At 42.5% G+C, this 72,089-nt stretch overlaps 2 protein-coding genes and 2 long non-coding RNA genes across 4 annotated transcripts; 3 read left to right on the top strand and 1 right to left on the bottom strand.

Moving 5' to 3' along the window:
* Positions 1-7,748: 7,748 nt before the first annotated feature.
* LOC119778462 lies at positions 7,749-9,539 on the bottom strand. Its single transcript, XM_038277673.1, has 7 exons — positions 9,492-9,539; positions 9,328-9,444; positions 9,115-9,234; positions 8,883-9,031; positions 8,578-8,781; positions 8,268-8,479; positions 7,749-8,160 (listed from the first exon to the last, which is right to left on the bottom strand). Exons 1-7 carry the CDS (start codon positions 9,537-9,539, stop codon positions 7,982-7,984), a joined length of 1,029 nt encoding a protein of 342 aa, XP_038133601.1. The 3' UTR covers positions 7,749-7,981.
* A 5,138-nt stretch (positions 9,540-14,677) lies between these two features.
* Positions 14,678-72,083, top strand: LOC119778461. Its single transcript, XM_038277672.1, has 9 exons — positions 14,678-14,689; positions 15,832-15,925; positions 67,551-67,628; positions 67,938-68,074; positions 68,205-68,294; positions 68,411-68,492; positions 68,530-68,602; positions 70,963-71,044; positions 71,233-72,083. The coding sequence occupies exons 1-9, from the start codon at positions 14,678-14,680 to the stop codon at positions 71,323-71,325; spliced, it is 741 nt and encodes a 246-aa protein (XP_038133600.1). The 3' UTR covers positions 71,326-72,083.
* LOC119778459 lies at positions 23,022-23,801 on the top strand. The gene is made up of 4 exons (XR_005280066.1): positions 23,022-23,071; positions 23,169-23,273; positions 23,404-23,619; positions 23,745-23,801. It is a non-coding gene; the product is annotated as an uncharacterized LOC119778459 (long non-coding RNA).
* LOC119778460 lies at positions 31,054-33,337 on the top strand. Its single transcript, XR_005280067.1, has 2 exons — positions 31,054-31,844; positions 32,870-33,337. It is a non-coding gene; the product is annotated as an uncharacterized LOC119778460 (long non-coding RNA).
* Positions 72,084-72,089: the final 6 nt, after the last annotated feature.

The raw sequence follows: 72,089 nt of genomic DNA, 5'->3' as shown, positions 1-72,089 counted from the left end.
ATCTACACTCACCGGCCACTTTATTAGGTACCCCATGCTAGTAACGGGTTGGACCCCCTTTTGCCTTCAGAGCTGCCTCAATTCTTGGTGGCATAGATTCAACAAGGTGCTGGAAGCATTCCTCAGGGAGTTTGGTCCATATTGACATGATGGCATCACACAGTTGCCGCAGATTTGTCGGCTGCACATCCATGATGCGAATCTCCCGTTCCACCACATCCAAAAGATGCTCTATTGGATTGAGATCTGGTGACTGTGGAGGCCATTTGAGTACAGTGAACTCATTGTCATGTTCAAGAAACCAGTCTGAGATGATTCCAGCTTTATGACATGGCGCATTATCCTGCTGAAAGTAGCCATCAGAAGTTGGGTACATTGTGGTCATAAAGGGATGGACATGGTCAGCAACAATACTCAGGTAGGCTGTGGCGTTGCAACAATGCTCAATTGGTACCAAGGGGCCCAAAGAGTTCCAAGAAAATATTCCCCACACCATGACACCACCACCACCAGCCTGAACCGTTGATACAAGGCAGGATGGATCCATGCTTTCATGTTGTAGACGCCAAATTCTGATCCTACCATCCGAATGTCGCAGCAGAAATCGAGACTCATCAGACCAGGCAACGTTTTTCCAATCTTCTATTGTCCAATTTCCATGAGCTTGTGCAAATTGTAGCCTCAGTTTCCTGTTCTTAGCTGAAAGGAGTGGCACCCGGTGTGGTCTTCTGCTGCTGTAGCCCATCTGCCTCAAAGTTCCACGTACTGTGCGTTCAGAGATGCTCTTCTGCCCACCTTGGTTGTAACGGGTGGTTATTTGAGTCACTGTTGCCCTTCTATCAGCTCCAACCAGTCTGGCCATTCTCCTCTGACCTCTGGCATCAACAAGGAGTTTCCACCCACAGAACTGCCGCTCACTGGATGTTTTTTCTTTTTCGGACCATTCTCTGTAAACCCTAGAGATGGTTGTGCGTGAAAATCCCAGTAGATCAGCAGTTTCTGAAATACTCAGACCAGCCCTTCTGGTACCAACAATCATGCCACGTTCAAAGTCACTCAAATCACCTTTCTTCCCCATACTGATGCTCGCTTTGAACTGCAGGAGATTGTCTTGACCATGTCTACATGCCTAAATGCACTGAGTTGCCGCCATGTGATTGGCTGCTTAGAAATTAAGTGTTAACGAGCAGTTAGACACGTGAACCTAATAAAGTGTCCGGTCAGTGTATATTTCCATCTTGTTGAGTCGTGGTAGCAAAACAGTTTGTGCTTCCACTGGTCAATGTGCGAGAGAAGTTCTCTTCAAACTTTAAGAGTTAAAAAATTGTCATTAATTCGTAACATTTCAACTGTAATCAGAAGCTGGTGTAAGTCCACCCTGGATGGCTGTAAGACAGAAACTCATACAATATTGGTTTGATTTGTCTATCATTTTCTTTTTAAGGAATTTCAGAGTTGTGCATAACAGAGTGGTTCTATTCTGAATAAAACCCAGTGCAAAAAAAGCGCACATGATTGGATCTACTGTGTGCCCACCTAAACTGTACAACGTAATGATTTAATTCAAATGATTTCAAATTTTGTGCTTGCTCTGAAGATTCCAAGATAATATACAATATTATCCATCATAATTTCTCATGTCTGACCTCTTGCAGCTTCACTCCCTCCTCCCTTCCACTCCTGACCTTCCTCACTATAGAAAGCTAAATAATAATAAGCCGAATCATTTATTGGTGTGAATAAACCTGAACATTTTAAATGCAGATAAAAAATTATAGTGTTGATGTGATTAAAAAACATATCAGCATATCAATTTTCCATTGAGGTAGGTAGGAAAAGCTTAACTTGGCCAGCCCGATTATGTGTAGCACTTTTCGTTCTGCACATTATCAACCTAGGACTACTCCTATGGAATCCATTAGAGCTAAGGCGGGACATGAAGCAGAATGCTCCTGTTAGGAATCCAGTTTGTGTGGGTTGTGTTTTTGTGTGTTTCTCTGCCTCCACCACCAGGTGGCGCCCTGTTCTCATTGGTCCTCTCACACACCTGCGGCTGGTTGACTCATCACTGAGGACTATTTGAGCCATGGACTGTCACTACCTCGGGGCCAGAGTGTTTGCCAGTTTTGGGTACTCTAGCCAAGCTGAGCTTAGCTAAGTCTAACTGAGTCTTTGTTTCACTGAGCCTAACCTTGTTTTTGTCTTTGCGGTTTCGGCAGGAAGTCATCCTGCGAGAAGGATGTTTGATCTTCTTCCCATGGAAGGATTGTTTGAGTCTCACACTGAGCAGAGGAGAAACCTCCACAAGTTCCGTTCAGGTCCTCCTGGATTACCAAGTGACAGTCCGCTCAATAGCTCCTCTGGGTCTAACCAAGTCTAAACCTGTCCGCCCTCCAACGACTTTCAGCCTCTGGAAAAACCCACACCGACTGGATTCTGGGAGGAAAGTTTTCTCCATTAACGTGAATCCCGGTTTCTCTGTTTCTCCAAGTCATCATTCAAAGTTCCCACGGATCCTGAACTAACCACTGATACTTCCCCTCACTCTTCCAGTTCCGGTTCACCAGTTCACTGTGTTTCCTGAATCCAACCCCGATGGTTTCATCAATAAACCTGTTCAAACTTTTACCCTGGTCCTCTGAGTGGTTTACTGCATGTGGGTCAGATCCCTTAAGAAAGTCATGACAGTACAATTCACAAGGCGAGGCAGGTGTATTTATATAGCACATTTCAGTAGCATAACTATTCAGTCTTTTACATTTAAATAAACAGTATAACTATAATATCAGAAAAGGCATTCAAACCCAATGTACACAGAAAACATCATTTCAACATTTTATATAGTTCCAGTTTGGGCTGTTTGTAAGTATATTTAAGTACTGGCAATCATATGAAAAGGGTGACATCATGAATTACTTCTAAATGACCTACCTCTATATTTGTGAAACTTGATGACTGGAGCTGTTGGCCATATGCACCCTTTGTAACCCTAACATGGGTTATGGTTACTCTCTCTCCAATGTGCAGCTCCTGCGCCACAGCCACCTCCCTCTAGAGACAGACCATCATGAGGAAGTCTGGTTTTAATGCAGGTTATTTAGTTTATTATTAGAATTACGTTTTGTGATCAATTAAAGAAACAACTATGTGAGTAATTTTGTGCGGTGCGCAGATATGATCTTTAATGTGAATTAGCTCAACTTGAATAAACTTAAATACTTTAAGGAGGCAGAGATTGTTCTGTTGCTGGTATCAGAAAAAAAATTCCTCTTTACAATCTGTGCACTGATTTGAAAATCCCATGTTCTAACAAAACTGCTTGGCCCTGAATGGAAAACCTTATCCTTGATAACCTAAGATCAGCTTCCCCCTTCTTGTTGCCACAAAGAAATTAGCATTTTAAAATGTTAATATTGGCAAATAATAAGAAAGTAGAAGTACCTCCTTTATCTTGATGCTCCTCAGTGGAACTCTATCCCTTCCAGACAGCACTCCTTTAACTGCAGAGCTGAAAAGGTATCGGGTTGTTTGTACAAAGTAACAACAGCCTTAATTTAATTACTTAATGTAATAGAGATTAAAGTAAGAGTAATCAGAGTTGAAATGAAATAAATGAAACTCATACCCAGGGTTTCCCTGAGTGGTGTTTTGGGAGAAGGAGGATTAAGGAGTCCATCTGCAAGGCCAGAGAGCTCTGGGACTATGGTCAGCGGCGAGGCTTTAAAAAAATGAGTTTTGACATTTATTGCATATGGAGGGGATTGTCCCCTGAGGTCTTAGCCTCTCATAATATATGAATGGTCTTCTTTCATTTTGTGTGCAAACCCCTCAAATAAAGTCACCTTTGAAACATTATCTCCATCACACACAACAGCAATTTTGTTATTTTTTTTGCTCACTGACCTTGCAGTGGAATCCACAAACTCCCAACAACCACTTTGGGTTTCTCCTCAGTCTTTAAGACTGCAAGGCGCAGTGGAGGGGGTTTAAAGTATGGAGACTCCGTCTTTTCATTAAGGAGCTCCGTTAAAACCCATTCTAAACAAAAATGGGGATTAAAAATACAGACAGAAAAATATGAATAGTAAGAAATATTAAAAACTCACCTAATTACTATTAAATCTTTTCAATGAAATCTCTTACCTGTTTTAAACAGTAGCACCTTTCTTAGCCCTCAGTTCAGTGATCTATTCAGTCTGGGTGACCAAAGAAGATCTGACCAGTTGACCAGCAATCGGTTTTATGTTAGCTGATGCAAAGACTTTTATTGGCTCACATTAGTGTTTTCGTGTGGCAACCTGCCAGATTCCTTGAGGAGTCAGGTGTCCTTGGCTTAAATTAACAATAAACAACATCAAGAATACTGACACCAAAGATGTTTAATTTTGTTCCCTTTAAGTTCTCATTGATGCAGGTTCATGGTGACGGGAACTGCAGCTGTGGGTTAATTTAAAAAAAATTGTTCTATAGATGTGTGAAATCAGATTCATATTGAACCAGGGTCCCCTGACCATCTTGTAACCCAGCTTCCCAGATGAGTCCTTGAATCTTCACATTCAAGGACTTATCCAAATAAGTGTCATCTAAACACACTTGACATGTTGTTGGCATGAATAAGATGAGCACAACTTATTTTCTTATATTTATTCATCAGTTTCTTATATTTATTCATCAGTTATTTGTCTCAGTTATGTCTTAAATCCTTTAGTGTTTAAATCAATAACATATCTAAACATACATGATAGACAAGCAGCTTGTGTTGAAAGCCAAGCTCTTTTCTTCAGTCGGCTTTGTGATAGCTCACCCTTTATAAGAAGTTACTAAAAACTGGCTCTTTAATCCTTTAGAAATTCAATATCATTTTTAATTTGTAGAATAATTAAACAAAGAGCATAAGCAAGAGTATTGCAAATATAAAACTTTGTTTAAATAATAAGGAATAGAAATTTGCTTTTAGCTTTGTGGTCAGTTTTAAAACCGACCCTACGCCCTGTTAGGGGAACGGTCCACTGATCTGAGCCCTACCACATCATTAGATGCCCTCTGGTGGCTAGAAATAATCATTACACCCACAGACCAGTGGTGCAGACCAGACAAGCATTTTCTTTATAAGTCCTCATCGTTACGTTCTGCAGTAATGTCAGTATAATTTTGAATGTCATCCAACTCAAAATCAGAGAAAAATACAAGTGTCTGAAACTGAAAGTGGTGAAAGCGTTCTGTAATTTTTAAATCCGTGTTATATCTGCAACACTTTATTCCTTCACCAGATGGCACTCGCACGGGAGATGCTTCACAGAAGCATCGACTGGATCAGTGTTTTTTTGACAGCTGTCTTAGATTTAGTCTTTGTCTTATTCGTAAGGACAAAAACTATTTTTAGTCATATTTCAGTCATTACTATATGTGATAGTTTTAGTCGGATTTCCTCGACCAAAACTCTAAATGGTTTTAGTCTAGTTTTAGTCAGTTTAATGTTGCAATTCATAAAAAGTCCAACCTTTACAAATTCGAATAAAACATTATTTTCCAGACTGACAACTTGTTCCTAGATACAACAATTCAAATAATGTATCAGTTGATAAACATGTAGTAAATAGTCTAATTACTGGAAAACAGAAAGTCTTCATGCCGCACCTGCTGACTTGCAATAAAATAGTAGAAAAAGCAGAAGAATTATTATGGAGAACTTGGATTCTTATCTAGTTGAAGAAAAAAAAAATGAGAAGCTTAAAGTTAGAGACAAAAATGTTGAAGAACATGATATTGAATGAGAAGCAAAGTCTTAAATAGAAAAAAAATGTCAAGAATCAGCATAACAGTTGGAAATAAATCCAAATGTGTCACCTGGCAAACATGTAGAACATAGTGTAATCTTAACTAGCTTGAAAAGCCAAAGCACCCACAAAGATCATAAAAAGCAGACACATGGGGAAAGAGAGGTAAAAACAAAACAGCTGATACCACAATTGAAGTTACTTTAAAACCAATAGCTGTTCAAAATAATTGTTAAAATCTTTAACATTGACAAGCCTTTAAAAGCAAAAAACAAAAAAAGCATAGTGTAGCATAGAAAGTTAAATAAAACTGGATAAAGCGATGAAGCACTCAAACAGGTGATGTAACAGAACATTTTCATGACTGTGAAAAAAGCAAGAAAGAAATTTCACGACATAAGCTGAAGTCACAACAAACTGCATAAGATGCTTAAAAAATGAAGAAATGGAAAATATTTGGGCAGAAACTTAATAAAGTAAGAAAGGACTGACTTCAGAAATGCATAGTTTAAGAATATATTAAAGATCACAAACTGTGTTGAAAAGCTTAAAGTTGGCTTGGGGGCTTGGGTTATGTAACATGGATGGAACATCCATGGTTCCATCCCTCCATCCACAGACATGTACGACCCAAATTTGACAGGTTCTACGTTGCTGACTGATGATCAGCTCGGACCCATATGCAGCTTTAGCTTCAAATCTGACGAATGTGTAAAATGCGGTTTGAGCTATGATTTAAAAAAAAATTACAATAGATACAGGACTAACTTTAAGATGAGAGGAATGCACAGATTTTCATGAACAATTATGCCAGCTTTGATATTTCTAGAATATAAAATATGGCAATAACTGATCTAAACATGGGATTGGTTTTGTCAGATTTCAGTCTGAGGCTTTTACATGGAAAGACAGTTTTAATGCTGTCAAACTTTCCAGCTGCACAGTCAACCATAAATAATATTGAAACAAATCCTTCATTGCAAGTGCTAGAAAAGGCTGAAGATGATCTGTACCAAATCTCATATCTGTATATCAAATGGGTTGCCCATGTAGGCTTTACATGGGGTCCGTGTGAAACCCACGGGCTGAGGGGTGGCCCCACATGGGGCCACCACTTGAACCCCCAGACAAAAATAACTGGGATATAGCTGCGCAGCCCAGATGGGGCCCACTCACCATCCCACATCCAGCCTGCATGGGCCCCACATGGGTGTGTTGACAGGGCAGTGCACTATTTAAGGATTCATAGAATCTGTAATTTAAGGAAATCTATTGTCTTTAAATAATGCATAAGCTTCTATAGATTTGATACTCTTTAAATTGTTTTATGTAGTAGACAGTTTCAGGTTTTACTGATGTATTTACTTTTAGCAGCTTCTAATGCATCCTATAATATTTATATAGTTTACAGGTAAACATGTTAGTTTTACGTGGTACTTTGTGCCTAGATAACCACTAGGAGGTTCTTGTTCCAAGATTAAACTGTTTTTACACCTAAAATAAAAAAAAAATTAAAACTGCTGCTCTGATAGATTAAAGAGCCTTCTGAGGTGAATTTAAAATCCTGTGTTGAAAACTTTCAGACCTCCACTTCCAACAAAAATACAGTCTGCTGTGGGTCCTATCTAGGTCTAAATCATGTGATTAATTTTGCAATTCAATATAAACTGACAGGAAAAGAGAATGAATACAATAAAAATGACTTTTAATGAAAAGAAAAAACATGCAAAAAGAGCTGGTATCCATCCTGCAATGCATCTAAAGCCAACTTAAGTCAAGTCCTTCTCCTCTAAATGAACTTTTCTTTACCCCATAGTTAAATAACAGTTCCTCATTTACTTTAATGTCTCTTTAGGCCAGGAAAAGTATGACGTCCAGCTCTGACTCATCCGTCGTCACTGTGTAAAGCCTTGGTTTGAGGTTGTATCTTTTTCTGGAGTGGTTTATGTGTCGTCCAAATGTGAGGAAGTCTGGGTGACAGTCAGTGTCTTTGGTGCGCATCAATGCAAAACTCATTTCCCTTGTTCTTGTAGAAAAACATGTAGCCTGTCTCTTCGGGGGGAAGTTTCTTTATGGATGCGCTTTCCCTCCTCGCCGCTGACGACCCTCCCATGGTAGTCACAGACCACTTCCCCGCTCTTAAAGTCTCTGGTGGTGACAACACCCTTGCTCTTTCCCTCAATGTCTGTGATGAGCAGGCCTTTTCACTTTTGTGATTTCACACACTTTTTGACTGAAGGTGCAGAAATAGCATCCTCCACATTTCCTGATGGCTGCCATTTCTCAAGAACTGCTGAGACACTTGGCACGTTGATTTTCCTGCCTCTTGTCTTGATCCATGATTCTACACGAGCTTCACTGGGCAGACGTCGACTGAAGTGTTCTGTAACAAAATAGATATACATATGTTATGTGGAATGATAAAAAAAACAGACAGCAAATAATCAATTGAGGAGTAATTTAAAAAGGCCATGGAGATGGAAAACTTACCGAGCACATGTTGTTCTCGTAACTTCATTTGAGCTTTCAGCCATCTCTCATACAGCTTCCTCTGGAATTTGTCAGAGAAGGCCACCCGTACATCCATGGAAGGGGCCTTTCCATCTAGCGTCACAGGATATTCAGCTATCATTCTTTTGTAGGCGCTCTCTATGGAACTGTGTTTAGGTGATGTCCCTTTGGGTCTTGTGTCAGGCTGACTGCTGGATTAAGGAAGAACGGTGGGTTAATATAAAGGGGTCTATGATAAAATACAGTCTGCATTATAGTTTCAAACATGGGAAGTATGCAATGTTCTTACCTGGAATCACCTGCAGCAAAATCAATAAGGTGCCGGCCACGCACAATGTTTTCAGGGAGCTTCATCCGGTAGTGCCTCTCAGCTGTGATGTTTGAGTGCGTGAGGTAGTCTGCAACCAAGTTCCTTTCAGAGTCGGTCTTTGTCTTCATCGCAGTCTCGTAGACCCTACGGGCCTCTTGGTTGGTGACAGGTTCTAGTTCGTATCTGAAATAGAAACAGAAAGTAATGGTAAGTTTGCTAGTTTGACATGGTTTCTAAGGGAAATGAAATGTCCAACAGATTTTCATATCATCCTCTCATCTTACTTTTCATGGAGTCTCCGGATATCATTTGACGGGTTGTAGATTGGGGTCCCTTTCAAAGAGAGGAAAAACCTGCCACGATCCTGGTCCGCCACACACCTCTTGGACCTAAAAATCTGTGGTCGGATGCGCGTGTAGTAGGTATCACACCACTTTTGGTGGAAAAAAGAGATCCATTAGTTTTATCTCCCAGCACAATGTGAAATCCAGTCAACTGTATCTTTTTGCTATTTACCATTTCCTCCTCCTGATCCAAAGCAAACATGGCCACTTGCTGAGCAGCTGTCTTGTGCTCCATCACTCCAACCACAGTATGTCCGTCATCTGTCTTTCTTCTTTTGATCCACTCCTCAACCTGTTAGGATGGGGGATCGTTAGGCCTTTAATCAAATAACTAGAAAAAAAAAAATGTACAAATTCACAGGTTTAATGAATGATTGTTAATCACCGTCATGTGCTTGACCACACCAACCCTCTGCAGGTGTTTCAATGTGATCAGGGCCTCAAGGTAGTAGACCACAAATGTGATTTCTTGGGGGCTGAGTTGGGTTTCATCTGGAAAGACCTTGGAAATGACAGTCAAAAAGTCCTTCTTTGCAGACTCCAGCACACCCAGACAGTCTTTTGGAGCACGTTGAGAGGCTGTAGATAAAGCTCCATGCCTGTTAAAAACCAGAAAGGGAAATGACTCACTGCGTTCATTCAGGAAGGTGAAAGCAAAGAAGGTTGTGAAACAGTTTTTAACCCCTGCTGCCAGGCCTTTAAACTCAGTGGGATTTAAGCTTCTTTGTTGTTTTAAATGCTATGATTCCTTTAGAAATCTTTAAATGCTGTTGAAGGGAGAATGTAGCATTGAAATTTCACTGATTCCCAATCGATGCTGAGTACATGACACTAAAGGTTTTTGAATTTATATTTATTTTCATTATACGTCCTTGTATGTGTTAAACCTGCCTCTTCCTTACGACCTCCTTGCTCACTTGTTTGGCGCAAGTCCCCTGTTGCAAACCCAAGAACTCAATGAAATCCACACAGTGGCCATGAAGGTCGGGGTCTTTCTTCTTCAGGTCAGTGTGATATGTGTGGAATTTCAGGAAACTGAACAGGGGAAAAAAATTTTCAATTTTAATTCAACTCAATTCAGTTTATTTCTATAGCGCCAATTCAAAACACATGTCATCTCAAGGCACTTTACAGTTCAACCAGATCATTCAGTCAGATTGATTCAAAGTTTTCTATCTAAGGAAAACAAATTGATTTATATTACAACATGCTTTTGAATAATCCATAACAATGGCATTGTCAGAGGTTCAAAAATACACCAGCATAAATATAAATACAAACTAACCATTTGAGATTTTTCAGATAGTTGATCTGCGTCTGCTTCATCAGGCCGGCTTCTGTCAGGTCCCTGAGGTACTGCTGCGTCTTCTCTTTGTTCAGGACAAAGTGAAGAGAAGGTTCCTTGGGGTCCATGTAGAAGAGATACCTTGCTACATTGTCCACCTGAAAAGAAATTACACATTTAATATCTTGAATTGGTTCAACAGAGAACTGTTTAGATGTGCCGAATCGCAGCCCACAAAATTTCACAATAAGAGTATTAAAAGAAGCCCTTACATCTTGGGTGTAATTCTCAACCTGCCGGTCTATGTGGAGATATCTAGCATAGTCTCTGATTAATTTGTGATCCCTGGAATGCTTGTTGTTAAGACCCCTATCCTGCATCTCTCGTCTTTTGTTGCCTTTCCAAGCAACATTTGGCTCACTGCAATGCAGAAAAAAGATATTAGAGGAATGCTTTTTTTGCTTTGACTTTTGTTGCTGTGCTAAAAAAATCTTGCAAAATGTTATAGCCTTACTCCTGATAGGTCTCTCCACTGCTGCTGCTTTCACGTCCTTCTGACCCGTCACTCTGCTCAGCAGCAGCTGGAGCTGAAGGTTGCTGAGCCAGATGCAACACAGGTTGCTGCTCAGCAGCACTGTGGTAGAAGTCAGACGGGATGTCTCGCACCACCATATGACGCTTCTGTAGCTCTTCAATCATGCTGAAATTGAATAAAAAGATACAGTCTGGGTTCCTGGCATATTGAATACATGACTATAAAGTTCTGAGAAAATTGTCTTGCATACTTGTGCAATGGACGTGCAGTCTTCATGATGTTTTGGATCTGGTCAAAGGTGAAGACACGTCCTGAAACCAGGATTTCATGAGCATCTGTCTTAGCCTTTGCAACAGCACTTGGAATCTCCTGCAGTTTGTGCTTCATGCAGGTTCTTGTAAGGTGCTGTGAAAGTGCTGGCCAGGTCTTCTTGCAAATAGGGCACAGAAGGTACACTATATTGCCAAAAGTATTTGCTCACCCATCCAAATTATTGGAATCAGGTGTTCCAATCACTTCCATGGCCACAGGTGTATAAATTCAAGCACCTAGGCATGCAGACTGTTTTTACAAACATTTGTGAAAGAATGGGTCGCTCTCAGGAGCTCAGTGAATTCCAGCGTGGAACTGCAATAGGATGCCACCTGTGCAACAAATCCAGTCGTGAAATTTCCTCGCTCCTAAATATTCCACAGTCAACTGTCAGCTGTATTATAAGAAAATGGAAGTGTTTGGGAACGACAGCAACTCAGCCACGAAGTGGTAGGCCACGTAAACTGACGGAGCGGGGTCAGCGGATGCTGAAGCGCATAGTGCGAAGAGGTCGCCAACTTTCTGCAGAGTCAATCACTACAGACCTCCAAACTTCATGTGGCCTTCAGATTAGCTCAAGAACAGTGCGCAGAGAGCTTCATGGAATGGGTTTCCATGGTCGAGCAGCTGCATCCAAGCCATACATCACCAAGTGCAATGCAAAGCGTCGGATGCGGTGGTGTAAAGCACGCCGCCACTGGACTCTAGAGCAGTGGAGACGCGTTCTCTGGAGTGACGAATCGCGCTTCTCCATCTGGCAATCTGATGGACGGGTCTGGGTTTGGCGGTTGCCAGGAGAACGGTACTTGTCTGACTGCATTGTGCCAAGTGTAAAGTTTGGTGGAGGGGGGATTATGGTGTGGGGTTGTTTTTCAGGAGCTGGGCTTGGCCCCTTAGTTCCAGTGAAAGGAACTCTGAATGCTTCAGCATACCAAGACATTTTGGACAATTCCATGCTCCCAACTTTGTGGGAACAGTTTGGAGCTGGCCCCTTCCTCTTCCAACATGACTGTGCACCAGTGCACAAAGCAAGGTCCATAAAGACATGGATGACAGAGTCTGGTGTGGATGAACTTGACTGGCCTGCACAGAGTCCTGACCTCAACCCGATAGAACACCTTTGGGATGAATTAGAGCGGAGACTGAGAGCCAGGCCTTCTCGTCCAACATCAGTGTGCGACCTCACAAATGCGCTTCTGGAAGAATGGTCAAAAATTCCCATAAACACACTCCTAAACCTTGTGGACAGCCTTCCCAGAAGAGTTGAAGCTGTTCTAGCTGCAAAGGGTGGACCGACGTCATATTGAACCCTATGGATTAGGAACGGGATGTCACTTAAGCTCATATGTGAGTCAAGGCAGGTGAGCAAATACTTTTGGCAATATAGTGTATGTCCTGTTAGCAGCACTGAAAACAGAAAATACACCCATTAATATCAGCATGTGTAAATTTTAAGCCAAAACATATTTGTACTTACTATGCAGCCTCCATTTTCTTCTTGTCTTGCCTTCTTGAAAAAAAGAGAAAATGATGTAAGATTGGATGAATGCAGTCCATCTATAAAGGCCTAACGACCCCCCATCCAGCTTTTTCCTAAAAACAAGTTCTACAGTGTCAGAGTGACCCACTTCCCTAATGAGCCATTGCCTGCCTATCGTCTGTTTTTCTTTGCAAGCTGTTTTTACAGTTAAGGTCAATACAGCCTTAATGTATTGTACTAACTGGATACATCAAATTCTAATGTTTTCAGCTTCACTATAGCTGCAGATGAAATGTTTTTTTGCCCCTATAAATTTGTAAAGGAGGTTGGGTCACATTGTCCTCATTATCGTACTAAAAGCTGCTCCCTTAAGGACACTTTAGGACTTGCAAAATTTGTATTTCTTCTTACAGCTTAACAAAATCCCAAGATTAAACTATTTTTACAACTAAAATACAATTTTGGATTAAAAGAGATGAATCATTTTAATTGTAATAATGGCAGATAGTTTAATTGTCTTGAAGCGGTGTTTGTTTGGAGGACCCAAATGCAGAGACCAGTAGGCAGAGGTGAATTTAAGTGGGTTTATTAAGGGGAAGGAATCAAAATCCAACAGAAAATAACAAACGTACCAGAACCAAGGAGACATCAGGGGTAAACCAAAAACTCTAGGAGCCAGGGAGAGACGAGGAAGGCAGGCAGATGTTAGATGAGGATCCAGCAAACAGGAACTGAAGAGGGAGGCTTTTAAAGGGGACAGAGACAAAGAGAGGGCTAACGAGGGGATTGAACACAGGTGAGGGCGGAAGAGAAAACAGAGCTAGGGAAAGAGGACACAAGAGGGCAGCAGAGGACAACAAATGGATAACCAAGAAAAACAGGAACTAACAAACCAAGAGTCTGACATTAATCTTGAAACCTCCACAACTTTGTGGCATGGACTGTTCAATCTTGAGTTGTTTCTGATGCTCAATCCATTTGTGGAGGATGTTTGCTCACTTCAAAATGTGTTTTTCCATGTAAAAGTGCCTCCCTTGCATAAAAAGCCCAATATTAAGCTATTTTTACACGTTAAATAACAAAATCTTACAACTGCTGCTCTGATGGATTTGCATGAAATGTTAAATCTTGATTTTTATTTTGTCCCATTCATAAAGCATTTATTTATGTTTAAAGCTTGAGTGTAAAATAGCAAATTGTCATGATGGGTTTCTGGATGCTAGCCCATATGCAGAACACACTCAGAGACTGGGAAAAAGTTCTAAGTTTTAATGAAGAATATTAACAAACAGGTCAGGGGGGTAATCAGGTCCAGGGCTGGTCACGACTGGGTTTACTGTTAAGGAAGTTGAGCAGAGTGGCAGAAGGGGGGAACCAGGAGGGTTCAGAGGCTGACGGCAGACTGAGGGCTCGGAGGAGGCTTGGCTTGGCTGGGGCTTGTAGATCTCCAGGTTTGGGTTCAGAGGCAGACGGCAGGCTGAGGGCTGAGCAACGGCAGGGTTATACTTCAGACTTATCAGTGTTCTGATCCAGAATTTCTTCCGATCCTCTTGTTGAGGGCGGGCAGGCAGGTTCAGACAGTTAGATTCTTCAGATGAGCTCCTGAGGGCTGGCAGGCAGATTTCAGCAGAGAAACTCTTCCAGAGTTCCAGGCTTCAGTCAGGTTTCTTCCTAAGAAACAGAGAAGACAAAAACTGATTAGGTTCAGGTTCTGGTTTCAGGGGAGTCAGAGACTCAGACAGGGTGGTTGGCTCAGGGTTTGCTGTACCATGACTGACTAACACTCTGGCACCGGATTGTTGTCCACAGCCCACTTAAGTACTGGTCCCCTGATGAGCAGATGAGAAGCAGCTGGTGAAGTCAGCTTCAGGAGATCCAGTACGCCCTCTGGTGGAGGAAGGTAGACAGCACCCCAGATCCCAACAGAAGAACAAACCATCAGGAAGCGATCCTCGGCGCCCTCTGGTGGGCAAGCCTCTGGATCCCAACACAAATTAGTACAAATATAAACCAAAATGATGGAATACAGAGAGAGACCTAGATGCTGTAATACAAAGTGCTTCTGCTAACTTCATCTTGTACCTTGAACTGTAGAATATAAATATGTGGCTGGCTTGCCAAATATGGAAGCAGCTGTACTGCGTTATGTAGTCCTGTTTCTGACCTCATGGTCACTTAGCAACACTTTAACAGTAAACATGTAATTGCTAAGCTTTAGGCATGTGGCGGAGAGGGAGTTTAAACACTAAAGAGGGGTTTAATATTGTTTTTTGTCAGTATTGTTTTCTAACCCTGGTCCTGCTGCTTGATTCAATAAATGGAGCGCTGATCATTCAGCATAACTATGTTAAAATGGGGGATTTCAATAGGTGGGAGATCTGCATCTGGTTCTCCAGTACCTTAAGCTTCATGTTTTCAAATCTCAGATAATCTTTGTGCTATCGGTACAATCAGCGTGCAATCTAGAATGTGTTGCAGTATCTTGAAAGTAGTGGGGGGAAACAGCAAATGCAGCCAAGTTAAAAAAAATTATTTCAAGCTTTGGAACCAATGGTATAAAAAAACATCAGTAAAGCCAGCCAGATATTTATATTCTACAGGACGACCTCTGTTCACTAAAATTAACTATATTTGTAAATATTTCTATATTTAAAATATTTAAATATTGTAAGTTATTTCTTTAAAGTTATTTTTTGGAAGTGACAACGCTAGCTTCGGTTGCATGTCTATTAAAAAAATAAAAAGGGTCATAGGACCCTTTAACAAGTGCTTCTTTCCTGCAGGGACTGCAAATGGTTTATTTTCTGTGATGCACAAGGAACCCTCCGGCTTTTTCCAGATGGGTTCTGTGCACATCTTTTCATTTTAAGGCTGGACTTTATTTTTCCGGCTGTGTGGGCAGCTGAAACCTTTAAATATTTTTTTTTATCTAACTCTGCTTTTAGAAAAAAGTTCCATAGATTTAAAAATACTATGATTAGAAAAAAAGAGACTTGGCTGTAACGTTTCTCAGTTACATGACTTGAAATATTATTTGTTGTTTATCAATAGAGAACAGGTAAAGCAGTTCTGATTTTTTTTTATTCATTTTTTGTCTTCCATTTTGGAGATAGTATGCATACAGTCACAGAACACATTTAAAAAAATTACAGCTGATGTTCTCTTAAGTTCTCTTTTTTCAGGTCTGAATCCCTCCAAAGAATTTTCAGTAATGTTAACTGTTAAAAGGAATAAAATGGATAAATGTTTTATATTTATTTATATTTTAAAAACAAAGCGGTGTGTGTATGACGTCATATCCGCGCGCCGGATCAATTCCGGTGGCAACTTCACCGACACGAGGCAGCAAAGTTCGTTCCTCTTGTTGAGAGGTAAGCCAACACTCATAACATGAAGGCGAATAACTGACCCCCGGACATCCGCCGCTTTATTTTTTTATCTAAATGTTTTAAAAACAAAGTGGCGCGTGTATGCCGTCGTCCGCACGCGCCGCTTCGGCTGCAACTTTACAGACACGAGGCCGCAAAGTTACCTTCTGTGGTTTATTATGGTAACCTGTGCTAAGATAAAAATCCCCAGCTGTTTATTGTGTTCTTATACACTCGATCAGGTTTGGAGATTGGTGATGAGTTTATTTCTATGCTGAGGATCGGTTGTTATTTTTCATAATCCGTGACGTCGATCTTTAGTTCCTTTGGGCAACGACTTGAAAGCACAAACTGAACTGTTCATAATGTATCATTTATGGTACGCCAGCATTCATAACATGTAGCTGAATCACTGTGCCCCAGACATTCTCGTTTATATATTCTTAATTTATATGTTTTAAAAACAAAGCGGCGCGTGTATGACGTCATCTGCGCGCGCCGGCTACCATTCATTCATCCTGTCCGCTGATCTGCTGCTGGGTTTTTTCCACAGGAGAGCAGCAGCAGCTCAGCAGGAGCCAGAGCTCCCAAGTCCAGCTTCCTCAGCAGATGAGAGCCATCAGCACTATCGGTAATATCCACCTTGTTGGGATCTGGAGGTCTGTCCACCTTTCTCCAGCAGAGGGCGCCCTAGGTCTCCTGGAGCTGAAGCTGACTACCACACCTGCGGCTCGTTTGCTCATCAGGAGACCAGCATGTAAGCAGTGGCAGAGCTACACTCCAGTGCCAGAGTGTTAAGCCAGTTACGGTTAGCAAGCCTGAGCCAACCAACCTGTCTGATTCTCTGACTCCCCGAAAACTGAACCAGAACCTAACCTGTTTTTGTCCTCTCTGCTTCCTAGGAAGAACCTGACTGAACCCTGGAGCTCTGGAAGAGTTTCTCAGCTGAGACCAGCTGTCTGATCTCAGAAGAACCTTGGAAAGTCAACCTGCATATCCGCTCTCAAGAAGGGAACTGGAAAGTAACTCAGATCAGAACACTGCAAAGTCTGAAGTCAAGCCCTGCCTCTGCCTACCTTCTGCCTCTGGACTCTCCTGGTTCCCTCCCTCAGCCGCTCAGCCTAAATCACTGAACAGGTACAGACCTGCATTACTCAACAAGCAACAGTATTTGGATCTCAGCTAACCGAACTGTCCCTCTCTGCAGAGAACCCAGTTGTGACCAGTCCTGGATCTGTTTCCCAAGAATCAGTTCTTTAATATCATTGTGTTTCAATAAACTGTTGAACTTTTCCCTCTGTGTCCGTGTGTTCTGCATGTGGGTTAGAAACCTTTGTCCCAACATGACAACACTCTGGCCCACAACCTAACCCAGCAGTCCAACTCCGGAGGATGATTGAGCAACAAGGAGCTCAAATCCAAGGCCACGACTCCACCCTCCGTGAGTTTAACACACGCTTGGAACAAACTAATCAGACTTTACAGGAATTAGCCGGCTATCTCAGAGATGCTACTCCCAGAGCGGAGCCAGCACAACTTCTGGTTCCGGAGCCAAACCCGCCTCAAAGGTCAGAGCCCGTTCCGTCATTTCCGGAATTCCGTCCGTCACTTCCTGAGAAATTCTCTGGTATAACTAGTAAGTGCAAAGGATTTTTATTCCAATGCAAATAGATTTTTGAACACCTGCCGTCCAGTTTTACCAATGACAAAAGGAAAATAAGTTTCATTCTATCTCAATTAACCGGAAGAGCCCTCGAATGGGCTGAAGCCAGATTTCCCTCTGAATCCAGTTTCACTTGCACCTTTGATCAATTCATTAAAGAATTCTTACAAGTATTCAATCAGGATACCCAGAATTAATTAATTCTCGAGCTCTGCTAAACCTAAAACAAGGAAATGGGACTGTAGCCGATTTCTCGATCGACTTCCGGTTCAAAGCCGCTGCTTCCGGGTGGAATGAATGCGCGCTTATTTCAAGGCATTAGACGAAGAAATTAAGGATGAGCTTGCCACTATCGACGAACCAGCCACCCTGAAGGAATTAATCAGGCTAACAATTCGTCTGGATAATAGACTTCGAGCCAGAGCCAGGTCTAAAGTAAGGAGCCATGTTTTTTCTGTACCTGCCCCAGTAATTAACAGCTCTTCTGTTTTTTCTGCGTCACCTGAAACCGATTCCAGACCTAGGAGTCATAACCAACCTGCTTCTGTTTCTGCTTCTTTGACTCATGGGGTCTCTCCCTCCACAGAAACCTCTGATGTAGAGCCTATGCAGATCAGTCATACCAGACTCTCAACCGAGGAAAGGCAAAGGATATACAAGGGGAATTTATGCATGTATTGTGGTGAGCCCGGCCATTTTGTTTCCACCTGCCCAGCTAAGGTAAAAGCCGGGGTCCGCCAGAGTAAATGAGGAGTCTAGCGGACCATCTGCAATCTGAACAGTCTCCTCATCTGCTGCTACCGGCTACCTTGTTTGTTTCTGACCAAACCCTCACCTAACCACCTTTATTGATTCTGGTTGTGAGAAGAATTTAATAGACTCTAACCTGGTTTCAGCCATTGATGGAAAGAAGTTACATCAGGTTACACACCAGACTCAGTCACTTGAACTTCTGATCTCCGGAAACCAGACACTTAGAGACAATATCTTTTTTTGTTTTTCCATCTGCCTGTATCATGATGGGTCTCTAGTGTTTAAACCCACATGCAGAACACCACAGGAAACGGAGTAAAAGTTTAACAGTTTATCATAAAGATGCACACAAGATTAATAATGAGCAGGTTGTGGTATTGGTCCGGGACTGGATTCACTGAGTATCTGCAGAGATGATAGTTTGGTTAGCCAGGCAGCGGTGATGACTTGTCAGGGGTTTGATTCTGGTTTGTACCTTGATGAGGTTATGACTGATCGATAGAGAGGGGGAACCGGTTGGGTCCAGAGAACGTGGGTTCAGCAGAGAGCTCAGCAGCAGTAGCGTCTAGCTTCTGGCTAATGAGGTTCAGACCTTGAGTTGAAGTTCTAGCTCTCCCTTGAGAGCTGGTTGGGGAATTCAGAACGATTGTCTTCCGGTTTGGCTTCCTTGGGCAGGCAGGCAGGCTTCCAAGCAAAGCTCCTCCAGAGCTACAGACTTCAGTCTGGGTTTCCTGTGGGCAGAGAAGACAGAGGCTGGTTATAATCTAGTTACTCTCTAGAGCAGACAGAGATTCTCTAAGTAACAGAGGCTCAGGTTCCGCTAACCAAAACTGGTCAACACTCCGGCGCCGAAGACAGGTCTGGCAGCTGCTTATGTAGGAGGTCTCCTGATGGACTGATGATCCTCAGGTGTGCTGGAGGCTCCAGCCCAGGAGACCCACAGCGCTCTCTGCTGGAGACAGGTGGCAGATCTCCAGATCCCAACAGCCTGTTCATCTCTAGTTCTGGGATATGAGTGGTTACAGCTACACAACCCTCACATAAATTGGGCCAAGAAACATATTGAATCGTGGTCTGCCTCCTGCCATATCTCCTGTCTGCGTTCTGCAGCGCCTTCTATTCAGTCACCGGCCAGTTGACTGGAGGCTGATCCACCTGATTTATCCTCCGTACCTTCTGACTACCACGATCTGTCACCAGTCTTCAGCAAGGTCAGTGCACTGTCTCTTCCTCCTCACAGACCATACGACTGTGCCATTGATCTGTTACCTGGGGCTCCCCTCCCTAGCGGTCGACTTTTTAATATCTCCAAACCAGAGAGAGAAACCATGGAGAAATACATAAATGAGTCCCTAGCTGCCGGGATTATTCGGCCTTCCTCATCCCCTCTTGGTGCAGGCTTCTTTTTCGTTGGAAAAAGGATGGATCTCTCCGACCATGTATAGATTACAAGGGACTTAACCAAATCACTATTAAAAACAAGTATCCCTTGCCTCTGCTAGCGTCTGCTTTTGAACATGTTCAAGGGGCTACTGTTTTTACCAAGTTGGATTTAAGAAATGCCTACAATCTTCTCAGAATAAGAGAGGGAGATGAGTGGAAGACGGCCATCAAAACCCCTTTAGGCCAATTTGAATATCTGGTTATGCCTTTTGGTCTGACTAACGCTCCTGCCTGTTTCCAAGCCCTGGTTAACAACGTGTTGAGAGATTTTCTCAACATCTTTGTTTTTGTTTACATTGATGACATCCTGATTTACTCCAAGAATCTGTCAGACCACAAGAAACGCGTTTGTTTGGTTCTCCAAAGACTTCTCGAAAACAAACTTTTCGTCAAGGCTGAAAAATGTGAGTTTCACCAACCTTCTGTCACCTTTCTAGGATTTGTGCTCGAGGGCGGGCAGGTGAAGCCATCAGAGGACAAGATTAAAGCAGTTCTGGACTGGCCTACCCCCGAGAATCGCAAGCAACTTCAAAGGTTCCTGGGTTTTGCAAATTTCTACAGGAGATTTATCAGGAATTACAGTCAGACAGCCCAGCCCCTCACTGCATTGACATCTGTCAAAAGAACTTTCCACTGGTCTGCTGAGGCTGAGGCCGCATTCAATAAACTCAAGGCTCTTTTTTCCAGTGCACCCATTCTAATTCAACCAGACCCCTCTAAGCAGTTCATTCTAGAGGTGGATGCATCTGACTCTGGAGTGGGGGCAGTGTTATCCCAGCAATCCGACGCTGATCATAAAACTCACCCATGCGCCTTCTTCTCTCGCAGGCTTTCACCAGCTGAGCAAAACTACGATGTCGGCGATAGAGAACTCCTGGCTATCAAATTGGCTCTGGAAGAGTGGCGGCATTGGCTGGAGGGCGCAGAGCACCCCGTGTTGGTATGGACTGACCACAAAAATGTATCTTATATCCAGTCTGTCAAAAGGTCCAATCCACGTCAGTCCCGTTGGTCTCTATTCTTTTCTTGTTTCAACCTGATCATTTCTTACAGACCCGGATCCAAAAATGTCAAACCTGACTCTCTCGCCTGTACTCACCTGACAAGCCTGAAACACCTGATTCTGTCTTACCTGCTAGCTGTACCATAGCAGCCGTTTCCTGGGAGATCACCGACCTGATCAACCTTGCCCAAGCTTCTGAACCTGACCCAGGAAATGGACCTCCTAATCGAACGTACGTACCCACTTTTGTCAGATCTCGACTCATTCATTGGATGCATTCAGCCAAATTCTCAGCCCATCCAGGTGTAAGCAGAACCATTGCCCTGATCACTCGTCGTTTCTGGTAGTTGTCATACCAACGGTATGACAACTATACTCACAATCATTGACCGTTTCTCCAAGACCTGCCATCTTGTTCCCCTCAGGAAGCTCCCTGCTGCCTTTCAAACGGCTCAAACTACTAATTAAACACGTGTTCCTACTTCATGGCATCCCTCAGGAAATCCTGTCTGACAGAGGCCCCCAGTTCACAGCTCAGGTCTGGAAAAACTTCTGCTCTGCCCTTGACACTAACATACCACTCTCCTCAGGTTACCACCCTCAATCCAATGGACAAACTGAAAGAATGAATCAAGAACTGGAATCCACTCTCCGCTGCTTAACATCCACCAACCTGACTGATTGGAGCCAATTTCTCCCCTGGGTAGAGTATGCACACAAGTCATCTGCAACCGGTCTGTCCCCTTTCCAAGTCTCCCTAGGTTACCAGCCACCACTATTTCCCGCTGACGAAAGGGAGATTTCAGTTCCATGAGTTCACCACCACATCCGCCGTTGCCATAGAATCTGGAAAGACACATCACAGCTTTGAACCGGACTTCCGAACAAATAAGAAATTCTCCAACCGCAAACGACGCCCAGCTCCCACCTACTCACCCGGACAACAGGTTTGGCTCTCGACATGAGATATCCCACTAAAATCCATGTCCCGCAAACTCTCCCCCAGGTTCATCGGTCCATACAAAATAGCCTCTGTCATAAAACCGTCTGCCGTTCGCCTGCACCTGCCACCTTCACTCCGCATTCATCCTACCTTCCATGTTTCCCAAATTAAGCCTGTTCTGACCAGCCCTTTGTGCCCTCCGTCCGACTCCCCTCCACCCACCCGGGACATTGATGGTCACCCTGTCTTCACCGTTCGCCCGGATTGTGGACTACCGTCGCCGGGGCCGCGGTTGGCAGGACTGGGAGGGCTACGGTCCCATCCTGGATCCCTCCTTGATCGACGACTACCGTGAGTCTCTGCCATCCACATCTTCTGGACCGCCAGGAGGCGGTCGTTGAGGGGGGGGGGGGGGTACTGTTGGGATCTGGAGGTCTGTCCACCTTTCTCCAGCAGAGGCCGCCCTAGGTCTCCTGGAGCTGAAGCTGACTACCACACCTGCGGCTCGTTTGCTCATCAGGAGACCAGCATGTAAGCAGTGGCAGAGCTACACTCCAGTGCCAGAGTGTTAAGCCAGTTACGGTTAGCAAGCCTGAGCCAACCAACCTGTCTGATTCTCTGACTCCCCTGAATACTGAACCAGAACCTAACCTGTTTTTGTCCTCTCTGCTTCCTAGGAAGAACCTGACTGAACCCTGGAGCTCTGGAAGAGTTTCTCAGCTGAGACCAGCTGTCTGATCTCAGAAAAACCTTGGAAAGTCAAACTGCATGCCCGCTCTCAAGAAGAGAACTGGAAAGTAACTCAGATCAGAACACTGCAAAGTCTGAAGTCAAGCCCTGCCTCTGGACTCTCCTGGTTCCCTCCCTCAGCCGCTCAGCCTAAATCATTGAACAGGTACAGACCTGCATTACTCAACAAGCAACAGTATTTGGATCTCAGCTAACCGAACTGTCCCTCTCTGCAGAGAACCCAGTTGTGACCAGTCCTGGATCTGTTTCCCAAGAATCAGTTCTTTAATATCATTGTGTTTCAATAAACTGTTGAACTTTTCCCTCTGAGTCCGTGTGTTCTGCATGTGGGTTAGAAACCTTGGTCCCAACATGACACACCTGTTCTATTGGGAAATAGATCACTAGACGTGCACCAACAGAATTTAGTGCATTTTTAGTGCTGATACATTTTTTTTATTTTGCATAATCTGACTTCATGTGAACTGCCTTAAGTAAAATTGTAATTATGGTCCAATGGCAGCACCTCCAGGAGCTGCCGGGCCGCTGGAATAGCATCAGCATCACTACCTCATCCTGATGCTCCCTAAAATGAATGAGACAAGGCTAATGAAGGTTAGCCCACCCCTGCTTCCCTCCAAACTTCAACTGTCTAACTATATGAATCTTTCTTCATTTAGCATCTTTTCACTCAACTAATCATTGTGTACAGCAGTCTCCGCCCCCTGCTCCAGTTGGTCAATGCCCTGAGCTGGAGGACTGTGGCCTGGAGACCACTGCGGTCAAGAGGGGCTGCATTTCCACCAAGGCCGCTCAGGTAAAACTTGCCCCTTTCAAAGGAGCCTGATCTAAATTCTAAAAAGGGTAGGACTGCTCATAAAACATTTCAGTGTTTATTCTTTGGTTGTTAAGTGGAGTTCTGTGTTTCTTGTGTGTTCATTTTACAGGTCAGCGGTGCCACCGGTGGGTGGGTAGCCAGTGTGGATGGAGTTAATACCTACATCTGTGGTTGATGACCTGTATATGGCCAATGCAGCCATGTACAGGTCATCGGTGCCATCGGTGGGTGGGGAACTTGTTTGGATGGAGTTAACATCTACATCTGGGGTCTCATCATGGCCTGTACAGGTCATGATTGCCAGAATGAGACCATCCTCCTGAGTGTAAGTACTTAATTAGTTTCATTTATTGTTGTTTATTTTATCATTGTTTTTATTGGTGTAACCAAATCCCAGATAAATGGTGGAACAGAATTAATGTTCATTCTGATATTAGTGTGTGTTTCCAGTCTGCCCCAGGCCAGGTGCAGAGCCAGGAGGTGGAGGATGCCGGGAACACCGCTTCCGGTAGATGGCCGCTCACAGATGCCCATTTGCTGCACCGAGGGAAGTTCCAGGAAGCTCAGGAGGCCCTAGAGTTCTACGGAGAGGTCCGGACCGGTGACAAGAAGGTCAGTTAATCCGTAACAGCTGCTGGATGTGTTAGAATGCAGTGGCTTTTGTGTTCTGGCTGAATTCTGGACCCATTTGTTCGGATCTGTGTTAAGGGTTTCACCTTTCCCAGCCAGCGCCGCTACGTCATTTACTACAACTTCCTGCGCAGGACCCGGCTGGATCCAAACCCGTGGCTCTGCTCTTCCACAGTCACTATGTTTACAGGCGGGACCTGCGGTAAGTCCTATATTCAGAACCGGGCCACTTCTTTACAGTGAAGAGTTCCAGGTCCAGCTTTTCAGTTCAGACTGAGATTAATTTCAAAACTTAGAGATTAGTCCAGATTCCACAGACTCAGACCTGCTTCCAGTCCAGCTCAGGTTCCAGACTGTAAGGGATCCGGATGGTGACGCTCTGCTGTTCTTTCCTCAGACCCGCAGTTCGTGGTCTACCAGCTGATGGTCAAAGTCCACACCTCCAACCCGGCTTACACCTGTTAGGTTTTATTATTTATACATCATGTGCATTGTTATTTTGTTAGTCAGATTAGACAGAGCAGAAGGCCTTCCTTCACATTGTGGATGTCACGGTGTGTACGGAGGTCATCTAATCAGGACAGCCTTCGTGTCTTTTAGAATACACAGGATATGGGCACATCTTGGAGCCGGACTGATAGGAGAGCTACTGTATCTGTAACCCTGAGACAGAGAAGCAACCTGCATGGAGTTCAACACATGGATGGCGTGTCAGTTTCTGATACGGACAGCTAAGCATCCACATGATGCAACACAGACTCAGAAGGTATAAGAAGCGAGACTTCCGGTTTGGGTCATGAAGGAGTAGGCAGCAAGTGTGAAGAGCTCTGACCCAATATCTAACTTATGAGACCAAACCTTATATATTTACCACAGAATTGACGTATCTTATACACATTGCCGTTTTGGACGACTTTGGCCGGTTAATGGCTACCTCCAAGCAAAAACAATCCTCCTCGATAACGACGCGGAACGCCATTGCTAGCAAGCCAGCCACCATGGCTTCCGACGCTAGCCCTTCCAAAGGCGATGGATTAACTATGACCCAGCTAGTACAAGAGTTAGCCAAGCAACGAGAAAGTTTAAAAGAAGACATCTCCACCCTCATTCAAGAATCACTGGTGCCGTTACAAGCTTCGGTGAGTGCTCTGACAGAAACGGTGGGCTCTATACAACAACGCCTAACCGCTTCAGAATCACTCGCGGGCGATAATTTCGAGAAGATATGTGCTGCCGAATCTGCCGTTAAAGCTTTAAAAGGCCAAAATGCTGAACTCTTGGATCGTATTGAGGATTTGGAAAACAGGTCACGCCGCAACAACCTGAGGATTATAAACATTCCAGAAGGCAGTGAAGGTGTGGGGAATACTGTTAACTTTATGACGAATGCACTAATGGAGATCACCCGCAGCAACGCACTCTTCGACTCAGCCCCGGTGCTGGAGAGAGCACACAGGGTGGGCGCAAAACCCAGCAACACTAGCCGTCCTCCGCGCCCGTTTGTGGTATGCTTTCAAAGACACCAGGAGAAGGAACGGCTACTGCAGTGGGCAAGACAGCACACAAGCACCTATCAGGGCGCTACACTGAGAATATACCCTGACTACAGCGCTGCTCTGTCGAAGAAACGCGCTGGATTTAACGGCGTTAAACAAACACTCTACGAGAAGGGGATCAAGTTTCGCTTGCGATATCCAGCTAACCTACGAGTCTTCCATAAGGGGAAAACCCTCGACTTTAACACTCCAGAAGAAGCACGAGCTTACTGCAATCAGCTGGTGGCTGGGGAAGGGGACTGATACGGTCCAGTCGGGTCGTACGTACCTGGTGTGTGGTCACCCTCTTACTGCTTGGAGGACGCTCTGACGCGTATGTGAACTCTTGCCAAAGTCTATTTTGGGTAATTTAATTGTTTTTGAGAATTTTGGATATTCTCTTATTCTTTACCTATATAATTAACATAACTGATTATACATTAACGGTATGTTTAACGGTATGGCTTTACTTTTATTTTATTTTATTTTATTTTTTTATACCGAAATGGTTTCAACTAATATATACCATCCCTGGTAAAAGGTCCTAGGCTCTTCACTAGTTAAGAGAAGAGTGTGTATCGGAAGGTTCAGGAGTTAGAAGAGAACCTGCAGTCTGTCCATGTTCCGAGGACAGGCATAGGATATGTTAAGTTTGGGGTTAAAGGGAAAGTTATCTTTAAGAAGGGGGGGGGGGGGGGGGGGGTGTGTGTTTTTTTTTTTTTTTTTCCTTCTTTTTCTTGGGGATGTTCATCATTCTTTTTATTTTTGAAGATGTCATATGTCACACAACCTTGATAGTGTTAGGGCAGATATAGGTGTAACTCCAACACGTTTCATTACCTGGAACGTGAGAGGGATGAATGGGCCTAACAAGAGAGCAAAGATCTTCTCTCACTTAAAGAGGCTGAACGCAGAAATAATATTTTTACAGGAAACTCATTTAAAAATAGCAGATCAACTCAGGCTTAAGAGGAATTGGATTGGACAGAATTTCCACTCTAACTTTAACAATAAGGCACGAGGGGCAGCCATCCTGATCCACAAAAAAACATTGTTTACACCATCTCGGGTTATCTCTGACCCCCAGGGACGATTTGTGATAGTATCTGGGACGCTGTTTAACTCTCCTGTAATTCTAGCTAGTATTTACGCTCCGAACTGGGATGATGTGGGCTTTATACACAAATTCACTTCTCTTCTCCCAGACCTTAATAGACATAGTCTTATTCTATCAGGGGACTTCAACACGGTTATGGACCCAGCTATGGACCGCTCTAGCCCTAGAAACTTATCCCGCTCTAAAATGTCTCTTGTTCTTGGTGAGTTTGCTGAAAAGGCAGGTTGGGTTGACCCATGGAGGTTCTTTAATCCTAACAAAAAAGAATTCTCCTACTTCTCACATGTTCACCACACATACAGTCGTATCGATTTTTTCCTCATTGACAAGACACTTCTCCCTTTTACAAAGAGAATTGAATACAATACTATTGTTGAATCTGACCATGCGCAGGTCTCCCTAGATATTTTGTTCTCTCAAAATATCACACAAACAAGAGTTTGGAGATTAGACACATCTTTGCTGTTAGACAGTCATTTCTGTGAATTCATTGGTAAAGAGATAGATGAGTTCATATATTTTAACAGATCTGATTCCATATCCCCATCTATATTGTGGGAAGCACTTAAAGTAGTTATAAGAGGGAAGATAATTTCTTATTCTATTTCACGGAGTAAAGAAAGAAAGCAAAGAGCAAACGATCTCTTAGTATCGTTAAAACAAATCGACCAACAATATTCTATTACTCCAACACCCGACTTATATAAGGAAAAGGTTACATTGACGACCCAATATGATCTTTTGTCTACAGAAATAACTGAAAAACACCAACTTTGGTTAAAAGGACAATATTATGAACATGGGGATAAGGCAGGCCGTCTTTTGGCCTATCAACTTAAATGTAAATCTGCGTCCCGTCTAATACCTCAGATACGTAATACTCCACAATCCCTTACCGTTGACCCAATAGAGATAAACAACACCTTTCAGGATTTTTATTCTAAACTGTACACATCTTGTCCCCCGCAAGATAAATCCAAAATGATTGGCTTTTTAGATAATATTAATATACCACAAGTAGATGCACAAGTCAAAGACAGCCTTGAAGAAACCACAAAGCTACAAGAGATTATAGATTCCATTCATAAAATGCAGAATGGCAAATCACCTGGACCTGACGGTTATACCGTTGAGTTTTATAAAAAATTTTCTCTTCAACTTGCTCCCCTGCTACTTGAAATGTTTAATCACTCATTTAATCAGAACCATTTACCACAAACTCTAACAGAGGCTTCCATTTCACTTCTTTTAAAGCCAGGCAAAGACCCAAATGATTGTGGCTCATATCGACCTATATCTTTGCTTAATGTTGATGTCAAAGTTTTAGCCAAACTGCTAGCATCAAGGTTAGAGAATGTTGTACCCAACATCGTCTCAACAGACCAAACTGGTTTTATAAAGGGTCGTCAGCCTTTCACAAATATTCGCAAACTTTTAAATGTCCTCTATTCCCCTGCGTCTGGGGAGATTCCTGAAGTAGTTGCCTCTCTGGACGCGGAAAAGGCATTTGACCGAGTGGAATTTAATTATTTGTTTACTGTACTGGAAAAATTTGGCTTTGGTTTAAATTTTATAACCTGGATACGCCTGTTATATACATCACCCAAAGCATCTGTTCTTACAAATAAAATATCTTCCCATTTTTTTTCTCTCTCAAGGGGCACACGCCAGGGGTGCCCTCTAAGCCCACTCTTATTTGCATTAGCTATCGAGCCTTTATCAATAAAATTAAGAACAACCCCCAATTTTCTCGGTATTCGCAGGTTTGATACTGAACTTAAAATTTCTTTATATGCTGATGACTTACTGTTGTATATTTCTGACCCAGTGTCATCTATTCCCACTATTGTCAATATTCTTAATGACTTTGGAAGTTTTTCAGGTTATAAATTAAACTATTCTAAAAGTGAATGCTTCCCAGTTAACTACCTAGCCCTTCAACTACCAGACAATGCGTTCCCCTTTCATATATCAAAGTCCGGCTTTAAATATTTAGGCATACACATCACCCGTACGTTCTCTGATCTCTATGGAAAGAATTTCAAACCTCTCCTGCTTAAATTGGAGGCTGATTTTCAAAGATGGTCCGGTCTCTACTTATCTCTACCGGGTAGAATTAACTGCATAAAAATGAATGTACTACCCCGCTTTTTGTATTTGTTTCAGTGTCTTCCAATATTTCTGTCTAAGTCATTTTTCCAGTCTTTAAATAAATTATTCTCCTCTTTTCTCTGGGCAAATAAAAATGCTAGAGTTCGCAGAGAGTTTCTAGAAAAGCCCAGAGATAAAGGTGGTCTGGCTTTACCTAATATGAGAAACTATTACTGGGCATCTAATATCCAAAAAATTATATATTGGTATCAAAACCCGCAGCTGGATTGGTGTAGGATTGAAGCAAATTCCTGCACCTCTTCCTCTCTCTCTGCTTTGGTCACTACAGGATTACCACTTTCACCCTCTAAATTCACCCATAATCCTGTAGTATCTCTCTTAGGATATGGATACAATTCAGACAACATTTTAATCTAAAAGAATTTTCTATATATAGCCCTATTTGTAACAATCACCTTTTCCCGGCTGCCAGGATGGATCACACCTTCGCTCAATGGAGGAGAAATGGTTCTGAAACTTGTGACCATTTTTATATAGATGGTGTTTTTGCCAACTTCACTGACCTTTCGGCCAAATTCCATTTACAAAAAACTGATCTTTTCAGATATTTCCAGGTCCGTCATTTTATTCAAAGTCAAAGTCCAGCATTTCCGGCCACTCCGGCGGACTCGGGGCTTGAGAGGATTTTGCGTAACCCTTTGTGTCTCAGAAGGCACATTGCAAACATCTCAAATATCATAACATCTCTTCGGGAAACAACACTAGATGAGCTTAGAATTGCATGGTCTGAAGAACTTGGCTCTGTTATTTCTGAACATTTCTGGGAACGTGCTCTGAAAAGAGTCAACGGAACATCGTCCTGCGCACGGCTTAGCCTTATACAGTTAAAAATCCTCCATAGAACTTACTATACCAAATCTAAACTTTCAAGAATTTATAAGGACATTGATGACAGGTTTGAGCGGTGTCATTCTGCTCCAGCAAATATGACCCATATGTTTTGGAATTGCCCGAAATTAACCGAATTTTGGTCATCCATCTGTAAAACACTGAATGAAGCATTTAATACCAACATCAAACCGTTTGCAGGAATGGCCATCTTTGGAGTATTGTTTGAGGAGCACATGCTATCCACTGATCAAATGAATGCGTTTGCTTTTGCTTCCTTGGTAGCTCGTAGACGTATAGTTTTACTCTGGAAATCATCTGAACCACCTAAAGTCTCGGTCTGGCTCACTGATTTAATGTTTCTCTTGAAATTAGAAAAAATTAAATACTTTATTAGAGGCTCCACAAGACAATTCCAAAGGGTGTGGGACCCCGTGATGGAGTACTTTAAAAATCTTAAAAATATAGAGTTACCTCCATAAGCCTATGGAGCCCTGGGATGTAGATGTGTGTGTGTATATGTGCAGGTATGTATATATGTGTATACGTATGTATATATATAATATAATTGATGATGCCCAATTGTTGTATTACTGACTTTTTTTTTTTTTTTTTTTTTTTTTCTCGTTGAATGTGGGTGGGTGGGTGGGTGGTGTTTGGTTGTTAAAAGATAAAACAAATTCAATTCATGTTACTGTATTTTTATGTACCTTACTTTGTACTTTTTTGAATAAAAATATATTGAAAAAAAAAAAAAAAGAAGGTATAAGAAGCAGGAGATGACGTTGTTCGGGGCTCAAACTTTGCCGGACGCTTGCGGACGTGATTTTTGAGACCACAGCTGTGCATAGCTCGAAGCATTTTTCTCTGTCCTGTAACGACCTGATCTGGAATAAACTCTGTTACTTTTTACTCCTGTTTTTATAGTCCTTTTTTATATGGTTTTACCGAGTTTGAGTTAAGAGTAGTAACTAACTTGCTCCCAGGAAAAGAACCGGTGAGGAGGCCCCCGGGGCGCTACAGCCTTTACTTCCAAGGGGACAAATCCTCCTCACTTTAACAAATTGGTGTTTCCGCCCGTGGCCTGGAAGCAAAACAACAGAGCCACCGATGGAAAAAGCTCCACAGCCTGCGGCCGAAACAACTGATAAGGTGAGGAGATTCCTTATTACAAAATATCTCCAGTGTTTTTACGGTTAAAACACTTTGGCTGTGTTGTGATTTTCTGAAGTGAGCTGAAGCTTTTTATGCAAAAGAGGACAGAGAAATTGCTCAGAGTGATTTTAGTTTTTGTTTTTGCGGTTTTTGTTTTGTTGTTTTTGTTGTTTTTTTTTTTACATTGCGAACGTGTACACAAAAAAAAAAAAGAAATAAAAAAAGGAGAGAGAGAGAGGAAGAAAGTCGTGCGTTCTGCTGTGGGTAGCGGTTGAAAGTCCGACTGAAGGCGACTGCGCAAACACCTTTCAAAAATTATACTGCTCACTAGGATAAGTTGGTTGGAGAGCCCAACGGTTTCTGCATGCAGAAAGGGACGGTGATTTTATTCCCGGTCTGCCTGCAGACACGAAAGATGCACTTCTGAAAACAGACGCACAGACAGATACCAGTCACATAGCCGGCTAGAGTTTGCCAGTATGCCTCCCATAAGGACATTTACGAAAAACCGAGATTGGAAATAAGAGCGGGGGTCAGGGTGAAACGGACCTTTGGGGGCTTTTTCTCTTTCCTTCTCTTCTCTTATAAAAGGAAAGAGAGAGACGATAAAATAATCCCCATAAAACATATTAGGCCGAAGCCCGAATTAGGCAACTTGTTTGTCTAATTCCAGAGTTGGTGGAGTGAACTAGGCGGAACTATATATAAATCTTTTTTCTTTTCTCTAAATTTCTTTTCATTTTTTTTTCTTTTCTTTTTTTCCTTTTCACTGACGGACGTATTTCTTTGATGGACGCACTTCCTTAGCAGAACAGCGGCTCACTGAGGTTTATAGGTAAAAAGTTTAAAGCCCGGAGGGATCTCACGTAAGACGTCGAGGTCTAATTTTATACACTGTGTGAACGGAAGGTGTGAATAATTGATGCATGTGGACTAGAAAATTGAATCCAGAAATACTTCGTTAGCACCAGAAGGAAGAAACAAAACTTTTGGATCTGATTAGACAAACCAAGTTCAATTTTAGTAACTATTTTTCTGACAAGGATTCTGAACAGGAACAGGTGGAGCAAAACGGGGCTCAGGGAGGTGAGCAGGCACTCGACACTTCAGAGGGTAAGAAAAACCTCCCATGAATACATCTAATATTGCAGAAACAGAGCCTATTATGGATCCCAGTCCACACCAAGGTGTCAGAGAAATCTTTAGTAAGGCTGGTGATGCAATGTTTCCATCAAACCCATGTGTGCAGATGCCTGTTATGGAGTTGCGTGAAGGTCAGATAAATAGTGAAATAAGGCCTACAGAGGAAGAATTGGGAGAAGAGGTACGACAGGAGTTTCAGATGCAAGATTTAATAAAGGAGGCGGTAAATAAGGCATTTCAGCGAGTGTCAACAATGTATAGAATAAGCACAGCACATGAAGGGCACAGTCTAGGGGCAGCTGACAGTCTAAGAGGGAGGGATGAGCAGAGGAAGCCACATACGGATAGCAATGAGGAAGATATGATACAAATGGAAAGGAGAAGATTAGAATTGCAACTACAACTGCAGGAGATGGATCAACAGCTGGCAGAAAAACAGATGCAGTTAAATAAAGTAACGGACAGACAAGGGGTGTTTAAACATGAGGAACAGTTTTGCTATGGGGGACAGGAGGGAGCTACGAACATGGGACAACCGCACACAGAGGATCAGTGCCTTTTGATGATATATGACAGGATTGATAGAGCTGTGGAACTAGTCAAGGATGCCATAAAAATAACACAGAACGAGCTTGCCTACTCACAGCCCCGCTGGAAGCAAATATAACCTGAGTAAGGAGAAAAAAAAGAAGTGACAGGGAGATGGTAGTCCATATGCCATTAGTTCAGATATATAACGATGCAGCTAGAGTACAGACGGTCAGCTACAACCCCCTAACTTCTACTGATAGTGCCTTGTTTAGATACAAACTTCCAGATCCTAAAAAAGCAGCCCCAGTGTTGGACCAATTTTGGGCAGCCCTAAGAGCTACCTACCCAAATGAAACAGGCTGTATTCTTATAAAGGAACGGAAAAAAGGAAATAAAGCAAAAAAATCACAGAACAACAATACCCAGACAAATAAAACTAACCCTGAATGTGTGACTCTTGCCAGCATGCACGCGGAGGAGGACTACCAGATGTACCAATACGCACAGGCAGCAGCGTTTGCTGGAGTACGTGGCAGAGAGAGGGGCAGAGGATACGATCAAAACGACAGGTATATCACTTGCTGGGTCTGCGGACGAATGGGACATAGAGCAAAGTGGTGTCAAAACGGTTATCCTACACACCGTTCGCAGTCCCAGAGGAGTGAACTGAGAGAGGGACAGAGAGGCCAGTGCCGCAAGCCGCCCCACCCCCAGCAATACTAGGGAGGCTGGGATCCCACTAGTTGTGTAGTTATGAAGGTAGTTTTTTTTTTTTTTGAAATTTCCATCAGCAGTGATAGATATTTTGATTGACGGCAGTAACTGTCCTTTTATGGTTGATACGGGGGCCAGATACAGCACCCTGAATCTTTATGTGCTCACCTCTCAAAAAACTACACAAATAAAGGGATTTTCAGAAGAAAAAAAAACAACACATACCACTTTTTCAGAACATGTCATTTTTGGGGGACGCTTAGAATTAAAAATCATTGGGTGTGAAAACTTATTTTGGTGTCTAACGTGAGCAAATAAATCTTGGGTTTCCAAAAATGTGCACATATAGTTTAACAAGAATCCTAACATGAGGCTGAAAAGCATTGGTGCAGAGGTCTTAAGACCAGACTGGTGAAAAGATTATGATTTTTGTTTAAATTGGGAAAATTCCTCTAAGAAGATAAAATCAAAATTGATACTGATGGATTAAACAAACTTTATGTGGCCAATGTCTGTCTGTCTGTCCTAAATGTGGAATGCATGTGAGGTAGAATGTGTGTGGTGAAGTTGGACATGATTAAGAATATTTTTTGATGTGACATTAACATGATTTGCATTTTTACAGGATTGAGAAGGAGCACTGGGGGCATAACAGAAGGGTAATCATATAAAACATGTTGCTTAGGGGCCCCACCTATGAGAAGCCGTGACAAGACCAGAGCAGGTTGCTGTTGTAAGGTGTGAGGTAATTTTTGAGTGTGGAGTGCAGCTGAGATACTGTAGATTAATAGATTATAGATTAGAAAAATAATTAAATATATAAGTAATTATCCAGAAAGAAGCAGAATGGGTGTTTTTACTTTTTGGGAAACTAAAATCTCAGACGAGGGCATTACATGATTTTAATTTAAAGGTGGTTTCATTTTCAATCATTAGAATTGCATTAGAGATTGATTAGTTTCATTTTTCTCTCATTAGGATTTTATTAGAGATTGATTAGGGACAGGATAAATCACACTTCGAGCTGGAACTGGACACAGCATATGGCCAAGATACCTGCAGGAGCTCAGCAGATTAGCGGGGTCAACTTTTATAAACAAGGCTGGAGAGTTAAGAACGATTTCGGTGTGACCTGACCCTGGGTTTTTTCAGCCTTCAGTTTTTATCCATAATTATTTGTATCTGTGTATAATGCCGCTTGGAAACTGCCTAAGCACACACTGATTAATTTGAATCTCTAATCATTACTAACACTTTTCACTGTTCATCTGGGCCTTACCTTCTTTGCATGAAGTGTTAGATTCTACTACCTTTACAAATTTCTGTGAATGAAGTGATTAACTATTGACTAATTGATGTACATTTTGATTGCTTTTTCCTGGTAACAAACCAGAGGGGTCATTTACTTTTGCCCTGCTTGTAGAGAGTGACAGTGCGGCTGTCAGGGAGCAGGCAGGATTATTCAGAGGCCCATTTAAGGAGGATCAGGAGATCGTTTTGCTTAAACATGTTCTTTTTTCTTTTTCAGGCTGTGTTTGTAACAATCCTTAAATGTTAACGTTTTTCTTCCAGGACAGGCTGACAAAAGTCTCATCCTTCATTGTGTTTTGTTTAAGATGTGCATTAACCCTTATTTTCCCAACAGCTGCAGAAGTTCTGGCATGTGAAAGGGACAACTTGGCTGAGAGTGACTAGAGCAAGAGAGAGAGGGGGGTTCAGATAGTTGAAATGTTTGATAGGAGGATTTGAATAGGTTCGAACTGACTGGACTGACTTGGTTAGTAACTGGACTGGATCGGAACCATGGATTAGGACATGAGAGAGATGGTGTAAGGTCGCAGCATGCCAGAGACAGGGTGTAGAGATTGTGGCTCCATGTTTTGTTCCCGGTTGAAGGCCATTCTGGTGAGCTCTGAGTTTGTTTTAATTCCTCTCTGGTTCTGATATGAGCTATGAGGTACAGATTGATGTGGTGGTTTGAAGCTCACAGACTTTTGTTGGGGTGGAACATTAAGAGCAGTCATGCTGACAGAGGCATTTAACGAATGACAAGATGAACCAACAACTATCTGGAGGAGTCGGAGGCACCACTGGGTTTTTTTTTTTGTTGTCTTACATGTTTCTCGTTGTTTGTGTCTGTATGTTTGTTTGTTTTCTGTTTGTTTACTAACATCTCAGCCTTTATGAAAAAAAAAATGAAAAAAAAGACGTGGCACGCATATTAATTTTTTTTGAATAATTTTGACTACACTACGGATGGAAATGTTTCAAAATGAACAATGGATCTTTTTTGTTTGGAGAGACATTGGACACTTTCTTTCTTGAGTCGCAGGATGGATTAACCTACAGGGGGCACAGAGACTAACTTTGCTCCTAAACTTCAGAAGGAGGGATGGTTTGCAGCTGCTGAGATGCACACATTAAGGAAATGACTGGATGCCCACTGCTTTGGACGAGAAAAGAACACTGGCAGTGATGGGTTGATGGAAGGTCATGGGATCATCGGACGAGACGGATGAAAAAAGATAAGTGAACTGACACACCAGATTTCTTATTCACAATAAAAAATTATTAACCTTTGACGCTCTGTTTCCTTCTACCTCTATGTGATACTGCTGATGATACAGGTAAAGACTTATCCTTCAGGGGGTGTGGGGACACATGGCCCCAGGACTCTTATGGTTCAAAGCTGCTGTGGTAACAGAGGGTAACCTGATGGACTTGTCCGAACATCGAACTTTTTTGCATGTTGGAGAGGATCACTGCTCCAAGAAACACTTTTTCTTCCAAACCAGTAGCGGGATGGCTCCTGACCAGTTTCCCATATATAGATCCACTCACATAGACACACACACACATACTGTCACGTAACGACACGCCCACACACGGTTAATGACTCGAAGAACACACAAGGGTCCACATGGGAATGAGGTTTTCTTTCATGCACTAACATTTACGGATACAAAGTCTGATGGGGGAGTTTTTAAAGAGGGGTAATCTGCGCCAAGCTGGGTTTTTCTTAGAGATTAAAGAACTTTTCATCATTTTCAATGGGGAGGGTATAGCAGTAGACTAAAATGCAGTTACAAGTTTGGACGAAACTAAAACTTAATCTGCTATGATGTAGAAATAGTTTCAAGATTCATTTATTTAATCCATGAATTGAGTGTTACAATGTGTAAAAAAGGGTTAAATGTTTTCTAAATATTTACAGGTTCCTTGAATGAGCTTATATTAGTTGCAGTGATTTTGAGCTTATATGAACAAAATAATGAGCTGAAACATCCATAGGATGTTCAGGCTGAATACATACAGGTATAAATAACTTTCAACTGCCAGGCATTGAAAGGTAGGTTATGTTTAATGTTTAATGTTTTTGGGGATTTCTTATTTTTAATTTTTATTGATTTTATTTTTTTTAATAGACACTGAAATAATCTGCTGAAAAAACACAGAGTCCATGGATAATTAATTTAAATGTAGTCAATTTAATGGGGATTTAAGGGATAAAGGGAAGGTAATTGTGGATAAGAATATCTGGTTGTGACTGCACTGAGATTTTGAGTGAATAAAGAATTGCTCATTGAAGACATTGTTTATCGTGATAAGAACACTGACTGCACTCTCTGTGTGTCGAAGGATCCCGGAGGAAAGGATTGATGAACTGTGATGAGAACAGTCCATGAGAACCACCACATGGAATCAGCATCTCTCTGCCATTGGGCTGCATGTAGACCAAAGTGGCCGTGGAGGAGGCCATACGAGACTCTGATTGATTAATTTGATTGATGTGTGATAGAGACACTGAAAGAATCCATTATCATCAGTGATATTCATCATTTGTTTTTAACTCGGACCAGGATAATTCTTTATTTAACCTAATTGTGAATTATATGTTTTGATTTATTTTGATTTTGTTTTGATGAAAATCATGGAAACATTTTGCTCCAGACCCACCAAGATCACGTTTTATGCCACTTTTTCTTTGATGTAGGAAGACTCTGAACCTTACAGGTTCTTTAAGTAGTTGGTAATGATAATTATCAGATTCAAAACAGGGTTTACTTGCTCAGATTGGCCGAGAGTGGGATTTCCCCGGGGTCACCCCAGTTTTTACTACCTTTTAGAGAGGGTAGCGTTTTCCGGTGGAGAACGGCCCAACCTGTCCTGTGATGTCCCCTACTGTGACTGAATGATTGGTAAAGTGGAATAGATGGTTTATCCATGAGGAGCGGTCACATTTAGGAGGCCTCCAGGTGGGAGTGAGAGTAGATGAATTTGGCCTTATTAGATTTATAGGCTTAGGTTATCTAGTCTAAGGTAACTTAAAATAATGTGCGCATAGGAAACTAAAACAGCTTTCCTTTAATTAGTTGACACTCAAATTGTAGTTAAATGCTGAAACTGTGGTCTTGAGTGAGAACATTTGGTCTGTGAAGCTTTGATTGTGATTACTTTTGATCCCTAATTAATGATACATGACTAATTATAGATGCTCTCTGGGTCACCCGGTCCTTCAGAGATGTGCCGCTTCCTGTGTTTTTAAGTTACCTGTAAAAACGGTAACTTAACCGCACCCATAACAAAAAAGGAACTAAACAACGCAATTGGCAAATTAAAACCAAACAAGAGCCCAGGGGCAGACGGCTTTCCCAACGAGTGGTATAGAATCTTCAAGGAAGATCTTTCCACAGTAATGTTAAATTAATTCAACTTTACGCTGCAATACGCCATCACCCCTCCATCTTGGAAAGAGGCAGTAATCTCTGTTATAGGAAAAGAAGGTAAAAACAAGACACTTTGTCAATCTTACCGGCAGTCTCTGTGCTAAATGTAGACTATAAATTATTTACCTCCATTCTATCACAAAGACTTGAACATCTGTTACCTGACTTGATAGACGAGGACCAATCAGGTTTTATTATGGGAAGACAAACACAAGATAATATAAGACGAACTCTCCATATTATTGATCAAATAAATAGACAGCAATTATCAGCAGTTTTGATCAGTCTGGATGCCGAAAAGGCCTTTGATAGGGTCTCATGGCCGTTTCTATATAAAGTATTAGAGAGATTGGGGTTTAATAAACAAATTATAAGCTGTATTCAATCATTATACAAAGAGCCCACTGCAAGGATTAAAATTAATGGCCACATTGGGGGAAGCTTCAAACTATTTAGAGGCACACGCCAGGGCTGTTGCCTCAGCCCCTCATTATTTGCCATCCACATAGAACCCCTAGCACAATTTATAAGGCAATGCAAACACCTGAAGGGAGTGAACATTGCAGGAGAAGACCATATAATAGGGCTATTCGCCGATGATGTAATTATATATCTACAGAATCCTAATGAAACGCTTCCAGCATTGTTTTTAAAACTGGAGAAATACGGGAGGATGTCAGGATATAAAATTAATATCTCAAAAACACAGCTACTACCACTGAACTATACTCCAAGTAAGGAAATTAGACAAAGGTACACACTTAAATGGGAAAATAAATCAATTAAATACCTGGGAATCACACTTATGCAAGATCTGGACAAAATTCAGGAAACTAACTATTCCACAATTAACAATACAATACAAAGAGATTTCTTGAAATGGTCAAAGTTATTACTGGATTTTAGCTCGAGAATAGAAATAATTAAGATGAATATACTGCCTAGATTACTATACCTCTTTCTATCAATACCATTTAAGATTCCAGAAACTCAGTTTAATAAGTGGAACCAACAAATTTCTAGGTTTATTTGGGCAGGTAAAAGACAGAGAGTGAAATTTAAGACTCTTCAACTAGATAAGACAAATGGTGGCTTAGCACTCCCTAACTTTAAAGAATATTATTATGCTGCACAACTAAGATACGTAATCAACTGGTGTTCTCCTGAATACGAAGCCAAATGGAAACAAATAGAATTAAACATATCCCAAATACAATTACAAAACAGGCTTTTAGAAAAAGAAATAATAAGTAAAACCTCAGACAACACAATTTTAGAAGAAACTCTTAAAATATGGTATGAAGTACTTAAAAAATACAAATCAGAAGGGGATAGTAAACTATTAATGTGGCCCTCTCAGTCAAAGAGATTTAAACCAAAAGACTCTGATAGCACATTTATAGATTGGAGTAGAAAGGGGATAACAGCTATCAGCACACTAGTAGAAGGAAAAACATTTAAAACATTCAATAAAATCAGAAGAGAATTTGAGCTGAATAGCAGAGATTTCTTCACATACCTGCAGCTAAGACACTTCTATACCAATGAGGTTGAGAAAGAATTATCACCAGAGGGAAATGAGTTGATTCAGCTCTTTGTAGATGCATACATGAAAACCCCAATAAAAGTTGTATCTAAACTTTATAAAAGCCTACAAAAACGAAATGGAAATAACTCATTATATATAAAGTCCAAATGGGAAGCAGAGTTAAAAGTGAAACGGTCAAAGAGTGACTGGCTTTCAATGTTCAAAACACAACACTCCTCCACAAGCTCCAGAGGCTGGAGGAAATTTGGATGGAAAAATTTAATACGCTACTTCATAACACCTCAATTACAAAATAAATTATTCCATACTCAACAACAATGTTGGAGGCAATGTGGACAGATGAATGCCAGTCCCTCTCATATATTTTGGCAATGTACAAAAATACAAACCTTCTGGGATCAAGTTGTAAAGGCTACAGAAGAAATAATAAGATACAAGATACCTAAGGACCCACGAATAATGTATTTAGGCTGGCTGGAGAGTGAAGGAATACAACGGAAAGACATCTATCTTCTCAAAATCTTGATAGTGGCAGCTAAAAAAGCGATTACCAGAAAATGGTTTAAAAGTGACCCTCCTCACCTGACGCAATGGATTTTAATAGTAGAGGAAATCTTCATGATGGAGGAAATTACCTACCACTTAAGGATCAAGCACAAATACCTAAAAGAACAGTGGAGGAAATGGTTTGATTACATAAATCGGAAAGGACTTACCCTCAATAAGACTTGAACGACAGATAAACCCTTTTTCTTTTAAGACTTGTGGGACCCCTACATTCACTAAACTCGGACTCTGTTATATCTTTGCTATATTTTTATCGCCCTTATCTGTTCATATTCTTTTTTTTTTTGTCTGTTTGCTTGTTTTAATATAAAATTGGAAAAATACTAAATAAAAAGTTTAAAAAAACAACAACAAAAAAAAAAACGGTAACTTATCAGGGGGAGTTGTTAGGTTTTATTATTTATACATCATGTGCATTGTTTCTTTGTTAGCCAGATTAGACAGAGCAGAAGGCCTTCCTTCACATTGTGGATGTCACGGTGTGTACGGAGGTCATCTAATCAAGACAGCCTTCGTGTCTCTAAGAGTACACAGGATATGGGCACATCTTGGAGCCGGTCTGATAGGAGAGCTGCTGTATCTGTAACCCTGAGACAGAGAGGCAACCTGCATGGAGTTCAAGACATGGATGGCGTGTCAGTTTCTGATACGGACAGCTAAGCATCCACATGATGCAACACAGACTCAGAAGGTATAAGAAGCAGGAGATGACGTTGTTCGGGGCTCAAACTTTGCCGGACGCTTGCGGACGTGATTTTTGAGACCACAGCTGTGCATAGCTCGAAGCATTTTTCTCTGTCCTGTAACGACCTGATCTGGAATAAACTCTGTTACTTTTTACTCCTTTATTATAGTCCTTTTTTATATGGTTTTACCGAGTTTGAGTTAAGAGTGGTAAATAACTTGCTCCCAGGAAAAGAACCGGTGAGGAGGCCCCCGGGGCGCTACAGCCTTTACTTCCAAGGGGACAAATCCTCCTCACTTTAACACACCCACAGGGAGGTGTTTGAGTTCGAGTTCTCAACCGCTTCCCGTCTCAGAGACATCAAGGTGGAATTCTTCCACAAGCAGAATAAGATGATGAAGAGGAGGAGGATATCTCCAGCAGGCGTGGGGGGGACATCAGGACAGCCCTGGTCATGCATGTCAGTTTCAGACAATTTAAAGAAGTGTTTAATGCAAAGTGTTTGGTTTCAACTCATTATTTCTGTCATCTTAAAAAGGTCCAGAGCTTCCAGCTGCAGGATGAGGACGAGCAGCCAGTAGGGGGAGGAGAGGACACCGCTCAGAGAACGGACAGTAGGTCTTTCCATTTATTTTTTACATTCTGTTTGGATTTTGTGAAAAATAAACAGTAAATCATGGGGTTTTATTTTAACAGAAACAACGCCACCAGAAGTTGGTCGTCTCCCCCCCCCATGAAACAACAAGCAGCTGTTGGCCAAAAGGTGACAAGGCGGACGAGGGCTTCCTCCGGTTGAAAAGGCAGAGCTTCCACTCTTTGGCTGGGACTTTGTTTATTTCATTTATAGACAGTGATGGGACTAACGGCGTTGAAAGTAACGGCGTTACTAACGCCGTTACCTTGTTTTAGTAACGAGTAATCTAACTAATTACTTTGACTGTAACTATAACGCAGTTACCATTGCAGGCACCCCGTTACTGCGCGTTACTCAGGTCGCACAATGAACCTTTTTTCATGATAGGACTCGTGCGCAGCTGCGTGAAGCTGACACCCCACCCACGTCAAAAAACTCTGCAAATAGACTGAATGGTTAGTGCAACGTTAGAGCAGATTTGTGCAGAAAAAAATATTGTTTGTGCTACTTTTGTTTAAGAGATATTAAAGATTATTTTTTAGGTCATCCAGAGGTGCGCGCCTTGTCATGAGAGAGGGGAGGATGAGATTGGCTGATGTATAGTGAGATTCCGTCTGTCAGTTGGGTAGGTGGGTGTTTCTGCTGGCGGGTGTTAACGTACAGCACACACAGAGAGATGGAGAGTGAGGATGACTCCAGCAGCAAAACAGCGTTTTCCTGATGGAAATACCGGTGTTACGTCGAGCTGCGTTTCCCCATCACATACTGTTTCCCCTGCATCTCCGCACAGCGCAGGCGGCACGAGTCACCGCGCAAGCGACAGGAAACGCACATGCTCGCTAAAGACGCGCAACAGTCGCCCTGTGCTCGCGCTACAGGAGAACTATGGAGAGCGTGAACGATCAAATGAAAGGGAGAAAGATGGATGGATGGATGGATGGATGGATGGATACTCTGCCTTTTCAACCTACTGTATTTTTTATATTAAACATTATTTGATGGTCTTTGTGGCAGGGATGGAGATCCATATTTTATGTCACACGCAGAGTATACATCTAGATAGATAGATAGATAGATAGATAGATGTTGCAGTATCTATAACCACCCAAACACACAGGATTTCAGAATTAGACATCCCCAGTCATTAATTTCACCAGATCTGAATGCCCTGTTAAAAAACATTCACATGGCGTTCCCCCCTGATGTCATTTACGTTGAGTTGCAATAAATGCTAAACTCTCTGCAGGTTCTTGTCTTTGTCGTCCGCTCTATTCAGCTGGCTTTGAAACACACGGCGAGAAGGTGGGGGCTGGGTGGGGAGAGTTACGGGGGCGAGAAACGCAAAAGTAACGCAATAGTTACTTTTACTAGTAACTAGTTACTTTTATTGTGGAGTAACTCAGTTAGTAACTCAGTTACTTTTTGGGAGAAGTAACTAGTAACTATAACTAATTACTTTTTCAAAGTAACGTGCCCAACACTGTTTATAGATGATAATAGTTTAAATTGTGAATATTTTTTTTATCTATATTTTTTTAGCTTTTTGTTTTCTATCAGATCAAACTTGGTCACGGGGTTTGTTAGTTTTAATAATTATTTTGTTGTTTCATTATTTACAATTTTTTTTTTTATTGTGATAATGCCAGTTTTGGTTGCATGTATCATGATGGGTCTCTGTGATTAAACCCACATGCAGAACACCACACGAAGCAGGGTAAAAGTTTAACAGTTTTATTAAAGAGATGCACACACAGAGTAAACAAGCACTGGTTCTGGTACTGGTCCGGGACTTGGTTTTCACAGAGAAATCTGCAGAGAGGGATTGTTTGGTTAGCCAGGTAGCAGCGATGACTTGATAGCGTTTTGATTCTGGTTTGTACCTGATGAGGTTCAGACTGATCAGTGGAGAGAGGGAACCGGTTGGGTCCAGAGACTGTGGTTCCAGCAGCGGCAGAGCTTAGCTTCAGGCTAGCGAGATTCAGACCTTGAGTTGTCCTTCTAGTTCTCTCCTGAGAACTAGTTGGGAGATTCAGACTGGGGATCTTAAGGTTTGGCTTCTCTGGGCAGGCAGGCAGGTTCCCAAACATGTGTTCCTCCAAAGCTACAGACTTCAGTCGGGTTTTTCCTAAGAGCAGAGAAGACAGAGACTGGTTAGGATCAGATTGCTCTCTAGAGCAGACAGAGATTCTAGTTCAAGCTGAGGCTCAGGTTCCGCTAACCAAAACTGGTCAACACTCCGGCGCTGAAGACAGGTCTGGCAGCTGCTTATGTAGCTGGTCTTCTGATGGGCTGATGATCCTCAGGTCTGCAGGAGGCTCCAGCCCAGGAGACCCATAGCGCTCTCTGCTGGAGACAGGTGGCAGATCTCCAGATCCCAACAGCATGGCTATAAAAAAATAATAATAATCAGCAAAAGGAGGATGGAAAAATCTTTTTTCTCTGTTTTATTTATAGATGTTAGAGTTCTTTACTTTTTTGTAATATCGTTTTTTGATATTTAATTTGTTTTATTTATTTTTTGTTGATAATAATTAAATGTTTTGGTTTTATTTGTTGAATTTGGTTTGGTTTTGTTTGTTATATCTTAAATAAATTGTTGTTTGGAAAGAACTCTTCTCTGCTTTTCCTTTTATCATCCTATATTGCTTAAAGCAGCAAAGCTACAGGTTTCAAGTTGAGGCTGGAATCTAACTCCTCATTCAGAGGGAGGGCTCTGCATTTCCACTTCTGACATTTACTTAATCACATTTAGTTACTGTAACAGAACTGTTCCATGTTAGCAGGGTAGGACATAAAATTATTTTGTTTAAACTAATTAATGTTACTAAATGAAAACAAAATTGACATTTGATAGAGAAAAAAAACATCTAAAGATGGTGAACTGTATTTAAAAAGTGGGATTCAACTGCATCTTTACAGCATTAGATTAATTTATTTTCTAATACCGTACTTCTGACCATAAACGATGCCAACTAGCGATCCGGCGGCGTTATTCCCATGAACCGCCGGGTAGCGTCTGGGTAACCAAAGTCTTTGGGCTCCGGGGGGAGTATGGTTAAAACAATAAGCAGGGGCATTTTTGGTGTCATTATTGTTTTTTATTATTATATATCTTTGTTATCTGGGGACTTAATTCTGCAGTAATTTTTTTTTGTTTTTCTGTAATCCACCATTTTAATGTATTTTTGTACTAATTGCTATTTAAACTTGAGCTTTAAATTGAAATAAACATCTTGCGTATCAAAAAAACTAAATATATTAATGTATATTAAGTGTCCCATTATTATTTTGGGACACTTGGAACACATTGACAATGGGTTAAATGTATTTGTATGTATACATTTACCCATATACTAATTTAAGCCAAGTGTCCCAATTTCTGGATTTCCCAAATGGCTAATGCAAACCCAGAAGTTTGGTTTTGATGCTACAATTTGGTTAAGTATTTAAATGGTTTATTGATACACTGAAAAACAAGATTAACAGTTTAATTTAATATAATATTTGTGGATATACTCATGATAATTAAGGTTGTTTCTTTACATTCATTTGAAGTAATTATTTACTCATTTGAACAATGAATGACCTATTTTGAATGTTGTGTACACATAACATAAAATATACAAGTTAAAATTAGCTAGTAGCTAATTTTAAATGACGAGTTGTTAACCCATGGGTCCTCTTTATTTAATATAGGCCCAGTGATGCAAGTTATGGACCAGTCGATGGTGAGCTACTACATGGAACAGAACATGTATCATAACATCCTCCCCCTTAGTGTCTGGTAGAAAGCTGCTGTTTATCATAACAAACAGATTTTTTTGGCTGCAGAATTAAGGGTATTGCTATTGATGATATGACGTGAGACAAGCTAATTTTGCTGCTTAAGCAGTTGCTTCTCTCCCTATCTTCTCTGTTTTTTTCTGCCGCATAGATGCAGCACAGCGCTGAGTAGCATCCTGTGTTATATATCAATGCAAAGCTGGGATATTAAGCTGTTCAGAGCCGTTGGAATGACGTTGATAGCAGCAACGGTGGAAGAGTTATGTTAAGTCAAAGAACGGGTCCTTTGTCCCCGTTCAGAGCTGCACTCAGTGTGTTAGCTACGGCTAGCCAGAGAACATGTGAGATGAGGCCTCGTGAGGCTCCATGTGAACATGTCGCCACCCAGTGGTGGAGTGCAGAATTACAGTTAATAATAAAAACAAGGATTTCGTTTCAAATGTTTTTCTTTTTTTCCCCTTTTAAGTTCCTTTGAAATTGTTCATTGTTAGTTTTTATAATAAAATCCTTTGTAATTTAAATGTAAAAATTCTCAGAACTATTATTTAAGGTGCACAGTTTTTCTGCCATTTTTGTGAAATAAACTCAAGCAGACAGTGAAAGTGTGCAAATTGGGCAACAATGTAGTAGTTGAAAGCCTTTTGTTTTTGTGGCAGTAGCGTGGAATAAATAAATACTGAAACAACAAAATAATATTACAAAATAACTATGTACAATTAATAATTTTTATTAATTTTAATTAATGAATGGCAACATCCCTGGGAGTTTTTCAAAAGCGATTTTCAAGCCCAGTTATAGCAGGTAATAACTCCATCTACACATGTTCCCCAGGTTTAAAATTGATTTACAATCATTCATTCATTAATTCCTGACAGGATCCTGCTGCTGCTTGGGCTGCTCTACAGCTCATGATTAATTAATATTCCCAGATGTAGGTATTCACTCGGTCCACACATTTTCCCCCAGTTTTTGATGCCGTCCACAAAAGTCCCACTCCTGCTGGCACACGTGATGAAGTAACAACCCAGTTATAGGTATTAACTCCGTCTATACATGTTCCCCAGGTTTAAAGTTGATTTACAATCATTAATTCATTAATTCCTGACAGGATCCTGCTGCTGCGTGGGCTGCTCGCCTCCTGTGACTGTTATAACCTAAACCAATACAAGGCCATACTCCACCTTAGCGCAGTCCAGAGCCTGCATCTTCAAAGCCTGCTGTTGCTGCTTGGGCTGCTCTACAGCTCATGATTAATTAATATTAATTAATGTAGGTGTTAACTCTGTCCACACATTTTCCCCCAGTTACGATTCTGTTTCTTCTGGTTTGGCTGCTGTCATCCTGTGATGACCAAACATAGTGGCTTGGGGGGGGTTCCTGGGAAGGACTGACCTATTCACTCTTGCTAGAGGTAGGAGTGTACTTGCTTTCACTGCGTTCTCATCACGACCCGCCAAACCAGCATCGAAACCTTTTAATGCAAGTAGATTTAGTAAACAGATGACACCTCACACCAAATCATCCATTTAACCATTTATTAACTTGAACACACACAAAACAGTTTACGATACTTTTCAGTCGACATTTTACGGAATTTTGGCAATAAGCCTCCTGTAGGCTTTCACAGTGTTTATAGTGAGCATCAGTGCTCTCTTAGATAGTGTCCTTGCAACCCTCGATACACCAGTCTTTGAAAATCCCATTTTCACAAAAAGTCTCTCATTCCTTGGGTCCCACTTCCCCCTTGCTCCAAGGGGGAAGCCGAACACCTCGACTGTCGTTGCTCCCGTTGTCCTTCCGATCACTCCCACGAATGGCTTGTACTTCTCCTCCTTGATCCTCCTTCGGTCTTCCAGTGTCCTCTCGTCCAATTCATAACAGATTGCCACATCCACCACCAATGCCGTCTGGTTCTGGACTAGAACCAAGTCCGGAACTCCTGTTTTCCCGTCCGTGAGGGAAACTCTCATTTCTTTCCGGACCGTCCATCTTTTCTCTCTCGCAAGGATGTTGCATATCACATTGTGGTTGTGCATTCTGTTGGGTTTGAGCACATCGCATCTCCCAATAATGTGAATTATATTCTCACTTTCTCTCTTGCACAGCCTGCACATGCTGTAAGGCTTCTCCTTAGACCACCGACTTAAGGTTGTAGGTGTTTGCACCATATTTGTTCGGAGTATAAGGGCTAAAATATACTCAGACTCAGTCATTGGCTTCTTCTTTACCAGTCATTTTCAAATACCCCAACCCCTCTGCCCTGACACGTGAGGGCTTTCCATCTCTGTAGTTCCATCTGTCTCCATGCCCTACTTGAGATGGTATTTGGGTTTGGCTCTCCATCCCACTCCGATATTTCTTTACTACTGCCTTCAAGCCTGTGTCTGTGCCACAGGTTTTTAATAATTTCGGGTGAAATTATCTTGTTGGCCACAATCCGAGTTGTTTCATCCTCCGATCTCTTTAATCCTAGAACTCTCCTCAATTGAGTCATCGGGATATTGCATTGCAACCTGGGTATGCCCATTCCGCCCTCTCTTCTTCTTGCGTATATCACGACATCCGCCGTGGATGGATCCAGATTTTTCCAGTAGTGTCGGCCTTTACTAGGGCACCATTTCCCACCATCCCCATGTCCGCTTCATAGAGCACCCTGGGAAGGGTGTATACTTGCAGCAGATGGACTTTCTGTGAGGGTTTCAATGGAGCATTAGAAATACAACCCAGTATGTCTTCCACTTTGCTGGGTAGGTCTGGTGGCAGTAGACCCTTACATGGATTTACCTGGACCCCCAAGTATTTAAAGCTGTCTCCAGGTCCAATAACTGCAACCTCTCCACCCTGAACTTTCCAAGGGTTTCCACCATTTAGTACCAGGGACCGCTTGCCCGTTTTACTCCATATGAACCCCCCACACTTCTTGATATTGATGTGAAGTCCAACGTTCTGAAGGTACTCCTCTAGTATCCTCAGGTTCTTTTGCATACCGCCACAGGAATTGCTGATAATCACTAGGTCATCGGCGTAAGCCAACAAGGTAATTTTGTGGCCCGAAACCACAAATCCTTTGCCGCATCTATCCAGCTTCCTCATCAGTGGGTCAATTGCGAAGTTGAATAGCAGGGGCAACAAGGGATTGCCCTGTTTCACCCCCGATTTCATGTGTATTCTCCTTGATACACTTCCTGCCGAGCTTACTGTTGTATACGCTGTTGGGTTTTTAATCCAGAGAAATGTGAGTTTAAAAGATTAAAAGGAAAATGATCAACACAGAGACCGGGTTTTGTGACGTCAGTGTGTGCCGGGTGGAGAGAAGAATGCTGGCTTGGAAAGCCATCACCTTCTCCCACAGATCCCTTCATGGCAAAGCCTTTTATTAACAGTTTACAACATCAAACAGGCGGGCCTAAAACAGCAGACCCAATAATGATTGTCTGAGAGGATGCAGGTAACAAGATGGTGTGAATTGACCAACTGGCTGGATGGAAGTCACACATCCGTGTGATTCTGCCTCATGACCTACAGGAGGTCATAAAAGTTTATGACCCTTCTGGTTGAAACACAGGATAGTTATCACTCTAACATTTCCCTCCTCTTATACATAAAAACATCAGCATCTTTCAATTCATATTTTATTCATAGGAGTAGGAATATGAGTACAAACATAACAGTCTGTTTTGTTCAAATCTTCAGCAACGTGTTTTGCATGTTGCCACCACATCTTGGCACTGTAGGATGACTTGCTGTGGATCCATCAAAAATCATCCTGCTCTTCCTTTGTTTCAGACAGTCAGTTTGAGTTCCTAGGAACACCGGTCCAACAGTCATCACCGGGCAGCATAACCTCTTTGGTTTTTCAGATCTTTGCCAGTCCGTCCAAGGAAACACCCACTAACCGGACTCTAAAAGACTGGGTTAGGTTGTTTTTTTCACCAGCGTTGAGAGGAGTAGTCCTAAAAAAACCAAACCCCTTTGAAGCTGGACTTCACCACAGATCTATACCTTAGTCGTGGGGTCCCTGTGAAAGTAACTGGGCTTTTTTGGTGGATCCAAGTGTCTCTCTCCTGGATTTTCACGGCAGTGGGGGTTGTTAGTTGCACTTTGTAGGGTCCTTCCCACCTCGGAGCTTTCCAAGTTTTCCTTTTGATGATTTTAATCAGCACTCGGTCTCCAGGCTTCAGGCCTTCCTGTGGGGAAACAAAAGGAGCACTAGGCAGATTACATGTTTTCCGAACAGTTTTGTCACTGAAAAGCTTCAGCATCCACTTAGTTAGCGGGTCAATGTCATCTTGTTCTTTTTCTGCCCATGGCTTTCCTGTTTCTGCCATGAATTTTCTCAATCTATTTTTAACATCCTCAAACCATTTAACTGGGTTCTGTCTGGCTGGAGGTAAACCTCGACAGGAAGTCCGCATCTCTGCATCTGTCCATGGCCCACACACAAGAACAGTGGGTCCACAATCCAGTGGGTCACCATCTTGGGGTCCCATGCGTTGACCACAATGAGGATTGGCCACCTCCAACACCGGAAAAGCACATGCCCCCCTCCCAGGATCTTGGTCCTGTTCTTGTTTTTTTAATTCAGCCAATCTTGGATAAATAGGGGCAGATGGGCCCCTTCCACAAGCTTCCACTTGATAATGATCCCTGTAACACTTCGAATCAAGCTTCACATCGCCCCCTGATCCTCCCAACTCATGCTCACAAGAGTCAGAGGCACTGAGTTCCATACCATCCACAGAGGACGACACGGACAGGGGGCCTGCTCCTGCTCCTCCAATATCACCACACGATGGTGGGGCTACTGGAGGAGGAACAGTGGCATGGCTGTGTTCACATTCACCTTGATGGGGTTTATCTCCACCTTCCTGTGCAGCTGATGCCACTGCTTGAACCCCATCACCCCCTTGAATTTGATTAGGATCAGGATATTGAGGAAGCATACGGGAAACAACAGTTTCTTCATCAGCTTTAACTTTTACAGCAGCAATTGTAGCTGTCTTTCTATCGTTCTTCTGTTGTATTTGGCTTTCCTTATTTTTTGCTTGCATAATCCACTTATTTAACTCTTCTAATTCTTTTCTGTATTTAGCTTGTTTTCTTTTTGATTTATACACCAACTTCATCTCCACCTTCTGCTGAATCTTAGTCAGCGGCTCAACTTTCAACTTTCCATCCCAGCCCTCCTTCTCAATCCACTTTCTGGCAAACTCTGGGTCACCACCACAACACGCCACCATCCATCTAACATCATCTGGCATTTCCTTCTTACTACTGCCTTGTCCCATTTTTAAATAATTTAGTCCAGTACACAGCGGTTCGATTGTTTCCTCACACACTTTCACACAGTCACACACACCTAAGGCCTAATATTTTTTATTTTTTAACCAACATAGAGTCCCAGACTCGAATGCACAGAATACCCAGGTCCCAGACCTGTAAACAAACTTGGTTTCGTCAAATATTCTTGCAACTACAACCAGTTATAGCTTGAACACAGAGGTTCCCAGACCCAAACGCACAGAATACCCAGGTCCCAGACTTGTAAACAAAACTTGGTTTCGTCAAATATTCTAGCGACTACAACCAGTTATAGCTTTCACACAGAGGGTCCCAGACCCAAACGCATAGAATACCGATCCCAGATCTATCACAACAAACCCTGTTTGTCAAATATTCTAGCGACTACAACTAGTTATAGCTTTCACACAGAGGGTCCCAGACCCAAACGCATAGAATACCGATCCCAGATCTCCCACAACAAACCCTGTTAGTCAAATATTCTAGCGACTACAACTAGTTATAGCTTTCACATGGTCCCAGACCAGCTTTTAATAAAAAACCTTAGGCGTACCGTTTCTGTGCAGATCAGTCCTCAGCTTGAGTCGTCACCAGGATGTCCAGGGCAGGGCTGGACCAACCTATTGGCTCAGTCCGACAAAGGGTGGATGGCTGTTGACAGTTTCTTGGCCTTGGTCCCGCACGGTCCTGGACAATTGGATCTTGACTCCCGGGTTTTCAGCACCAAAAATGTTGGGTTTTAAATCCAGAGAAATGTGAGTTTAAAAGATTAAAAGGAAAATGATCAACACAGAGACCGGGTTTTGTGACGTCAGCGTGTGCCGGGTGGAGAGAAAAATGCTGGCTTGGAAAGCCATCACCTTCTCCCACAGATCCCTTCATGGCAAAGCCTTTTATTAACAGTTTACAACATCAAACAGGCGGGCCTAAAACAGCAGACCCAATAATGATTGTCTGAGAGGATGCAGGTAACAAGATGGTGTGAATTGACCAACTGGCTGGATGGAAGTCACACATCCGTGTGATTCTGCCTCATGACCTACAGGAGGTCATAAAAGTTTATGACCCTTCTGGTTGAAACACAGGATAGTTATCACTCTAACATACGCCCCGGTATAGGTGCTTTGGATGAACGCCTTTATGGTTTCATCGACTCCTCTTGTTGGGTTTTAATCCAGAGAAATGTGAGTTTAAAAGATTAAGAGGATGGAATGATCAAACACAGACAGGGATTTGTAACTTCAACCTCTGCAGTAGGGGAGAAGAACTGCTGGCTCAAACCAGCACCTTTTCTCATAGATCCCTTCACAGCAAAGCCTTTTATTAACAGTTTACAACATAATAGGGCGGGCCTTAAACAGAAAACCCAGTAATGATTATCTGGCAGGATGCAGGTCATAAGACAGTGTGAAATGACCATCTGGCTGGATGGAAGTCACACAACCGTGTGACTCTGCCTCATGACCTACTGGAAAAAGTGAATAAAAGTTTATGACCTTCCTGGTTGAATCACAGGACAGAAATGTAGCATCTTCTTTCTTTCAATGTTTCATATGTCCACACAATAATTTTATAATTGTCACTCTAACATTTCGCCCCTCTTATACATAAAAAACATTAGCATATAGCACTTCAAAAAAGATTTTCCCTGCATACATCATGAATGCATTGCAGATAGGGAATTCATTAATCAAAGTTTAATATGCAAAACACAACAATATTAAAAGGAAAATTCAAGCAAAAAGGTAAAATTTATTAAGAATGTAAAAAGTTTAAAAATAATCTGTCCCTTGAGTAGGCAAAAACTCTCCAATAGAGAAAAAATTCCTACCCGACCCCTCCCGAGGAGGCGACCATTATCTTTGTAAAAGATTACACAGCTTCATCATCATCATTATCTTCATCAGCATCTCGGCGGAGTTGAGCATAAGTGATAGCTGAATATTGGATTATCATTTTGGATTATCACTATCATTTTCTGAATCATTGATTGCAGGCATGGTATTAAGCAACAAATAAAAAGGAAAAATATGATTAACAATCCTACAAATGGTAAAGCTATCTTCATCAGTAACTGCCACCATGATCCAATGGTGAACCAAACAGTCCATGGTGCTGGAACTGCACCGGAAGTGTGACGGTTAACATACCTCTTTAGATCTTTCAACTCCTCCAGAGCAATCTGTATTTTTTCATCATTAGTGTCATTAGTTATATAAGTACAACATGTCTGGCCAATAATGGTACACACACCCCCTTGGGAGGTGTCTGTAGTCACACCCCAGTGTGATGCTGGGAAATTGATTCCTGTGTCTTTCTCAGCTTTCCTTTTTTGTAGGTGGGAATGATAGGGGTGTTGCTCAACTTTTTCCATGACCATGGTGTGATCTGACACTAGTGTTAGAGTGCAACGACCCCCCCATCCAGCAGGCAAAGCTGGGTGAGCTTTATGGCTGCAGACATAGTACCAATCTGCCAAGGTGCGAGTTCCTAGCGGTGAAGGCACTATTAAAGAGCATCTGGTGTTTGCTATGGCATGGGAATGGTTTTTTGCACATTGAGTCATCCTGGCTGGGGTACTGGTACGACAGGTTTTATTTTTCTCGCAGGCCAAACATGCAGTTTCATTTATATATGGGCAGAAAGAATAAGTAGCATTACATCTTCCTTTTGGAGTATTGCCCACTGAAACGCTGCCATTACCTCCTACACACACAGGGAATATTTCGCTTACTATCATGACGTGTGTGGAAATTGGGATTGAAACCTGTGGAAACACTGTGGCATCCTTATCTGCAGTACATGGCAGGCCCAATATAGGACTAGTTGAAATCTTTAGTGGCTGTGAGAAATTTGCTTTAGAATGAATAACACCGATTCCTGGATGAGTTGAAAGAGCCATCAGGTAGTAAGTTTGACGTTCAGACATTTTGTATGCATAGACAGTCTGAATGGTAGAAGTAGGCATATGAGTACAAACATAACAGTCTGTTTTGTTCAAATCTTCAGCAACATGTTTGGCATGTTGCCACCACATATTGGCACCGTATGGATGACTTTCTGTGGATCCATCAAAAATTATCCTGCTCTTCCTTTTATTTAGACAGTCAGTTTGAGTCCCTAGGAACACCAGTCCAACGGTCACCACCAGGCAGCAGAACCTCATTAGTTTTCCCATCTTCATCAGCTCTTCCAATGAAACACCCATTAACTAGGACTCTAAAGGACTGGGTTAGGTTGTTTCCTTCACCAGCGTTGAGACGAGTGGTCTTAAAAAAAACCAAACCCCTTTGAAGCTGGACTTCACCACAGATCCCCACCTTAGTTATGGGGTTCCTGTGAAGGTAATTGGGCTTCTCGCTGTGGAAAGTTTTTAATTAGCTTACAATGACTCTGGTGGATCCAAGTGTCTCTTTCCTGGATTTTCACGGTGATGGGGTTGTTAGTTGCATTATGTAGGGTCCTTCCCACCTCGGAGCTTTCCAAGTTTTCCTTTTGATGATCTTTAATCAGCACTCGGTCTCCAGGCTTCAGGCCTTCCTGTGGGGAAATAAAAGCACTAGGCAGATTACATGTTTTCCGAACAGTTTTGTCGCTGAAAAGCTTTAGCATCCACTTAGTTAGCGGGTCAATGTCATCTTGTTCTTTTTCTGCCCATGGCTGTCCTTCCCATAGAGGTAGAACAAAAGATCTTCCATTCACTATTTCAAAAGGGGTCAAACCATCAGATGTTGGAATAATCCTCATGAGTAATTTTACCAAGTGCAAACACTCTGGCCATGGTTTTCCTGTTACTGCCATGAATTTTCTCAATCTATTTTTAATTTCTCCATTAAATCTCTCCACTAGTCCTGCACTCTGTGGATGGTAGGAACAGTGATGTTTCAAAGTCATGTTTAAATGTTTGGACATCAGTGATACAACTTCATTCACAAAATGTGCTCCATTATCACTTTGTAAGATTTTTAGGGATTCCATGCTCAGGTATGATATGTTTACACAAAGCTTTTGCTACTGTCAGTGCATTGGCATGTTTTGTGGGAACAATTTCTACCCATTTAGAAAAATTGTCCACTAGGACTAGGCAGTACTTGTATTGTCCACTTGGGTTCAGCTCAATGTAGTCCATGCTAATTACTTCAAACGGAGCTGTACCTCTTGGTGCTTGTCCTTGCTTAGGTCTCTGATTTCCTTGTGGGTTGTATTTACAACATGTGAGACATGCTCTGCAGTAATTTCTAAAGTAATTATTTAAACCTGAAGTGGGATAAAATACGTTTTTTACTATACTCATCATCCCTCCCGTTGAGACATGGCCCTGACCATGACTCATCACCGCAGCTGTTCTAAACAGGCTTCGTGGCAAAACTGGTCTGTCCCCTATCATAATTAGGCCATCAGACTTTGTAACCGCTCCTTCCCTTTTCCATTGTTCTTTTTCAGGTGTAGGAGCGTTTTTCTGCATTTCTATAAGAATTTCTGTAGGAATTATTGTGTATTCGTTTGACACATCTGCATTAGTCAGAAAAATTTCAATTCAATTCAATTCAGTTTATTTATATAGCGCCAAATTCACAACACATGTCATCTCAAGGCACTTTACAGTTCAACCAGATCATACAGTCAAATTGATACAAAGTTTTCTATCTAAGGAAAACCAGTTGATTGCATTGACTCATTGACTCAAATACAATCCCCCACACTAAGCATGCTTGTAGCGACAGTGGAGAGGAAAAACTCCCTTTTAACAGGAAGAAACCTCTAGCAGAACCAGGCTCAGTGTGAGCGGCCATCTGCCGAGGCCGACTGGGGTTCAAGGAGACAGAAGCAGAGATACAAAAAGCAGCTGTAAAAGGCGGCCCCGTCCAGGAAACACACAGCCAGGCAGACGAGCTCCAAGGCAGCTCCCATGCCAGAGGACGAAGAGAGCACATCCACTCAGTCACGGTCAGAGAAACAGGACCACACTGGAAAACAGGCCGATCTCCAACATCTATTAACAAGGGTGTTGATGGAAGCAGCACAGCTGATGTTTTTTTCCAGGATGACGTCACAGCCAAACAGGAACAGACGAGGCAAAGCTACTCTGAGGAAAAGCAGAGAGAGCAGAAGGTTAGAGATTGAACTAACAGATTCTGCAGAATAGGAGAACAGAGAGAGAATGAAGCAGAATGATGAAATGGGGGTCCCTATGTCCTCCAAAAGTCTAAGCCTATAGCAGCATAACTATAGAGATAGCTCAGGATAACCTGAGCCACCCTAACTATAAGCTTTATCAAAAATGAAAGTTTTAAGCCTAGCCTTAAAAGTAGACAGGGTGTCTGCCTCACGGACTAAAACTGGTAGTTGGTTCCACAGGAGAGGAGCCTGATAACTAAAAGATCTGCCTCCCATTCTACTTTTAGAAATTCTAGGAACCACTAGTAAACCTGCAGATTGAGAGCGAAGTGCTCTGTTAGGAACATAAGGAACAATCAGATCTCTGATATAAGATGGAGCTTGGCCATTTAAGGCTTTATATGTGAGAAGGAGGATTTTAAATTCTATTCTTGATTTAACAGGAAGCCAATGAAGAGAAGCCAGGATAGGAGAGATATGATCTCTCTTTTTAATTTTCATTAGAACTCTGGCTGTGCTCTAGCAGCTGCTTTTGCTGCAGCATCTGCCCTCATGTTTCCTCTGCTTACCACATCTTGGCTATCGGTATATGCTTTACATTTGCATATGGCTATGGCCCGTGGCAACATCACAGCTTTTAACAAGGTTTTTGACAAATCTGCATGCTCAACCTTTTCCCTGCACTGGTAACCATGCCTCTACACTCCCATTGTGCAGCCAAACTATGGACTGTGGAAAAAGCATACTGACTGTCTGTAAAAATATTAACATCTTGGCCTTTTGACATTTCACATGCTTTCGTTAATGCAACAATTTCTGCAGCTTGCGCAGAATATGATGATTTTAAAGCAGCACTGTAAAGAGTTTCTTGATCATTTACAATTACAAAACCGACTAGATTTTTTCCTCCCTCTGATTTGGAAGCTGACCCATCCACATACAAATTTTTATAACCCTCCTGCGGTTCATCTTTTAAATCGGGACGCGGTTTGCAACTCATAGTTGTTCTTTCAACACATTGGAGGGTCACCATCTTCCGGTGTGGGCAGCAAGGTTGAGGGATTTAAAGAATTACATCTCTGAAGCCTGATGTGAGGCTGAGACAGCAAAGTGGTCATAATATTTAGATGTCTGGCTGGAGACATAAAAGTCATTTTTGCTGATGTGACCAACAGTTCCACTGCATGAGGTATTAACAAGGTCAGCGGATGATACAAGACAATTTCAGATGAGCTCTGCACAGCTAGAGCAGCAGCACAAACTGGTCTTACGCAGTGTTGTAGGGCAGCTGCAACTGGATCTAATCTTTTGGAATAAAATTCCACTGGCCTCATTTTTTCCCCTTGTTTCTGCTTTAGCAGAGAGGTCATGAATTGTCCCCTGCAATCCACTGCTTGGATAAATGGTTTAGAATAATCTGGTAGCCTCACTACAGAAGAGTTTGCAATCAGGTCCTTTAGTTGTGAAAAAGCTGACTCTGCAGTTGGAGTCCACACTATTTTATCTATCATTGCCATATCATTTGTATAAATGAGATCAAGCAGTGGCTGAGTAACCTCAGCATAATTGGGAATCCATGTCCTACAGTAATTACACAAACCTAGAAAAGCCATCATTTGCTTTTTAGTTTTAGGCTGTGGAGCGTTCAACACCCCCTTTTTCCTGTCCGCTGTTAATGATTTCCCCTGCTGAGAAATGTTATGGCCTAAAAATATAACTTCCTTTTTGCACAGCTGTAGCTTATGTGGTGAAACTTTATTTCCTGTGGCTGCTAGATGGGTCAGCAGCCTCTGAATCTGTTCCCTGTTTTCTTTTTCTGTGGGGCTTGCAACCAGAATGTCATCCACATACACCAGTATCTGTGTGGTTTCCGGGTGCTGATGTTTTGCTAAACAGGCAGTTATCTCCTGCGAGAAAATAGTGGGACTATCTGCAAACCCTTGAGGCAATCTTTTATTGTTGGGAGCTGGAGAAATACACCTTTTCTCCAGCAGAGTCCGCCCTGGATCCTCCCTGCTGAGCTGCTCTGTACACCTGCAGCTGATGATCTCATCTGGAGGACCTGGACTACTTAAGCTGCCTTCAGACCTTGCCTCGACGCCGCAGTGTCTTAATCAGTTGGTTAGCACTTAAGACGTAGATCCCTAGTGAACCAAGTTTCCTTTGAGTCCAACCTGGATTCTAACCTTTTTGTCTCTGCTTCCAGGTTTCCTGTTTTTTCCTCCTGTGAAGCTCTGGAAGAGCTTAACCTGCCGAGCCTGCCCTCCGAGCCAAACCTGAAGACTCACTCTCTGGATTTCCTAGCAGATCAGGTTTCCGAGCTGGAAACACAAGCCAAGGTCAAACCAGCCTTTAGAAGTAAGACGCTGAAACAGCTTAAGGACTCTGCCAAACCAAGCTTTCTCCGGACCCAACAGTTCCGCTCCCAAAGCCTCCTCTACATTCATCAAGGTACAAATCTGAACACAATCAGTCAAGTCTCTGCCAAGCCTTCGCTAACCAAACTGTCTCTCTCACAGACGCCAGTGAACCGGTCCCAGCCCTGAACCATTGCATCAGTCTTTATTATACAGGTGCTGGTCATAAAATTAGAATATCATGAAAAAGTAGATTGATTTCAGTAATTCCATTTAAAAAGTGAAACTTGTATATTATATGCATACATTACATACAAACTCATATATTTCAGATGTTTATTTTGTTTAATTTTGATGATTACAAATGACAACAAATGAAAATCCCAAATTCATCATATCAGAAAATTAGAATATTACTGAAGACCAATAAAAACAAAGGATTTATAGAAATGTTGGCCAACTGAAAAGTATGAACATGAAAAGTATGAGCATGTACAGCACTCAGTATTTAGTTGGGCCTCCTTTGGCCTGTATTACTGCAGCAATGCGGCGTGGCATGGAGTCGATCAGTCTGTGGCACTGCTCAGGTGTTATGATAGCCCAGGTTGCTCTAATAGTGGCTTTTAGCTCTTCTGAATTGTTGGGTCTGGTGTATTGCATCTTCTTCTTCACAATACCCCATAGATTTTCTATGGGGTTATGGTCAGGAGAGTTTGCTGGCCAATTAAGAACAGGGATACCATGGTCCTTCAACCAGGTACTGGTAGCTTTGGCACTGTGTGCAGGTGCCAAGTCCTGTTGGAAAATGAAATCTGCATCTCCAAAAAGTTGGTCAGCTGCAGGAAGCATGAAGTGCTCTAAAACTTCCTGGTATGTGGCTGCGTTGACCCTGGACCTCAGAAAACACAATGGACCAACACCAGCAGATGACATGGCACCCCAAACCATCACTGACTGTGGAAACTTTACACTGGACTTCAAGCAACGTGGATGAAGTGCCTCTCTTCTTTTCCTCCAGACTCTGGGACCTTGATTTCCAAAGGAAATGCAAAATTTACTTTCATCAGAGAACATGACTTTGGACCACTCACCAGCAGTCCAGTCCTGTTTCTCTTTAGCCCAGGCAAGACGCTTCTGACGCTGTCTGTGGTTCAAGAGTGGCTTGACACAAGGAATGCGACAGCAGAAACCCATGTCTTTCATACGTCTGTGTGTGGTGGTTCTTGAAGCACTCACTCCAGCTGCAGTCCACTCTTTGTGAATCTCCCCCACATTTTTGAATGGGTTTTGTTTCACAATCCTCTCCAGGGTGCGGTTATCTCTCTTGCTTGTACACTTTTTTCGACCACATCTTTTCCTTCCCTTCGCCTCTCTATTAATGTGCTTGGACACTGAGCTCTGTGAACAGCCAGCCTCTTTAGCGATGACCTTTTGTGTCTTGCCCTCCTTGTGCAAGGTGTCGATGGTCGTCTTTTGGACAACTGTCAAGTCAGCAGTCTTCCCCATGATTGTGTAGCCTATAGAACTAGACTGAAAGACCATTTAAAGGCTTTTGCAGGTGGTTTGAGTTAATTAGCTGATTAGAGTGTGGCACCAGGGGCCATCAATTTTGAACCTTTTCACAATATTCTAATTTTCTGATATGATGAATTTGAGATTTTCATTTGTTGTCATTTGTAATCATCAAAATTAAACAAAATAAACATCTGAAATATATGAGTTTGTATGTAATGTATGAATATAATATACAAGTTTCACTTTTTAAATGGAATTACTGAAATCAATCTACTTTTTCATGATATTCTAATTTTATGACCAGCACCTGTATGTTTGAACTTGCAAATAAACTCTGTTAAACTTTCCATCCGTGTCGTCAGTGTTCTGCATATTGGGCCTCCCTGATACCCATCATGACAATTTTATATATATATTTTTTTATTCTTAAAAGTGAAACCAAACTAATGCCTTGAATCTGAATCGAGAGGTATTGAGAAAAATGCATTACTAAGATCCACTACAGAAAAATAACATTGTTCGTGGTTAGTGAGTTTAAAAGATTATGTGGATCTGGTACACAGGGAGCTCTAGTTTTAGCTGCTTTGTTCACTTCTCTTAAATCATGGACCAGCCTCCAGTTGTCCGTACCAGGTTTTTTAACAGGAAATATGGGTGTATTACATTCACAAGTTGGATCTTCAATCAAAATTCCAGCTTTCAACATGTCATCAATTACAGGTTTAATTCCTGCCTCTGCATCAGGCTTTAAAGGATATTGTTTAACCCTGGGGCAATGGGAGGTTTTTGCTTGTACTACTACAGGTTTAGCAGTTGTAAGTAAACCTACATCTGTTTTTTCTGTGGACCACACACTAGCTGGAACAGAAAGAGACTCATAGTCCACAGCTAGTATTAATCATTCTGTCAAATGCTTCTCTGGGAGAGCCAAAGTGGTCCAGTTTAATTTTTTTCTCCGCACCAGGCCCCATTTTGGTAAAACAACACAATCATTTACCCAGTTTTCTTCCAATATTCTGCCAGCTGATCCTGCCAAATAACCTAGTTCCTGCCACTGTCTCCCTGATTTCCTGGACAGTGAAACATGCGGGGACATTCCCCATTCTTGCTGCAACAAAGGCTGTGCCTGGGGGTTGAGAGAGACTGATGCTACTGAGTCCCCATCTTCTGTGCTGTACACATACTTAATCTGGATGAACTGGGGTGGCAGTCTGTGAAACTCTCTGTCATATTTGCTATCTGTAGTGCTTGGGTCCATGATTCTCATGGTAACATGTAATGGCCATTGATTTTGAAACTGACCATTAGGGGCTCCCTGTTTCCTTAAATGAGTTACAATTTCCTGTGGCCCCTGGGTGGTTAAATCCAGAGAGTAAAATGTTTTTGGGGATGAGCTTGAATGTACAACATGTGTGTCAGCTGTTTCCAGTTCTGGGGTAATTTCCCCTTGCAGCATAAAATCTGTACACCTTTTCACTTCTATCCCTGTATCTATCGGCACCAGTGCTAAATGCAATTTCCTTAACAAATATCTGCCTAATAAATGGACTGGACAATCTGGGCTCAGCACAAAATCAGCTTCCACTTTGAATCCCTCTTCATCAGTCACCAATTGTTTTTCAGAAATGCGCTGAACCTCCATCCTTCCATCAGCAGAGACTACTGTGATCCATTTTAGTCCCGCTTTAACCTGGGGTAGTTTCTCCCTCAGGACAGATTTGTCAGCTCCGGTGTCGCATAAAAATTTCACATTTACCCCTTGAATGGTCAAATGCCAGTATGGTCTTTCTGATTCACTGAAAAAAGAAAAGGAAATTTTCTGTAGGTCTAGAACCTCCACTGGGTCCATAATGACCTCCTCTGCACTGTCTGCTGGTGCACATGACTTCTGGCGTCAGTGCTGATCGTCATTTTGCGACCGGGGGGGGGGGTCATTCCGCTGGGGTTCTGGACATTCTCTAGCAAAGTGACCCTCCCTATCACAATTGTAGCATCTATCATGTTGTCTGCATGGCCCTGTGTTCTTCCCTTGTGACCACCGGCCCCTCCCTTTACCTTTCTGTTTTACTCTGGAGTCCCGATAATAGATTCCTGACATTCCATCCACGGCTGAACTATCAGTCACTAGGTGGATTTGAGTCTTTTTGTTTTTTAGTTTTCCAATCCTGAGCATGCAAAGCGTACTCCATCAATGTGTTAAAATTTGCAGTTCTCCATCCAACCAAATGTTTTTCCAAATGACCTCTAATTTCTGGACGGAGACCTGCAAGGAAATATTGCTTCAGCAGAGACATATAGACCCCATCATCAGCATAATCCTCTGGAACTCCACTGTGGCGATCAATAGCCTCCTGGAGTCGGGCCCTATATGCTGCCACTTCTTCCTCTGGACCCTGAAAGACCTCAGAGATTTTAGTAAGGCTGGGTGGTTGTCTCCACATGTGGTGGGCTGCCTCACAGACCGCATTAACCTGTCTTTCTAGGTCCCCATTTCCTGGAGGCAAGATTACAGCTGGATTTCCTCCGCGCCCAGTATACTGTCCCCTCACTTGAGCCCAATTATGGCCCAAACTACATTTCATAGCTTTTACTATTTCTGCCCCATTTAATTTGTAAAAATCAATGAGGTTTTTAACATCCTCGGACCATTTAACTGTTGGGATCTGGAGAAGTTCCACCTTTCTCCAGCAGAGTTCGCCGTGGATCCTCCTGAGCTGAGCCTTCGACACACCTGAGGCGCATCTCATCATCAGAGGATCCTGCAGTAAATAACCGGCCTTCAGACCTTGCCTCAACGCCGCAGTGTTTATCCAGTTTGGTTAGCACCTGAGCCTAGCATCTTCTGAGAACCTTCGTTGCTTCTGTTCCCTGGTTGGATTCTAATCCTTTTTGTCTCTGCTTACAGGAATCCAGTTTCCCTTGTAAGCTCTGGATGAGCTTAACCTGCCGAGCCTGCCCTCTGATCCAAACCTGAAGACTCTTCTCTGGATTCCCATGCAGCTCTGGACTAAGAGCTGGAAACCCAAAGCCAAGGTCTGCCCTATAATTAATATATTTCAGTTTTGTCTATTATTTTCCTTTTATTCAACTTGTAGATTTGTAACATTGTAACACCACAATGCTTTGTTTGTGATAATTTGATAGAATCAAACCTTTTTAATGATTAAAGAAACAAAAAAAAAAAAAACACCACGGGCAACCTTTGAGCAGGTGGCAGAATTTCAGCACGGCTTCCTTTTCTCTTACACCGCGGGCAACCTTTGAGCAGGTGGCAGAATTTCAGCACGGCTTCCTTTTCTCTTACACCACGGGCAACCTTTGAGCAGGTGGCAGAATTTCAGCACGGCTTCCTTTTCTCTTACACCACGGGCAACCTTTGAGCAGGTGGCAGAATTTCAGCACGGCTTCCTTTTCTCTTACACCACGGGCAACCTTTGAGCAGGTGGCAGAATTTCAGCACGGCTTCCTTTTCTCTTACACCACGGGCAACCTTTGAGCAGGTGGCAGAATTTCAGCACGGCTTCCTTTTCTCTTACACCACGGGCAACCTTTGAGCAGGTGGCAGAATTTCAGCACGGCTTCCTTTTCTCTTACACCACGGGCAACCTTTGAGCAGGTGGCAGAATTTCAGCACGGCTTCCTTTTCTCTTACACCGCGGGCAACCTTTGAGCAGGTGGCAGAATTTCAGCACGGCTTCCTTTTCTCTTACACCACGGGCAACCTTTGAGCAGGTGGCAGAATTTCAGCACGGCTTCCTTTTCTCTTACACCACGGGCAACCTTTGAGCAGGTGGCAGAATTTCAGCACGGCTTCCTTTTCTCTTACACCACGGGCAACCTTTGAGCAGGTGGCAGAATTTCAGCACGGCTTCCTTTTCTCTTACACCACGGGCAACCTTTGAGCAGGTGGCAGAATTTCAGCACGGCTTCCTTTTCTCTTACACCACGGGCAACCTTTGAGCAGGTGGCAGAATTTCAGCACGGCTTCCTTTTCTCTTACACCACGGGCAACCTTTGAGCAGGTGGCAGAATTTCAGCACGGCTTCCTTTTCTCTTACACCGCGGGCAACCTTTGAGCAGGTGGCAGAATTTCAGCACGGCTTCCTTTTCTCTTACACCACGGGCAACCTTTGAGCAGGTGGCAGAATTTCAGCACGGCTTCCTTTTCTCTTACACCACGGGCAACCTTTGAGCAGGTGGCAGAATTTCAGCACGGCTTCCTTTTCTCTTACACCACGGGCAACCTTTGAGCAGGTGGCAGAATTTCAGCACGGCTTCCTTTTCTCTTACACCGCGGGCAACCTTTGAGCAGGTGGCAGAATTTCAGCACGGCTTCCTTTTCTCTTACACCACGGGCAACCTTTGAGCAGGTGGCAGAATTTCAGCACGGCTTCCTTTTCTCTTACACCACGGGCAACCTTTGAGCAGGTGGCAGAATTTCAGCACGGCTTCCTTTTCTCTTACACCACGGGCAACCTTTGAGCAGGTGGCAGAATTTCAGCACGGCTTCCTTTTCTCTTACACCACGGGCAACCTTTGAGCAGGTGGCAGAATTTCAGCACGGGTTCCTTTTCTCTTACACCACGGGCAACCTTTGAGCAGGTGGCAGAATTTCAGCACGGCTTCCTTTTCTCTTACACCACGGGCAACCTTTGAGCAGGTGGCAGAATTTCAGCACGGCTTCCTTTTCTCTTACACCACGGGCAACCTTTGAGCAGGTGGCAGAATTTCAGCACGGCTTCCTTTTCTCTTACACCGCGGGCAACCTTTGAGCAGGTGGCAGAATTTCAGCACGGGTTCCTTTTCTCTTACACCACGGGCATCCTTTGAGCAGGTGGCAGAATTTCAGCACGGCTTCCTTTTCTCTTACACCACGGGCAACCTTTGAGCAGGTGGCAGAATTTCAGCACGGGTTCCTTTTCTCTTACACCACGGGCAACCTTTGAGCAGGTGGCAGAATTTCAGCACGGCTTCCTTTTCTCTTACACCACGGGCAACCTTTGAGCAGGTGGCAGATTTGTCATTAATGTGAACAAACTAAAATCGATCAGATAAGATTTAAACCAGTCTAGCGCTGTTGTAGGCTCCCGGCTAATTGATGGTCCGACTCTTTAACTGACGGTTCATATTCTTTTATTTTTGAATGGTTTTTGGAGGCAGCATATGAACTCACCGCAAGAGCTATATGAAAATAAAAGTAAAAAAAAAAACACAATTACATTTCCTTTTAAACAAATAGACAGCCATTTAAACTAAGCAGATTGTAGATTAACACAAATTATTCTGATCTATTAATAAAACAAACAAAATTAGCTTAGCTATAAATAGACCAATACGAGGCTAAAACTTTCTACCGTTGACATATATTACATTCATGAAACAATCATCAAACTCCAACCGGACACGATATAACATGAATCTTTACTCTCCTCACTAGTCCATCTTTATCAGTTTCTGTCTCTTCAACTTTAGCCAATTTCCACTCGTTGTGAGGTGAATCCTGTCTTTTCCAGCACAGTGTCGCCGACTTTGAGATTTCTTTTTGGATTATGCCAATGTTGTCTGGTGGCGATACTGTAGACATACTCTATTCTCTATCGACCCCAGAACAGCTCGGCCAAACACTTTACACGCCGCCACCTCTTGCGAGCATACAGGTCCTCTCTGCTGAATCTGCCAGGAGGTGGTAAAGATGCTGTAGGTTTCATTGTAAGCAGGTGATTAGGTGTTAGTGGCTCTGGACTGTCTGGATCATTTAAGCTGTCAACTGTGAGTGGACGGATGTTTACAACAGCTGCTGCCTCATAAAAGAATGTCTGTAAAGAGGCATCGTCCAGCCTGCCTGATGAAGATGAAAGAGTGAAATGAAGAATATTCCTCACCGTTCGGATCTGTCTCTCCCATACGCCTCCAGCATGGCTTGCATGTGGAGCGTTCATACTAAAGTCACATTGTTTCTCAGCCAAAAATGTAGTCAGGCGGTTTGCATCCACTTGCTTGAGAGCTTCATTCAGTTCATTTCTAGCTCCAATGAAGTTTGTTTCTTGGCCGCACTTGTCGCGTACTACTCCTCTTAAAAAGGTGTAACATCGGAGTCCGTTTATGAAGGCATCTGTCGACATGTCGTCTAACATTTCAATGTGGATAGCTCGGCTGCAAAGGTGGGTGAAAAGCAAGCGATATCTCTTTTGTACGTTGCGTCCTTGTTTGGTGAGAAACTGACCAAAACAGTCCATCCCACAGTAGGTGAAAGGTGGTGATGGATTCACACGCTCAGATGGCAAATCTGCCATACGTTGTTCCTCTTTGAACCTTCTGAGTTTCCGACATGCAACACATTGATGTAAATGCGTTGCCACAGCTCTGTTGATTCCTGGAATCCAGAATCCATTTGATCTTATCTCATTAATAGTTAGACCCTTACCCTGATGCTGCACTTTCTCATGACAATGAGCAATTATTGCCTTGGTGATGTGATGATTTTTCGGTATAACGACTGGATGCTTCAGTGAGGTAGGTAGTGAGGCATTTTTCAGTCTTCCTCCCACCTTAAGGAGTCCATTCTGATCAAGAAAGACATCCATCTTAAGCAGTTTACTCTGAGAAGGAAGTTGAGCTACCTTACTGAGCAACTTTATCTCTTCCGGATACGCTTGTCTCTCTAAGTCTCTTATGATGATGCATTGTGCGTGTTCTTGCTCTTGTACAGTCCTGTGGTTTGTCGACTCGTCATTCTTAACATAACAGCCTGGATTGCCTTTGACCATGAAGAAAACTTGGACAGGCAATCTGAGAGACTTAACTGTTCCTGTGTCTGTGTTCTTAGAATCTGAATCCTCTTCACTTCGGGATCTCCAATCTGTTTTTCTGTGCAGACATTTGTAGCTGAATCTCCTTTTCCTGCAAGAATTGAGGGCCTGAAAACCAGCTTGAAATGAGAATCTCACTTGCACTTGATCCCCTGGATGCAATATCTGCTGGGTTATCCTTAGTTGAGACATACCTCCATTGCTGAGGAGAGGAGCTGAGTTGTATTTTCTTTATCCAATTTGCGACGGTGTGAAAACGACGTGCCTCGTTGTGAATATATCCCAAGACCACTTTCGAATCGGTCCAGAAATATTCAACATCTGTTAAACCAAGCTCCTCCTTCAAAGTGTTGCTTGCTGTGGCTGACACAACAGCGGATGCCAGTTCTAGCCAAGGTATCATTGTGACCTAGATTGGAGCCACTCTGGATTTCCCCATGAAAAGAGCACAATGAACATTTCCACCTTCATTCACTTGTCTCAGATATTAACACTGTCCATAACCACATGTGCTCGCATCAGAAAAATGGTGTAGCTCCTTTTCCACAACTTGGCTGAAACCAGGAGGCACATAGCAGCGTGCAACAGTGATTTTCTCCAAATTTGTAAGATCCTTCTTCCAGCGCTCCCACATTGGTTGCAGTTCACAGGGGAGAAGATCGTCCCAGCCTATGCCATGTCTACATATTTCCTGAAGCAACCTTTTCCCAGTTAGAAGGAAAGGGGCGTTAAATCTCAGTGGGTCAAAAATGGATGCCACCGTTGACAGGATACAACGTCGTGTTGCTGGCTGGTCTTTTAGGCTGACACGAAATCTGAAGGTGTCTGATGCGATGTGCAAGTGGATCCCCAAGGCTCTCTCTAAAGTGACATCCTTGAAGACCAGATCCAGAGCTTTCACTTCAGCAGCATGCTCGGATGACGTATACTCTAGTACAGCTCTGTTATTACACACAAACTTGTGCAATCTTAGACCACCTGTAGCACAGAGCTCTGAGCTTCTTTTGCAAGCTGAATAGCATCATCCACATTTTCTATACTGGTAACGCCATCATCAACATAAAAATCCTTCATGATGAATTGTGATCCAAGTGGAAGTTCAGTCTCCTTGTCTTTAGCAAGCTGTTTTAGTTATCCTGGCGATACCGCCGCACCAAAGAGATGCACTTTCATTCTGAAATCCTGTGGCTCTGCATTGAAGTTGCTGTCTCTCCACCACAAGAAGCATAGGTAGTCTCTGTCAGCTTCATAAACATAGAACTGAAGGGACATCTTTTCGATGTCACACATCAATGCAATGTTGTGCTGTCTGAATCTGAGAAGAACACCATTCAGGTTATTTAGCAGATCCCTGTCCTCTGATCTGCTGCTGGGTCTTTTCCACAGGAGAGCAGCAGCAGCTCAGCAGGAGCCAGAGCTCCCAGGTCCAGCTTCCTCAGCAGATCAGAGCCATCAGCACTATCGGTAATATCCTCCTGTTCTATTGGGAAATAGATCACTAGACGTGCATCAACAGAATTTAGTGCATTTTTAGTGCTGATACATGTTTTTATTTTGCATAATCTGACTTCATGTGAGCTGCCTTCAGTAAAATTGTAATTATGGTCCAATGGCAGCACCTCCAGGAGCTGCTGGGCCGCTGGAATAGCATCAGCATCACTACCTCATCCTGATGCTCCTTAAAATGAATGAGACAAGGCTAATGAAGTTTAGCCCACCGCTGCTTCCCTCCAAACTTCAACTGTCTAACTATATGAATCTTTCTTCATTTAGCATCTTTTCACTCAACTAATCATTTTGTGCAGCAGTCTCCGCCCCCTGCTCCAGCTGGTCAATGCCCTGAGCTGGAGGACTGTGGCCTGGAGACCACTGCGGTCAAGAGGGGCTGCATTTCCACCAAGGCCGCTCAGGTAAAACTTGCCCCTTTCAAAGGAGCCTGATCTAAATTCTAAACAGGGTAGGACTGCTCATAAAACATTTCAGTGTTTGTTTTTTGGTTGTTAAGTGGAGTTCTGTGTTTGTTTTGTGTTCATTTTACAGGTCAGCGGTGACACTGGTGGGTGGGGAACCAGTGTGGATGGAGTTAACATCTACATCTGGGGTCTCCAGAATGAGACCATCCTCCTGAGTGTAAGTACTTCATTAGTTTCATTTATTGTTGTTTATTTTATCATTGTTTTTTTGGTCTAACCAAATCCCAGATAAATGGTGGAACAGAATTAATGTTAAGTTCATTCTGATATTAGTGTGTGTTTCCAGTCTGCCCCAGGCCAGGTGCAGAGCCAGGAGGTGGAGGATGCCAGGAACACTGCTTCCTCCTCCCACCAAGCCCCCACCCCCATACCCCCCCCCCCCTCCACCGCCCCCCCCCCCACCCCCCGGCTCCCCACCTGTCCTAACCCCCACCTCCAGGTGAAGGGTGCTTTCTTATGTAAAATGTAAGTTTTGTAAACAATTTTATTTAAACATATTGGAAGTGAAATGACAGGGAGTACTTACATTAATATGCTGCTATAAGTTTCATTATCTCTATTAGATTATGTTCAGCAAAATGCATAATCACAACAGGCCAAGTACCAATAGATTGTTGAGTCAAGTTCTATTAAAGCTACAGTGTGTAATAATTACAGGCATATAAATTCAGAAATTTAATATATTATACATAACTATGTTATCTATCATCACCTATGAGCTCAGCCTTTTAACCATAACATTTGCGTTGCCTTAGAATTCGTTATTTATAATTACATAGGAGCGGGTCTCGCAGCCATGGAGGCTGACATCTTTGCGCTACGGCAGCGCAGAGGCAACAAACTAGCGATTGCGAGATCTCCCATGACGCTCGAAAATAACTACGGCAAGTTGAGAGAGATGAACTGAGACGGTACTGAACAGTAGATGGCAGTATTATGCCTGAGAAGCGTTTAGTCTGCCTGAAACCAAAGAAGAAGAAGAAGCAGGTATACTGCGCCTCGGTAACAAGAAAGGTAAACAAGGCGGCAGGCGTGAGTGACTTTGCAAACTGTTTGGCACTGTGTGGCCAAACATCAGACGAATGGAGGATCATGCCTACTCTGTATCACAACGAAAAGCGGCGGACACCGAACCCCCGTCATCTAAGAAGCGGAAACACGACGAGAATAAACGCAAGAGTGACAAGAAACGACAAAAAACACGGATCAACATTAGCACGGCATTTACACGATGGAAGTCACTGATGGAGGAAAAAGGTTTTCAAAGTGACGCTCAAGTTGCCAGTTTTCTCTTGGACAGGTAATTAATCCTACACACACAATTGTCTAATATCACTGCAGTTTTTGGAGTACAGGATGCTCAGACCTGTCTAAAACAATAACATGCTGCGTGATGATGCTGTTACTCTCCAGTATACTTATTCAGCAACGTCCCTGACGTTTCACAGGTAATGATTCAGTAATTTTCTGTAAAATAATTTTCTGGATATATACCTCGGTTACTTCTCTCCGGCTCCTTTGGAGATCTTCAAGCCTTTCCTCCTCTGCTCTCACCCCGCTGGCTCCCCTCTCTCGCCTGGCCCCAGCTGCACGCTCACCCCGGCCTCTCTGCCCTCTTCCTTTCCCTCTTCCTTGCCTTGTAACCCCCGTGCCACAAACAAGACTTGGACTCTGTAAACAGGGAATATATATTCTTCCAGCGAACACAATCTCGCTGTTAAACTAATGACTACAATTACTTCGTCTGTTTATATCACCATGCAAAGCAGCTCACCAAAACGTCACAACGACGTAGAAAAAATAACGGGTATATTTATTATCTTAAGTCTACATGAAATCTATACCCTACACAGACTAATGAAATACTATCTGTAAAATTATCTATGTAAACAAACCTCATCACTTGAGAGGGTAGGTGATGCGGACGTCGTGGAAGACATTTTGTCCCGTAACGCTCGCCGTACTGTTGGGGGGGAGAAGCGGTGGGGGGGAGACGTTCATGTTGCTGCAGTCTGCAGTCTGACCGCTAGATGTCGCTGAAAATTACACACTGTAGCTTTAATATTTATTTTTGATAATACTGTGCAAAATCAGTGCTATAATTAATTAAGCCATGTAAACTAAGAGTGACAAACTATTCCTTTTTAAGATCTATAGAATAATGTTTGGAGCTTGATCTTTGAAGGCTGCTTTCTTTGCCAATATGTTTGTAACCAGGTAACCGGATGCTTCTTGTAGGCGGGACAATGGGTGGGACTACTTCAGAACAGACCAATCTGCACACTGACTCTTTCCAACACATCAAAAACAAAGTCAGTCTATGCTGGAAATCATTGAATTAAATTTTCTCATTGGATAGGAGCATCTTACCTCAGATTTGGTCACTCATTGAGTACATTTAGAATCAATTTGTCTCAGTCTTTATGGTCCTAAAATGATGTTGGGTGGGTAATTTGGCGCATTTGCTGCCCTGATGCACTTTATCTTTATCTCTGTCTCTACACACTTGAGAGAACGGGTCCTCTTTTTACACAAGTGCATCGGTTAGAGTGGGAGGGGCAAGTGGGCAGGAAAAGAAAAATCAGTAATATAGGGATTTTAAAAAACGCTCTCCAAATTTACATAAAATTTAAAACCTGTGTTTATTTTTTTATTTGATATAATTGGCCTGGTTTCAGTGAGGGGAGATTTTACATTTTCAAACGTTATGGATTTTATTGGATTAAGTTTTTGTTTGAAAAAATAAAGCTCACTGAAATTTAAAAGAAGAAAAGTTCAGCGGAAAGGATGACTTAATGGCTCCTGTCTGCTGGTTTTCCTCACAGGAGAGCAGCAGCAGCAGCGCCCTGCCGCCATCTTGGAGCTGCAGCAGTAACCTGGTTCATCCGTTCTGATGAAGGAATAGAGGTAAGTAGAAATGCCACTCTTTCAATTCAATTCAATTCAATTCAGTTTATTTATATAGCGCCAAATTCACAACACATGTCATCTCAAGGCACTTCACAAAACAATTTATCATAGAAATACATAAAGATTGTGCTTTTTATTCTTTTTACTTTTTTTATTTGTATTAATTTATCACAATATATTTTTTGTGTGTGACAGCCAAGGCTGCCTTTATTGTGGAGAGACTGCTCCTCTGGGTTGTGCTTCCAGGAAGCGCTCCTTGTTCCTACCCCCTGAGCTAAGGTAGTAACATGTGGTTGCTGGGGTGAGGGGTGATTCTGGGCATCAATATGATCCCACTCAAATACAGCTGGGAGCAGCAGCATCAGCACATATGCACACTGTGCTGGATATAGTTCAGGCACACGTAGAAAACACTGAAACAAACAAAAACACTAGAGTTAAAGCATCCATCTGGAACTACATCCACTGCATGTTCGGCATCAGGTATGACCATTCTGATTACGGGGAGATAAATCAGCTTTTGGACCGTAGCTTTAAGATCTATATCAAGACTATGTAGTGCAGCCCTGAGAAGACCACCAAACGAATGTATGAGAGTTTCTGGAGGCAGTTGCAGCACTCCGAAAAGGTCCACGTCAATTTGCTGCTGATGGAGGCACGGATGCAGGCAGAACTGTTACACGCTCTGAGAGCGATCACTCGCTATGTGACATGAAGGGCTTTTGGCGTTTACTACCCTAGCTCAGGGGGTAGGAACAAGGAGGGGGGACCACACAAAAGACAGGTTTAACCATTTATGAAAGTAAATAAAGGTGTTAGTGTAGGTCAGTGGTGTATGGGGTGCATGAGGTGTGTGAAAGTGTACATGGATCAAATTAAACTAACACTGGAGCAGGAGGCCAGAGGAGTCCATGGAGCGCAGAGAGAGCAAGCCATGTGCTCTGGTCCAATTTATAGGAGGCCCCTGCAGGTGTGATACTCTCAGGTCCCCTTCCTGGAAGCACAAACCAGAGGAGCAGCCTCTCCACAATAAAGGCGGCTG

The sequence above is a fragment of the Cyprinodon tularosa genome, unplaced genomic scaffold (genome assembly GCF_016077235.1).
Source record: "Cyprinodon tularosa strain WSP-4 unplaced genomic scaffold, ASM1607723v1 ctg1335, whole genome shotgun sequence".
Classification (NCBI taxonomy): Eukaryota; Metazoa; Chordata; class Actinopteri; order Cyprinodontiformes; family Cyprinodontidae; genus Cyprinodon; species Cyprinodon tularosa.
This window is presented reverse-complemented; position numbering and strand designations above follow the sequence as displayed.

Coding starts and splice junctions, on each gene's coding strand:
- LOC119778461 (XM_038277672.1), top strand. Junction 15,926..67,550: donor TTCGTTCCTCTTGTTGAGAG/GTAAGCCAACAC, acceptor TCTTTTCCACAG/GAGAGCAGCAGCAGCTCAGC. Junction 71,045..71,232: donor GTTCTGATGAAGGAATAGAG/GTAAGTAGAAAT, acceptor ATATATTTTTTG/TGTGTGACAGCCAAGGCTGC.
- LOC119778462 (XM_038277673.1), bottom strand. CDS start 9,539: ATGGAGCTTTATCTACAGCCTCTCAACGTGCTCCAAAAGACTGTCTGG. Junction 9,235..9,327: donor GTGTGGTCAAGCACATGACG/GTGATTAACAAT, acceptor CCATCCTAACAG/GTTGAGGAGTGGATCAAAAG. Junction 8,480..8,577: donor TTTGCTGCAGGTGATTCCAG/GTAAGAACATTG, acceptor TCCTTAATCCAG/CAGTCAGCCTGACACAAGAC.